Consider the following 72,089-nt stretch of genomic DNA (forward strand, 5'->3'; position numbering starts at 1 on the left):
CCAGGGCCATGCAACTAGGAGAAGCCTATGCCACCTTCCTGCAGTTCCTTGCTGCTGTGAAGAGCCCGGCAACCAGGCACTGACTACTAGAACTACCCATTGCCTCCTTATACCTCAAAATGCACTCAGTACCCTGGGTATAACATCCTGTTCACACCGAAGAAAGAGACAGCAAATATTCAAGCTCCCACCTAAAAATAAATAGTAATCCCCCCCAAAATACAAAGGGGTGCTCTTGCATAGAAGTAGCCCTCCAAGACTACAGTTTGGCTTCCCTAAACTTTACAGAAAAAGAAAAACATAAGCAAAATGAAGAAACTCAGAAACCATTCCCAGTTAATGGAAGAGAATTCACCTGAAGCAGCAAACAATGAAACAGACCTGTGCAGTCTGACATTGAGTGCAAAAGAGAGACAGTGAAAATACTGAATGAAATAAGGCTGAATATCAAGGAATTAAGAGCATATAAGAACAGTAATGTAGATTTCTCCATAAAGGAACTAGAAAATCAAAGGAGGAACATAGAAAAACTAGAAAATCAATTGCAGAGATGCATACTGAGCTAAAGTCGCTAAAGAGCAGAATGAATAATGCAGAGGAACAAATTACTGACTTGGAAGATAGAATAATGGAAATCACCCAATCGGGACAGCAGATGGAAAACCAAAGGAAAAAAACATGAAAGCAATATAAGAGATCTATGGGATAATATACAGCAGGCCAATCTACAAACAACAGGAATTCCAGAAAAAGAAGAAAAAGAAAAGGGGATTGAAAATATATTTTAATAAATTATGGCTGAAAACTTACCAAATCTAAAGGAAACTGATATCAAGATACAGGAAGCAGAGAGGGCCCCAAACAAGTTGAACACAAATGTGCCCACACCAAGATATATTATAATACAAATGGCAAAAGTGAAGGATAAAAAGAAGATTCTAAAGGCAGCAGGAGAAAAACAAAGCATTAATCATAAGAGAACCCCCATAAGGCTATCAGCTGATTTCTCTACAGAAATACTACAGGCCAGAAGGGAGTGGTAAGATGTATTTAATGTTCTGAAAGGAAAGGCTAGAATACTCTATCCATTAAGAATATCATTTAAAATAGAAGGGGAAGTAAAGAATTTCTCCAACAAACAAAAGCTAAAAGAGTATTGCAATACTAAACTAATTCTAAAAGAAATACTGAAAGGGCCTCTCTAAATAAAAAAAGAATAAATAGGATAGAGGAAACCCACAACTGGAAAGCAATCACTTAAATAAGCCAGCATACAGATCTAAAAGTAGGGGGAAAATTGCTGTAAAAACGATGATAAACACAAGGAACAGCAGAAGGACAAACATGAACATGTTTAAAAAAAAGTACTTCAAAATCATAGAATGTGGAGAAGGAAAGTAAGAAAATATAGAATATAGAATCTGTTCTTATCTTTAATAATGTATTTGAGACTATATGACTATCAGGTTAAAGCAAGCAGGTACAAGAAGGCATTAACATACTTAAAAAAAAAAAGGGCAACCACAAATCAAAACCAAATATTACATTCACAAAAACTAAAAAGAAAAGTATTCAAGCATAAAATAAATGGAAATCATGCAACCAAAAAAAGAAAGAAACAAAGGAGAAACATAGAATCAACTGGAAAATAAGGTTTAAAATGGCAATAAATACATATTTATCAATAATCACCTTAAATGTCAATGGAATGAATTCTCCAACCAAAAGACACAGTGGCAGACTGGATTAAAAAGTAAAAACTTTCAATATGCTGTCTACAAGAAAACCACTTTAGGGTGAAGGACACATATAGATTGAAAGTAAGGGGATGGAAAAAGATATTTCACGCCAATGGACATGACAGGAAATCAGGAGTTGCAATACTCATATCAGACAAAATAGACTTTAAAATGAAGGCCCTAAAAAAGACAAAGAAGGACACTATTTAATGATAAGAGGAATGATTCAAGAAGAGAATATTAAAATCGTCAATATATATGCCCCTAATACAGGAGCACCCAGATACCTAAAACAAATCCTAAAAGACATAAAAGGATAAATTGATGGGAATACAGTGATAGTAGGAGACATTAACACCCCACTCACATCAATAGACAGATCCTTTAGACAGAAAATCAATAAGGTAACAGAGATCCTAAAGGACACAATAGAAAAGTTAGACTTCATTGACATTTTAAGGACACTACATCCCAAAAAATCAGAATCTATGTTCTTCTCAAGTGCACCTGGAACATTCTCAAGAATTAATCACATACTGGGGCACAAAGCTAAGCTCGACGAATTTACTAGTATAGAAATTATTTCAAGTATCTTCTCTGACCACAATGGCATGAAACTAAAAGAAATGAGAAAAAAGAAATGAGAAAAAACTGACTACATGGAGACTAAACAACATGCCACTAAAAAACCAATGTGTCAATGAGGAAATCAAGAAGGAAATATAAAAATACATCGGGTCAAATGATAGTGAAGACACAACCACTCAAAATCTGTGGGATGCCACAAAAGCAGTGTTCAGAGGGAAATCCATAGCAATACAGGCCTTCCTCAAAAAAGAAGAAAAATCTCAAATTGACAACTTAACCCACCACCTAAATGAATTAGAAAAAGAAGAACAAACAAAACCTAAAGTCAGCAGAAGGAAGGAAATCATAAAGATCAGAGAAGAAATCAATAAAATAAAGATTGAAAAAACAATAGAAAAAAATCAATAAAATCAAGAGCTGGTTCTTCAAAAAGGTAAACAAAATTGACATACTTCTGGCTAGACTCACCAAGAAGAGGAGAGTAAAGACCCAAATAAACAAAATAAGAAATTTAAAGGGAGATACCACAACCTATACTTCAGAAATACAAAAAAATCATAAGAGAATACTATGAATAAGCATATGCCAATAAATTTGACAACCTAGAAAAAATGCACAACTTTCTAGAGACTTACAGCCTGCCAAAACTGAATCAAGAAGAAATAGATCAACTGAACAGACCAATCACTAGAAATGAAATTGAATATGTCATAAAAACACTCCCCACAGATAAAAGCTCAGGACCACAGATGAATTCTACCAAACATATAAAGGGGAATTTATACTCATCCTACCTAAACTTTTCCAAAAGGTTGAAGAAGAAGGAACACTCCCAAAGACATTCTATGATGCCACCATCACCCTAATCCCAAAACCAAAGATACCACCAAAAAAGAAAACTATCAGCCAATATCTTTGATGAATATACATGCAAAAATTCTCAACAAAATTCTAGCCACCGAATCCAACAACATATCAAAAAGATCATACACCATGACCAGGTGGGTTTCATCCCAAGTTAATAAGGATGGTACAACATATGCAATCAATCAACATCATACACCACATTAACAAAAGAAAAGTCAAAAACCAGATGATCATCTCAATACATGCAGAAAAAGCATTTGATGAAGTCCGACATCCATTCATGATCAAAACTCTCGCTAAAGTGGGTATAGAGGGAACATTCCTGAACATAATAAAAGTCATTTATGACAAACCCTCAGCAAATATAATACTCAATGGAGAAAAGCTGAAAGCCTTCCCACTAAAATCTGGAACAAGACAAGGATGCCCATTCTCACCACTGTTAGTCAACATAGTAGTGGAAGTCTTAGCCACAGCAATCGGACAAACAGAAGAAATAAATATTATACAAACTGGAAGAGAAGAGGTAAAATTATCACTCTATACAGATGACATGATACCATATATAGAAAACCCTAAGGACTCAACCCAAAAACTACTTGAACTGATTAACAAATTCAGGAAAGTAGCAGGATATAAGACTAACATTCAGAAATCAGTCACATTTCTGTATACTAACAATGAAATGTTAGAAAAGGAATACAAAAATACAATACCTTTTAAAATTGCACCCAAAAATCTAATATCTGAGAAAAAACCTGACCAAGAAGGTGAAAGACATATGCTAAGAAATATAAAACATTAATCAAGGACATTAAAGAGGATTCAACTACATGGAAAGATATTCCATGCTCCTGGGCTGGAAAAATTAATATCGTAAAAATGGCAATACTACCCAAAGCAATCTACAGATTCAATGCAATCCTTGTCAAATTACCTATGACATTTTTCACAGAACTAGAACAAACAATCCAAAAATTTATGTGGAACCATAAAAGACCCAGAATTACTAAAGCAATCCTGAAGAACAAAAACCAAGCAGGATGCATCTCTCTCCCAGATTTCAGGCAATAATACAAAGCCACAGTCATCAAGACAGTGTGGTACTGGTACCAAAACAGACAGACAGACCAAGGCAACAGAATAGAGAACCCAGAAATAAACCCAGACACCTACAGTCAATCAATCTTTGACAAAGGAGGTAAGAATATAAAATGGGAAAAAGACAGTCTTTTCAGCAAGAATTGCTGGGAAACCTGGACAGCTGCATGCAAATCAATGAAACCAGAACACACCCTCACACCATGCACAAAAATAAACTCAAAATGGCTGAAAGACTTAAATGTAAAACAAGATTCCATCAAATTCCTAGAAGAGAACATAGGCAAAACATTCTCTGATATCAACGTTACAAATGTTTTCTCAGGTCAGTCTCCCAAAGCAACAGAAATAAGAGCAAAAATAAACCCATGGGACCTAATCAAACTGACAAGCTTTTGCACAGCAAAGGAAACCATAAAAAAAGACAACTTACAGAATGGGAGAAAATAGTTTCAAATGATGCATCAGACAAGGGCTTAATCTCTAAAATATACAAGCCACTTATACAACTCAATAGCAAAAAGGCCAAGGACCCAGTGGAAAAATGGGCAAAAGACATGAATAGACATTTCTCCAAAGAACATATACAGATGGCCAACAAGCACATGAAAAAAATTCTAAAAATCACTGATTATTAGAGATATGTAAATCAAAACTACCATGAGGTACCACCTCACACCAGTCATAATGGCCATCATCAATAAGTCCACAAATAACAAATGCTGGAGAGCGTGTGGAGGAAAGGGAACCCTCCTGTACTGTTGGTGGGAATGTAAGTTGGTACAACCACTATGTAAAACAGTAGGGAGTTACCTCAGAAAACTATATATATAGATCTGCCATATGACCCAGCAATCCCACTCTTGGGCATATATCCGGATGAAACGTTCCTCGAGGAAGACACATGCACTCACATGTTCATTGCAGCACTATCCACAGTAGCCAGGACATGGAAACAACCTAAATGTCCACTGATAGATGATTGGATCAGGAAGATGTGGTATAGAGTCACAATAGAATACTACTCAGCCATAAAAAAGAACAAAATAATGCCATTCGCAGCAACATGGATGGAACTAGAGACTCTCATACTGATAAGTACTTTAGAAAGAGAAAGAAAAATGCCACATGATATCACTTATATCTGGAATATAATATATGGAACAAATGAACATTTCCATTGAAAAGAAAATCATGGACATGGAGATCAGACTTGTGGTTGACAAGGAGGAGGGGAAAGGAGTGGAATGCATTGTTAATTTGGGGTTAATAGATGCAAACCATTGCCTTGGAATGGATAAGCAATGAGATCCTGCTGTATAGCACTGGGAACTATATCTAGTCATTTATGATGGATAATGATAGCATGAGAAAAAGAATGTATATATGTATGTGTGACTGGGTCACCTTTCTGTACAGTGGAAAATTTACAGAACACTGTAAACTACCTATAATGGATAAAAATCATTATAAAATTTAAAAAAATAATTATCTTAAATGTAAATAGAATAAATCTTCCATTCAAAGGACACAGACTGGCTGAATGGATACAAAAACAAGACCCATATATATGCTGTATACAAGAGAGTCACTTCAGCTTTAATTAAGGACATATACAGACTGCAGGTGAGAGGATGGAAAAAGATGTTCCATGAAATGGAAATTAAAAGAAAGAGAGTATAGCAATACTCATATCAGACAAAATAGACTTTAAAATAAAAATGTTACAATAGACAAAGGAAACATTACATAATGATCAAAAGATCAATCCAAGTAGATATAGCAATTGTAAATATGCACCCAACATATAAGGCATATAAATACATATGCACTCAAAATATAATGAGCACCTCAATATATAAGGCAACTATTAATAGACATAAAAGGAGAAAGTGACAATAACACAATAATAGCAGGGGATTTAAACACCCCCACTTTCAGTGATGCACAGATCATTCAGACAGAATATCAGCAAGGAAAGACAGGCCTTAAATGATACATTAGACCAGATGAACTTAATTGATAATTCTAGAGCCTTTCACCCAAAAGCAGTAGAATACACATTCTTCTCAAGCACACATGGAGCATTCCCCAGGATAGAAAACATTCTGGATGACAAATCAACCCTCAGTAAATTTAAGAAAATTGAAATCATATCAAGCAACTCTTTCAACCACAATGCTTTAAAACTAGAAATCAACTACAAGAAAAAAATTGCAAAAAATATAAACATGTGGAGACTAAACAATATGCAACTAAGAAACCAATGGATCACTGAAGAAATCAAAGAGGCAAAGAGGAAATCCAATAATATCTAGAGAAAAACAAAAAAGAAAATACAATGATCCAAAACATATGGGATGTAGCAAATGCAATTCTAAGAGAGAAGTTTATAGCAATACAGTCTTATCTCAGGCAACAAGGAAAATCACAAATAAACAACCTAACCTTATATGTAAACCAACTACAGAAAGAAGAACAAACAAAACTCAAAGTTAGTAGAAGGGAAAAATCATAAAGATCAGAGCAGAAACAAAAGAAATAGAGATAATAAAAACAATAGAAAAGACAAATGAAACTAAAATCTGGTTCTTTGAAAAGATCAACAAAATGGAAAAGCCTTTACTCATCAAGAAAAAAAAGGAGAGCACTCAAATCAATAAAATAAATGAAAAATAAGTTACAACAGATATCACAGAAATACAAAGGATCATAAAATAGTACTATAAGAAACTATATGCCAATAAAATGGACAACCTAGAAGAAATGGTCAAATTCTTAGAAAGGTACAACCTTCCAAAATTGAATCAGGAAGAAACTGAAGATATGAATAGACCAATGATAAGTACAGAAATTGAAATTGAAATTGAAAAATTTCCAACAAATGAAAGTCCAGGACTGTATGGCTTCACATGCAAATTCTGTCAAACATTTAATTTTTATTACTCAATGAATTTTATTAGATTATAGTTGTCCAATGATCATCACAATCCAATTTTATAGAATTTCCATCCCATAGGTTTTGGAGTGTTGTATCTTTGTTGTCATTTGCTTCTAGGTATTTTTTAATGTCCTCTTTGATTTCTTCAGTGATCCATTGGTTGTTTAGTAGCATGTTGTTTCATCTCCACGTGTTTGTGTTTTTTGCAGTTTTTTTCTTGTTGTTGATTTGCAGCCATATAGCATTGTGGTTGGAAAAGACGCTTGATATGATTTCAATTTTCTTAAAGTTACCAAGGTTTTACTTGTGGTCCAGAATGTGATTAATCTTAGAGAATGTTCCATGTGCACTTGAGAAGAATGTGTATTCTGTTGCTTTTGGATGTAATAGCCTATAAATATCTATAAAGTTCTTCTGGTATATCCAATACCCAGTTACAATTTTTTAAAAAACCTCCAGAAAGTGGGCGTAGAGAGAACCTAACACAGCATAATAGAGGCCATATATGACAAACCTACAGCTAACATGATTCTCCATGGTGAAAACTTGAAAGCATTTCTGCTAAGGTCAGGAACAAGACAAGGATGTCAACTCTCTCCACTTTTATTCAACATAGTTTTGGAAGTCCTAGCCACAGCAATCACAGAAGAAAAAGAAATAAAAAGAATCCAAATTGGAAAAGAAGAAGATGGCACAGATTATACACAGATAAGATGCTATAAGATGCTATAGAAAACTACCCAAAGCTTATCCATGAATTCAGTAAAGTTGGAGGATACAAAATTAATACGCAGAAACCTCTCACATTTCTATACACTAAACATGAAAAATCAGAAAGAGAAATTTAAGGAAATAATTCCATTTACCATTGCAATAAAGAGAATAAAATACCTAGGAATAAACCTACCTAAGGAGGTGAAATACCTGTACTCTAAAAACTATAAGACAATGTTGAAAGAAACTGAAGACACAAATAGATGGAAAGCTGTACCATGCTGTTGGATTGGAAGAATCAATTATGGGTATACTACCCAAGGCACTCTACAGACTCAATGCAATTCCTATCAAATTACCACTGACATTTTTCACAGAACTAGGAAGAAAAAAGTTAAAATTTGTATGGAACACAAAAGAAACTGAATAGGAAAAGCAATACTGGGAAAAAAAATGGATCTGAAAGAATCAGGCCCCCTGTATACTAAGAAGCTACAGTCATCAAAACAGTATGGATAAATGTAACAGGATAGAAAGCCCAGAAATAAACTCAGGCACCTATGGTCAACTAATCTATGACAAAGGAGGCAAGAACATACTATGGGTAAAAGACATCTCTTCATGATGTGGTGCTGAGAAAACTGAACAGCTACATGTAAAAGTGAAATTAGAACATTGTAACTCCATACACAAAAATAAACTCAAAATCAATTAAAGACCTAACACTTTGACACAAATCACAGAAAAATTTTTTCAGATCCATCTCCTAATGAAAATAAATTGCCTGATGGGAGGGGGAGGGAGTGGGAGGGATCGGGAGCTTGGGCTTATCAGTCACAACCTAGAATAGATTTACAAGGAGATCCCGCTGAATAGCATTGAGAACTATGTCTAGATACTCATGTTGCAACAGAAGAAATGGTGGGGGAAAAACTGTAATTGTAATGTATACATGTAAGGATAACCTGACCCCCTTGCTGTACAGTGGGAAAATAAAATTAAAAAAAATTAAAAAAAAAAAACAAAACAAAACAAAAAAAACAAAAATAAAAACAAATGAGGCATAATTAAACTTAAAAGCATTTGCATAGCAAAGGAAACTATAAACAAAAGACCATCCATAGAATGAGAGATAATATTTGCAAATGAAGTGACCCAACAAGAGATTAATCTCTGAAATATACAAACACCTCATGCAGCTTAATATCAAAAAATAAACAACCCAATCAAAATACAGGTAGAAGATCTAAATAGACATTTTTCCAAAGAAGACAAACAGATGGGAAAAAAACACATGACAAGATGTCCAACATTGCTAATTATTAGAGAAATGCAAGTCAAAACTAGAATAAGGTATCACCTCACACCAGTCAGAATGGCCATCATCATGATGTCTACAAACAATAAATGTTGGAGAGGGTGTGGAGAAGGGGGTACTCTCCTACACTGTTGATAGGAATGTAAATTGGTACAACCACTATGGAAAACAGTATGGAGTTTACTTAAAAAACTGAAAATAGAACTACTATATGATTCAGCAATCCCACTCCTGAGCGTCTATCTAGAGAAAACCACGACTCGCAAAGACACATGTACCCCAATGTTCATTGCAGCACTATTTAAAAGAGCCAAGATATGGAAGTGACCTAAATGTCCATCGACAGAGGAATGGATAAAAAAGATATGATAATATATACAATGTACTATTATTCAGCCATAAAAAAGAATGAAAGAATGCCATTTGCAGAAATGTGGGACCTAGAAGTTTTCATACTGAGTAAAGTAAATCTGACAGAGAAATACAAACATCATATGTTATCACTTAGTTGTGCAATCTAAAAGAAAGCATACAAGTAAACTTATTTGCAGAACAGAAACAGACTCACAGAAGTTCCTGTCCTGGATCAACAGACATGTTCTGGCTCTGGCATTGCCTCAAGCTGTAGCATAGGTCACAGATGCAGCTCAGATACAGTGTTGCTGTGGCTGTGGCACAGGCTGCAGCTGCAGTTCTGATTCAACCCTTAGCCCTGGAACTTCCATATGCTTCAGGTGTGGCTGTAAAAAGAAAGAAAAAAAGAAACATACCCACAGACTTTGAAAACAAACTTACAGTTACCAAAGAGGACAGATTTTGGGGGAGGGATGGACTGGCATCTGCACACTATTATGTGAAATCTAAAAGAAAGGATACAAGTGAATTACATGCAATGGTTGGCCGACAGAGACCTGTTGCATAGCACGGGGAACTTTACCCAATATTCTGTGATAATCTGTATGGGAAAAAATTCTTTAAGAAATGAATATAGGAGTTCCCGTTGTGGCGCAGTGGTTAACGAATCCGACTAGGAACCATGAGGTTGCGGGTTCGGTCCCTGCCCTTGCTCAGTGGGTTAACGATCTGGCGTTGCCGTGAGCTGTGGTGTAGGTTGCAGACTCGGCTCGGATCCTGCGTTGCTGTGGCTCTGGCGTAGGCTGGCAGCTACAGCTCCGATTGGACCCCTAGCCTGGGAACCTCCATATGCCGCGGGAGCGGCCCAAGAAATGGCAAAAAAAAAAAAAAAAAAAAAAAGACAAAAAAAAGAGAAAGAAATGAATATATGTACATGTATAACTGAATCAATTTGTTATACATTAGAAATTATCACAATATTGTAAATCAACTATACTCAGTAAAACATTTGAAAAAAGAAATGTCACCCTGGGAAGAGATGGAGTCTAAGGAGCTTTGCTTAGAAGCAAAACATGATGAAAAATGTTCTCCCTAGAGGATATATACCCTAGTGGTCCTTTTTTGCTAGCATGATTTTAAACTCCTGAACTAAATAATGCTATTTTAAGCCCTGCAAGAAGACTTGACGTGTGTGTGTGTGTGTGTGTGTGTGTGTGTGGTTGGACTGAAAGGTGGGGACAGAGGGATCTGAGTGTAGGAACACAATCCCTTTGACTGTCAGCAATCCCTCTTGTCAAAGAACAAAAACATTTCTCACCTCACACTTCCCAGTGTTAGCGTTCTTTTTCTCCCATTTACAGTCTATTTCATTCTCCAGTGTAAAGCAGTCAAAGAAGATGAGTTAAGATAGATAAGTAATGGAAAAAAAAAAAAAAAAAAAAAAAAAAAAAAAAAAAAAAAAAAAAAAAAAAAAAAAGATAGATAAGAATGGCAGCCACAAAACACTGCTTTGGGGAAATTTCAAATAGAACTGCCTGTGAAAAATATCAGGCAGTGTTTTCCCTATTGTTCCTAGAGTGGGAAAATCTCTGGTTCACCAACATGACCCAGAACTTATATAAATGTCATTTAGTCTCCTTGATACTAAATGTCCAAGCCATAAAAATATAGCATAACTCTAAACATTTTAAGTTATACTACTTTAAAGAACATAAGAGATATGACATCATGGAAAGAAATCAAAGGAAATATGGCCCTTCCATTGCACCTCCACATTTCAGAGGAAGAAATAAGTTTTTCCCATCAAGAGTAAGGAATAAAAAGTATTTCAGGAGTTTCCGTCGTGGCGCAGTGGTTAACGAATCCGACTAGGAACCATGAGGTTGTGGGTTCGATCCCTGGCCTCGCTCAGTGCGTTGACGATCCGGCGTTGCCGTGAGCTGTGGTGTAGGTTGCAGATGCGGCTCGGATCCCGCGTTGCTGTGGCTCTGGTGTAGGCCGGTGGCTACGGCTCCGATTAGACCCCTAGCCTGGGAACCTCCATATGCCGCGGAAGCGGCCCTAGAAAAGACAAAAAAAAAAAAACTATTTCAATGATGTGTGGTTCCAGTCTTCATGCTGGAACTACAATATTGTTTTTTAAAAAGCTAGAATTATTTACCCTGCTTTAAGAATTCAGAAAATGCTGAGTAGTATTCCATTGTGTAATATATACCACATCTTCCTAACCCAATGTGAGAAAAAAGAATGTATACATGTATGTGTAACTGGGTCACCATGCAGTACAGTAGGAAAAGAAAACGTTAAAAATATTCAGAAATGATTCCCTTCTTCAAAAATCCAAATTCAGTTTTTATTTTTAATTCTTCTGCTTCAAACAAAATAGATAAGTAAAACAAGACCTCTTTACAAGTGTTACATTTTCACTACCATGATACCTTTATTGAACAGAATTATATGTACCTGGTCCCTAACTTGAAAAGTGAATGAGTCTCATGCTTCAATTTTTTTATTTTGTTTTAAAAATAAAAACTAAGTTGCTTCTCACTATTACATGTTTTTATTTATTTTATTCTATGTCTGTGTTTTTTCCATGTCAATAGCCCTTAACAGAAAAATGTCTCTCTACTTCTACTCTAAATGTACCAAAGCCCACACAGTGAGTTTGCTCACTATAAGTAATAAGCACAAATTAGGTGAAAGAAAAATGTTTGGAAAAATGAGCAAGCATCATTTTGGTATTCAATTCATAAAATATTGGAAGCAGCATTTATACTAAAAAAAACATGGCACAGAGTAAGGTGATGTGGGTGCTAGTCCCAGTTTTGTCACTAACTGGCTATATCATCTAATGCAGGGACTTCTCTCCTACAAGCTCTAATTTCCTCATCTTTAGTATGAAAGGGGTGGGTCAAGGAAATGGAAGGCAAGGGGAGGAGATTACACTAGGTGACCTCTAAAATCAAGTGTTAACATTCTTTGAGTTCATGGAAGTTAAGATCAAGCAGAAGAGAAAGAGGATGAAAACTCAGCTTAAAGAGAAAGAGGATGAAAGTGTCAGGAGCGCTCGAGGTAAAGAAGAAAGAGCTCCCAGCACATTATCAATGCATTTGCAGGTCTCAAGTAGCATACGACAATCCCACTGCTATTCATTTTCATAGAGTAACCAGACTTCAATGTGCCACCCAGTTAAACTTGGCAAGGCCAAGAAGGATCAGGTAGTACTATTTGCCAATCCCCACTACCAATGTGTTTTTTGTTCAAAATAGAAAATCCAACTGGAATGTCCTCCACCAACATGGGCCAGCCAGGATTCCTCAAAGGAAGTTAGCAAATTATCTCCTTTGCATTCAGTCTGCCAGTATTCCTCTCTAAACTCTGTAGTTCAACAGTTCCTGTGTCAGTTCCTGCCCAGAGTTAGGTAGCTCACTTGCCAATCAACATGACCTCTTTACTGCCCCAGGCCCCCTCTCCATCAGAGATCATAAATCTTTTGAATTCTTGGGTAAAGAGCTCAACTTGCAGTTCAAATGGAAGTGGTTTCAACCTCTACTACCACTGAAATAGCTGGGTAGCAAGAAAATTTTCATGTATAAATATTTAGTTGAGGGTTTGAGCTAGGCAGTATAAGGTCAAGGCAAAGGCATAGACTTTTACATTCCTGGGCTAGTTTTCCACGAGTTGGCCCTCAATATCATATCCTAGGGGCATTCCAAAAGTGTGGTTCCAGTAGTAATAATTGTAAGTTGAATATATATGTGTAAATATACTATATGCACCAGGTAAGGAAACAAAGCAATCTTTTAAGATGTGTATATAGCAAAAACTCTACCTCCAAGTCTCAAGGAAAACTGTTTCCATGATGAAGCCAAAAGGATAAACCTGGAGAGACCAGCTAGACAGAAAGAAGGATAGTTCAGTAAGAAGGGAAAATGAGAGCAAGGCCAGGGCACTAGAGGGGACATGCCTGACCAGAAAGGAAAATATTGGAGAGTATCCAGAAGGAGAAAAAATTATGCTTGTGAAACAGCATATTTCCAGTCTGACCAAGATGAAGAGATGTACATTTCCATGTTCCACCACTTAAATGCCTATGTATTGTATATAAAATAAGCATAAGACTATTCTGAAAGATATAAAGCAAACTAGCTAGAGACCTTGAGACATGAGGTATGACATGGTCATGAGTCTCCTGTGTTTTCTTTATGCATTATAGATCAAGGATTGGATGCTGGAGAACCCAGGTACATAGAAAGGCCAATGAGTGCCAAAAAAAGAAAAGAAAGAAGAAAAAAAAAGAGCATGTGCTTTCTAGCCAAAGGACCAAAAAAGGGATAGCCCAACAAAACAGAAAACCTTTAGAAAATACCTACTTCACTCCTACCAAACATCACAGAAAAATTTATGGCCCAAATTCCAACCTGGTCAGCAAAGGCCTAGTGGGGAGCCTAGACTTCTACTCTTGCCAGATTATATAACAGGTCATCCTTTCTCACCCACCATGTGATGACAGAGAAAGCCAACTGTGGACCTGGGGCTTGTATCCCTGACCAGGACCAAGGAGCCTCTCCCAAAGATTTCAATGGAGATTACATGGGTGACTACTCCATCCCATTCCCACCCTGGGTGGCATCAGCATAGGCTTAGTGGAGAGATTTCTAGAAGCAATGAAATTCCTCTTCCCACTGGGGTTTCGATAGACATTGAATGGGAAATGTGGACTCCCACTTTTACCTGTCAGTGAAATGCTGTAGCATTTTCTTTTCCTCCATCAGCAAGCCATCTAAAAAATATTTTTAAAAGATCCAGAGTTAACACTGGGAACTATATCTAGTCACTTATGATGGGGCATGATAATGTGAGAAAAAAGAATGTATACATGTATGTATAACTGGGTCACAATGCTGTACAGTATAAAATTGACAGAACACTGTAAACCAGCCATAATGAAAAAAATTATATAAAAAATATAAAATATCCAGAGTACATAAATGTTGTAGAATGCCACACTACAATACACAATCACTCATAATATCAAAAAACAGAAAAATAACTACTCGAATGGGAAAAAACAATCAACAAACACAGGGATGAAATAAATGTTAGAAATATAACTTTATAGAAGCTATAGTAAAAGTGAGAAATTATAAACATCCTTGAAATAAATGAAAAAAGTCTAATCAGAGAAATAGAAATATTCAGCTAAGAAATAGAAGATATAAAAAGAATTAGAACATTTTCTAATACCATACACAAAAATAATCTCAAAATGGATTAAAAAACCAACAACCCAATTGAAAAATGGGCAGAAAACCTGAATAGGCATTTCTCCAAAGAAGACATACAGATAGCCAGGCACATGAAAAAAATGTTCAACATCACTAATTATTAGAGAAATGTAAACTGAAACAACAATGAGGTGCCACCTCACACCCGTTAGAGTGGCCATCATTAACAAGTCAGGAAACAACAAATGCTGAAGAGGATGTGGAGAAAAAGGAACCCTCCTTTACTGTTGGTGGGAATGTAAATTTGTACAACCACGATGGAAAACAGTATGGAAATACCTCAGAAAACTAAATATAGAACTATCATATGACCCAGAAATCCCACTCCTGGGCATATATCCAGACAAAATTTTCATTCAAAAAGATACATGCACCCATATGTTCATCACAGCACTATTCACAATAGCCAAGACATGGAAACAACCTAAATGCCCACTGATGGATGAATGGATTAGGAAGATGTGGAAAATATACACAATGGAATACTACTCAGCCATAACAAAGAACAAAATAATGCCATTTGCAGCAACATGGATATAATTTGAGACTCTCATACTCAGTGAAGTTAATAAGAAAGAGAAATACATACAACATTTGATGTCACTCATATGTGGAGTCTAAAATATGGCACAAATGAACCTATCCACAAAACAGAAACAGATCATGGACAGACGGTCATATTTTGGACTCCACATATAAGTGATATCACATTTTTTCATACGATAAAATGATTACACAAATGACATATCTACAAAACAGAAAAGATCATGGACATGGAGGACAGACTTGTGTTTGCCAGGGGGAGGGGGAGGGAGTGGGATGGATTGGGAGTCTGGGGTTAGTAGATGAAAACTATTGCATTTGTTGTGGATGGGCAATGGGATCCTGTTGTATAGCACAGGGAACTAAATCTAGTCACTTGTGATGGAGCATGATGGAAGATAATGTGAGAAAAAGAATGTATATATATGTATAACTGGTCACTTTGCTTTACAGCAGAAATTGACAGAACATTGTAAATCAATTATAATAAAAACATTTTTTAAAGAATCAAATGAAAAATTTAGAACTGAAAAATATAGCCAACATAGAAAATTCAATGGGTGGGCTCAACAGCAGAATGGAAGAAACAAAGAAAAGAGTGAGTGAACCTGAAGTTATAACAATGCAAATTACCCAATCTGAACAACAAAATGAAAATAGACTGAAGAAAAAAATGAACAGAAACTCACAGACCTGGAGGAGTATGACAAAAGACCAAATATCTGTGTTGTTAGTGTCCCAGAAGGAGAGGATAGAAACAAGGGCCAAATAAGTAAATAAATAATAGTTGAAAAAATTCCAAATTAGGGAAAAGATACAAACTTACAGATTCAAGAATCTTCAACATCACCCTCTTAGCAAGTAACAAAACTACAGACAGAAAATCAGCAACGAGGTATAACACCATTCAACCAACAGGACCATTCCACCCAACCACAGTAGAATAAATATTCTTTTCAAGTGTCCATGGAATATATACCAAGATAAACAATATCCTGGGTCAAAACTTTAACAAATTTTAAGTATTTGAAATCATGCAGAATATTTTGTCTGACCACAATGGAATCAAATTAGAAATCAAAAATGGAAAGACAACAAAAATCTCCAAAGCCTTGGAAACTAAACAATAATTCTAAGTAATAATTCTAAGTAATCACAAGTCAAGGAAGAAGTCTCAAGGGATATCAAAAAGACATTGCAGTGAATGAAAATAATACAACATATCAAAATTTGTGAGACACACCTAAAACCATGTTGAGAGAGAAACCTGAAGCACTAAATACTTAACATTTGAAAAGAGGAAGTCTCAAATTAATAATATAAGCTCCAATTTCAAGAAATTAGAAAAATAATGACAAAACTAACCCAAAACAAGATAAAGAAAGGAAAGAAATAGATAACAGAAATCAGTGAAACTGATAAAAGAAAAACGATAGAGAAAATTAATGAAACAAAGAGCTGGTTCTTTGAAAAGACCAATACAATTGGCAAACTACCAGCAAGACTAACAAAATAGACTTATGGTTTTCAAGGAGGAGGGGGAGGGACTGGGAGCTTGGGGTAAATAGATGCAGAATGTTGCCTTTGGGATGGATTAGCAGTGAAATCCTGCTGTGTAGCACTGGGAACTCTGTCTAGTCAGTTATGATGTAACATGTAATGTCAGAAAAAGGAATGTATACATATAAGTGTAACTGGGTCACCATGATGTACAGTAGAAAAAAATACACACATAAATAAAAGAAAAACTTTAAAAAAAGAGAGAAATGATATGTCACCATAGCTCATGCAGATCTCAAAAAGATAATAAAAGGGAAGACTATGAACAACCCTGCACACATAAATCAGACAACATTGATGAAAAAGACCACTTTCTCAAAATACAAAAACTACCACAACTCACTCAATGTGAAATAGATGATTTGAATATCCCTATGAATAGTAAAGAAATAATATTTGTAATTTTTTAAATTTAAACATGAAAATCTTCAACAAAATATTAGCCAATATAATCTAGTAATATTTTAAAAAGAATTAGACATCATGGCCAAATAATGTTTATTCCAGGGGTGCAAGACAGCTTCAATATTTGAAATTCACCATATTAATAGGCTAAAGAAGAAAAATCAAATGATAGTATCAATTTATATAGAAGCATTTGGCAAAATTCAACATCCATTCATGAGAAAAAATGTTCCACAAACTAGGACTAAAAGGGAACTACCTCAACTAGATAAAAATATTACATAAAACCTATAGGTAACATTATACTTACTGATAAAAGATGGAGTATTTTTAAATCCCTCAGATCAGGAGTGAGGCAAGGATATATGCTCTCGCCATTGCCACTCAAGATATTATTGAATCTCTTGCTATCACAATATGGCATAAAAGGAAACAAAAGGCATACGGTTCAAAAAGGATGAAATAAAACTGTCTATATTTTCAGGTGACATGATAGTCTACTTAATAATCCTAGAAAATCTATAGAAACCTCCTACAATTAATAAATAAGCTCAGCAACTTTTCAGGATAAAAGATAAACATACCAAATCAAATGTGTTTCTATATACTAGTAGTGAATGCATAGAAACCAAAATTTAAAATACAATATAACTTTAAATTACTCAAAAAAGAGAAATATTTAAGTATAAATCTAACCAATTATGTACAAAGCACTGAGGAAAGAAATCAAAGAATATATAAATAAATAGAGAAACATACCATGCTCAGGGGTTGGAAGATTCAACATATTAAAAATTCCAATTCTTACTCGTGGACTTGGAGAACAGACTTGTGGTTGCCAAAGATGAGGGGGAGGAAGTGGGTGGGCTGAGAATCTGGGGTTAATAGATGCAACCTATTGCCTTTGGAATGGATAAGCAATGAGATCCTGCTTTATAGCACTGGGAACTATATCTAGTCACCTATGAGGGAGCGTGATGGAGGATAATGTGAGAAAATGAATGTATATATGTATGTGTGACTGGGTCACTTTGCTGTACGGTAGAAAATTGGCAGAACACTATAGACCAACTATAATGGAAAAAATTAAAATCATTTGAAAAAAATTAAAAAATTAAAATTTCAATTCTTGGAGTTCCTGTCATGGCTCAGCAGGTTAAGACCCCACATGATATCCGTGAGGATATTGGTTTGTTCCCTGGCCTTGATCAGTGGGTTAAGGATCCGGTGTTGCAGCAAGCTGCCACTCACAGATGCAGCTCAGATCCAATGTTGCTGTGGCTGTGGCTGCAGCTCTGATTCAACCCCTAGCCCAGGAAAAAGAAATATCCAATTCTTTCCAAAATGATACATACGTTTAATGCAACCCCTATCAAAATCTCAGCAAGATGTTTTATAGATATTGGTAAGCTTATTTTAAAATGTATATCCATATTTCTCCTGAGTTATTTGATCATCTTTACAATCATTACTCTGGACACTTTCTCAGATACTCTATCTCCACATCACTTAGTTCTTCTGGGGTTTTATCTTGTTCCTTCATCTGGAACATATTCCTCTGCCACCTCATTTGTCTAAATTTATATTCATATTTTTATATGTGTGGTGGGCTAGTTATGTTTTTCTAGAGATTATCAAAATGAAGTAAGCCCAACAGAGAAAGACAAATATCATATATCACTTATGTGTAGAATCTTAAAAACTATACAAACGGATTTATTCACAAAGCAGAAATTAAACTTACAGATATAGAGGTTGGAATTAACATATATGTATATGCCTGTATAGATAAAATAGATAACCAAAAAGGAGTTACTGTGTAGCACAGGGAACTATACTCAATATCTTGTAATAACCTATAATGAAGAATAATCTGAAAAAGATATATATATCTTTTTCTTTCAGATTCTTTTATATATATATATATATATCACTTTACTGTACACATGACCCTAACACAACAATGGAAATCAACTACACTTAAATTTTAAAAGTCCAAAAAAAGAATTAAATTGAAAAATGTAGGTTAAGGGGATTAACACAGTATCTGAAACATGATAAATGCTCAATCAATGGTAGTTTTAAAAATAAATAAAATATAATTGCAAAGGAACTAGAATAGCTAAATCAATTTTGAAAAATAATACAGGGAGAGGAATCACTCTATCTAATTTTAAGGCTTATTATATGCCTACAGTAGTCAATATCATGTGCTTTGGTAAAGGAATAAACCCATAGATCAATGGAACAGTATAGAGAACTCAGAAATATACCAATACAAATATAGTGATTTTTACACAGGTACAAAAGCAATTCAATGGAGGAAGAGTCTTTACAAATGGTGCTGGAATAATTGCATATCTATAGGCAAATAAAATCAACCTTTACCTGAACTTCATACAAAAGTGCACTCAAAATGAAGCACGTAAAATTTAAAACTCTAAAATTATTAGGAAAAAATCTTCAGGACATGGGGCTTACTGAAAGGTTTTTAGATTTGAGAACAATCAAGTCTAAAAAATAAACACATTTTTTAAATTTTGGTCTGAGATAGACCTCATGAAGAGGCCACACCACAGATTAGGAAAAAAAGACACACCACAGATTAGGGGGACATATTTGCAGGCCACATTTCCAACAAAAGACTCATATCTAGAATATATTAAATAATATTTTTCAAAAGTCAACAGTAAAAGAATAAACAACCCAGTTTTAAAAATGAGTAAGTGACATGAAGATACATTTCACCAAAGAAGATATATGGATGGCAAATAAATGTGTGAAAGAATACTCAATATAACCAATAATTAGGGAAATTCAAGACCATGATGAAACATCACTATACATCTGTCAGTATGGTTAAACTAAAAGATAGTGAAGACACCAAATGCTGATAAGGATGTAGAGAAGCTGGATCATGTATACAGTGCCAATGGGAATATGAAACAGTACATTGTAGAAAAGTTACTTTTCTTTTTTTTAAAAACTTTATTAGAGTATCGTGGATTAACATTATTGTGTTAGTTCCAAGTATACAGCAAAAGGAATCACTTATACATATGCATATATCCATTCTTTTACAGATATTTTGCCAATATATTTTATTGATTAGATTTCCCTGTGCTATACAGTAGATCCTCATTAATTACCAATTTTATATATGGTAATGCATATATGCTAATCCCAACCTCCATCCCCCAATGTTTCCTTTTCGATAACCATTAAGTTTGCTTTTGAAATCTGTGAGCCTGTTTCTGTCTTATAAACAAGTTCTTCTGTATCATTTTTATTAAATTCCACATATTAGTGATCTCATATGATATTTGGCATTCTCTGTTTGACTTCATTCACTTAAATTTCTAGATCTATCCATGTTGCTACAAATGTCATTCTTTCATATATTTTTACGGCTGAGTAATATTCCATTGTACACAGGTACCACATCTTCTTTATCCTATCCTCTGTTGATGGACATTTAGGTTGCTTCCAGAACTTGGCAATGCTGAACTATGCTATAATGAACATTAGGGTGCATGTATCTTTTCAAGATATGGTACCCTCTGGATAGATGCCCAGGAGTGGGACTGCTGGATTATATGGGCAATTTTATTTTTAGTTTCATGAGGAACTCCATACTGTTTTCCATACTGGTTGTATGAATTTACATTCCTACAATGTAGGAGGGTTCAGTTTTCTCTGAAACTTCTCTAGCATTTGTTATTTGTAGACTTTTTTATGATGGCCATTCAGACTTGTATGAGGTGGTACCTCATTGCAGTTTTGTAGTTTTGATTTGCATTTCTCTAAGAACTAGTGATGTTGAGCAACTTTTCATGTACTCTTCTGTCATCAGTCTGTCTTCTTTGGAGAAATGTCTGTTTAGTCTTCTGACCAATTTCTAATTGGGTTGTCTGTAGTTTTTGGCATAAAGCTATATGAAATATTTGTATATTTTGGAGATGAATCTCTTATCAGTCACTTAGCTTGCAAAGATTTTCTCCCATTCTGTAGATTGTCTAGTTTTGTTTATGGTTTCCCTTGCAATGCAAAATCTTTTAAGTTTATTCAGTTCCATTTGAGGGTCTGGTATATTCTTTTAAAAGTAAATGTGTAAATATATAATAAAAATGGCAAAAGTTAAAGATGAAGGATACTGGACCTGAATGAAGCAATATACCAGAAGAACTTTATAGATATTTATAGGCTATTACATCCAAAAGCAACAGAATACACATTCTTCTCAAGTGCACATGGAACATTCCCTAAGATTAATCACATTCTGGACCACAAGTAAAACCTTGGTAACTTTAAGAAAATTGAAATCATATCAAGCGTCTTTTCCAACCACAATGCTATATGGCTGCAAATCAACAACAAGGAAAAAACTGCAAAAAACACAAACACGTGGAGATGAAACAACGTGCTACTAAACAACCAATGGATCACTGAAGAAATCAAAGAGGACATTAAAAAATACCTAGAAGCAAATGACAACAAAGATACAACACTCCAAAACCTACGGGTTGCAGCAAAAGCAGTTCTAAGAGGGAAGTTTATAGCAATACAAGCCCACCTCAGGAAACAAGAAAAAGCGCAAATAAACAACTTAACCTTACATCTAAAGCAGCTCGAGTGAGAACAGATAAGACCTAATGTTAGCAGAAGCAAAGAAATCATAAAGATCAGAGCAGAAATCAATGAAATAGAAATGAAGAAAACCATATGAAAGATCAATATAACTAAAAGTTGGTTCTTTGAAAAGAGCAACAAAATTGATAAACCCTTATCCAGGCTCATCAAGAAAAAAAGAGGACTCAAATTAATAAAATTATAAATGAAAAAGGAGAAGTCACAACTGACATCACAGAAATAAAAAGGGTCACAAGAGACTACTACATGCAACTATATGCCAATAAAATGGAAAACCTAGAGGAAATGGACACATTCTTAGAAAAGTACAATCTTCCAAGACTAAACCAAGATGAAATAGAAAAGATGAATGGACCAACCATAAGAACTGAATTTGAAACTGTTAAGTAAAAAGCTTCCAACAAAAAAAAGCCCATGACCAGATGGCTTCATAAAAGAATGCTATCAAACATTTAGAGGAGAGCTAATACCTATTCTTCTGGAACTATTCCAAAAAATTGCAGAGGAAGGATACTCCCAAACTCATTCTATGAGGCCACCATCACCCTGATATCTAAACCAGACAAAGATACCACAAAAAAATAAAACTACAGGCCAATTTCACTGATGAACATAGATGCAAAAGTCCTCAACAATATATTAGCAAACTGCATCCAACACTACCTTAAAAGGATTGTACATCATGATCAAGTGGGATTTATCCCAGGGATGGCAAGGGTTCTTCAATATCCGCAAATCCATCAGTGTGATACACCACATTAACAAACTGAAGAATAAAAACCATATGATCCTCTCAAGAGATGCAGAAAGAGCCTTTGACAAAATCTAACACCCATTTCTGATAAAAACCCTTCAGAAATTGGGCATAGAGGGAACCTACCCCAACATCATAAAGGCCACATATGACAAACCCCCAGCAAACATCATTCTCAATGGTGAAAAGCTGAAAGAATTCCTGCTGAGATCAGGAACAAGACAAGGATGTCTGCTCTCACCACTACTGTTCAACACAGTTTTGGAAGTCCTAGCCACATCAATCAGAGAAGTAAAGAAATAAAAGGAACCTGAATTGAAAAGGAAGAAGTAAAACTATCCCTATTTGCGGATGACATCATACTATACCTAGAGAATCCTAAAGACTCTACCAGAAAACTTAGAGCTCATCCATGAATTTGGCAAAGTCTCAGGGTACAAAATTAATACACAGAAATAAACGGCATTTCTATATACTAATAACAAAAGATAAGAAAAAGAAATTAGGGAAGCAATCCCATTTACCATCGCATCCAAAAGAATAAAATACCTAGGAGTAAACCTACCTAAAGAGACAAAAGACCTCTACTCTGAAAACTATAAGACACTGATGAAAGAAATCAAAGATGATACAAATAGATGGAAAGACATACCATGCTTGTGGATTGGAAGAGTCAATATTATCAAAATGACAATACTACCCAAGGCAAGCTACAGATTCAATGCAATCCCTATCAAGTTACCAAGGACATTTTTCACAGAACTCGAACAAAATATCTTACAGTTTGTTTGGAAGCACAAAAGACCCAGAAGAGCCAAAGACATCCTGAGAAAGAAAAATGGAGCTGGAGGAATCAGGTTCCCAGACTTCAGGCTATACTACAAAGCAACAGTCATCAAAACCATATGGTACTGGCACAAAGACAGAAGTATAGATCAGTGGAACAGGATAGAAAGCCCAGAATTCAACCCACGCACCTACAGCCAACTCATCTATGACAAAGGAGGCAAGAATATACCATGGAGAAAAGACAACCTGTTCAATAAGTGGTGCTGGGAAAAACTGGACAGCCACATGGAAAAGAATGAAATTAGAACACTCCCTCACACCATACACAAAAATAAATTCAAAATGGATTAAAGACCTAGATATAAGACCAGACACTATAAAACTCTTAGAGGAAAACAGGCCAAACACTCTCTGACATAAACGACAGCAACATCTTCTCAGATCCACCTCTCAGAGTATTGACAACAAAAACAAAAATAAACAAACTGGACCTAATTAAACTTAAAAGTTTCTGCACAGCAAAGGAAACCCTAAAGAAAATGAAAAGACAGGCAACAGAATGGGAGAAAATCTTTGCAAATGAATTGACTGACAAGGGATTAATCTCCAAAATTTATAAACACCTCCTACTGCTCAATACCAAAAAAACAAACAACCCCATTAAAAAATGAGCAGATGTTCTAAACAGACCATTCTCCAAAGAAGACATACAGATGGCCAAAAAACACATGAAAAGACATTCAACATCACTCATCATTAGAGAAATGCCAATCAAAACCACGATGAGGTACCACCTTATACCAAACAGAATGGCCATCATCCAAAAGTCTACAAACAATAAGTGCTAGTGAGGGTGTGGAGAAAAAGGAACCCTAGTACACTGTTGGTGGGATTGTAAATTGATGCAACCACTGTGGAAAACAGTATGGAGATTCTCCAGATAACTAAACATAGAATTCCCATTTGATCCAGCAATCCCACTCCTGGGCATCTACCCAGAGAAAACCATGACTTGAAAAGATACGTGTACTCCAACGATCATTGCACCAGTATATACAATAGCCAAGACTGGGAACAACCTATGTGTCCATTGACAGAGGAGTGGATAAAGAAGATGTGGTATATATACACAATGGAATATTACTCAGCCATTAAAAGGAAGGAAATAATGGCATTTTTAGCAACATGGATGGACCTAGAAATTATCATGCTAAGTGAAGTCAGTTAGACAAAGAGACACCAACATCAAATGCTTTCACAGACATGTGGAATCTGAAAAAAGGACAGAATGAACTTCTTGGCAGAACAGATAATGACTCACAGACTTTGAAAAATTTATGGTTTCCAAATGAGACAGGTTGGGGCTTGGAGGGATGTGCTGGGGTCATGGGATGGAAATCCTATAAAATTGGATTGTGATGATAGTTGGACAACTATAAATCTAATAAAAGTCATTGAGTAATTTAAATTAACTAATTAATAAATAAGGATACTAATGGCAGAAGAGAAAAACAAAGGATTAATTATAAGTGAATCCCCATAGGCCTCTCAGAAGTTTTCTCTACAGAAACACTACAGACCAGCAGACAGTGGAAAGATATATGCGATCTTCTAAAAGTGAAAAATTTGCAGCCTGGAATACTCTACCCAGCAAGAATGTCACTTGAAATAGAAGGAGAAATAAAGTATTTCTCCAACAAACAAAAACTAAAAGAGTACTGCAATACTAAATCCATTCTAAAAAAATACTGAAAGTCCTACTCTAAATAAAAAAGAAGTAAGAAGAAATAGGTTGGAGGAAACCACAATTGGAAATAGGTCAGTATACAGATCTAAAAGGAAAAAACCTACTGTAAAAGTGATGATAAACACAAGGAACAACAAATGGACAAATATGAAGACTTTAAAAAAAGGATTTCAAAATCATAGAATGTGGGAAAGGAAAGTAAGAAAATCTAGGCTCTCTTTTTTTTTAATAATGTGTTTGAGCCTATATGATTATTGCTAAAACAAGCAGATATAGGAAGGGGTTAACATACTTAAAATGCAGGGCAACAATAAAGCAAAACCAAACATTACATTCACGGAAAATAAAAGAAAAATACTCAAGTATAAAATAAATGGAAATCATCCAACCAAAAGAAGAAACAAAGGAGAAACACAGCTTCAAATGGAAAACAAGATTTAATATGGCAATAAATAAATATTTATAATTAACTACTTTAAATGTCAATGGACTGAGTGCACCAATCAAAAGACATAAAGTGGCAGATTTTATAAAAAAAGCAAAAGCCTACAATATGCTTTCTATAAGAGACTCACCTTAGGGCAAAGGACACATATAGATTGAAAGTGAAAGGATGGAAAAAGATATTTCATGCGAATGGACAAGACAGGAAAGCAGGAGTTTCAATACTCATATCAGACAAATTAAACTTTAAAATGAAGTCCATAAAGAAAGACAAAGAAAGACACCATTTAATGATAAAAGGACCCATCCAAGAAGAGGATATTACAATCATCAATATAGGACCCCCTAATATAGGAGCACCCAGATACATACAACAAATACTATCAGATATAAAAGGAGAAAAATGATAGAAAAACAATAAAGTAGGAGACTTTGACACCCCACTCACATCAATGGACAGATCTTTCAACATAAAAATCAATAAGGCAACAGAGATCCTAAATGATAGTAGAAAGGTTAGACTTAATTGACATTTTCAGGACATTCAATCCAAAAAAAATCAGGATATACATTCTTTTCGAGTGCACATGGAACATTCTCAAGGATTGACCACATACTGGGGCACAAAACTAAATTCAGCAAATTTAAGAGTATAGAAATTATTTCACGTATCTTCCCTGACCACAAAGGCATGAAACTAGAAATCAACCACAGGAAAAGAAATGAGGAGAAAAAAACTGACTACATGGAGACTAATCAACATGCTACTAAAAGACCAATGGGTCAACAAGAAAATCAAAAAAGAAATTTAAAAATACCTCAAGGAGTTCCCATTATGGCTCTGTGGTTAATGAATCCGACTAGGAACCATGAGGTTGCAGGTTTGATCCCTGGCCTCACTCAGTGGGTTAAGGATCTGGCATTGCTGTGAGCTGTGGTGTAGATCACAGACATGGCTCAGAGGCCATGTTGCTGTGGCTCTGGCGTATGCCAGCAGCTACATCTCTGATTGGACCCCTAGCCTGGGAACCTCCATATGCCACAGGTGCAGGCCTAGAAAAGATATAAAAAGACTAAATAAATAAATAAAAATATCTCAAGACAAATGATAATGAATACACACAACCATTTACAAATCTATGAGATGCCACAAAAACAGTGCTTAGATTGAAATTCAGAGTGATACAGGCCTTCCTCAAATAAGAAGAAAATTCTCAAATTGACAATTTAACCCACCACCTAAATGAATTGCAAAAAGAAGGACAAACAAAACCTAAAGTCTGCAGAAGGAGGGAAATCATAAAGATCAGAGGGGAAATCATAAAGATCAGAGTGGAAATCAATAAAATAGAGATTCAAAAACAATAGAAAAAAATCAATAAACCAAGACCTGGTTTTTTGAATAGGTAAACAAAATTGACAAAGCTCTGGCCAGCCTCACCAAGAAGAGTAGAGAAAAAACCCAAATACACAAAATAAGAAATGAGAAAGGAGCAATCTCAATGGATACTGCAGAAATACAAAAACCATAAGAGAATACTATGAGCAAATTATATGCTAACAAATTTGACAACCTAGAATAAAGGGACAACATTCTAGAGATTTACAACCCACCAAAACTGAATAAAGAAGAAATAGATCAACTGAATAGATTGATCACTAGAAATGAAACTGAATATAATAAAAAAAAAGTCCCTACAAATAAAACTCCAGAACCAGATAGCTTCACAGGGAAATTCTACCAAACATACAAAGAGGAAATTATACCCATTCTTCCTAAACTTTTCCAAAAGTTTGAAGAAGAGGGAACACTCCCAAAGACAGTCTATGAAGCCACCATCACCTTAATACCAAAACCAGACAAATATACTACCAAAAAAGACAATTATAGGCCAATATCTTTGATTAGTATAGACACAAAAATTCTCAACAAAATTTTAGCAAACAAAATCCAACAACATGTAAAAAAATCATACACCAAGCCAAGTGGGATTCATCCCAGGTTCACAAGGATGGTACAACATATGCAAATGAATAAACATCATACACCACATTAACAAAAGAAAAGTCAAAAACCACATGATCATCTCAAAGGATGCAGAAAAAGCATTTGACAAAATCCAACATCCATTCATGATAAAATGACACTTAACCAAAGTGGGTATAGAGGGAAAATAACATAATAAAAGCTATTTATGACAAACCCACAGTAAATATAATACTCAATGGAGAAAAGCTGAAAGCCTTTCAACTAAAATCTGGGACAAGACAGGGATGCCCACTCTCACCACTGCTATTCAACAGAGTTTTGGAAGTCCTAGCCACAGCAATCAGACAAACAAAAATAAATAAATAAAAGGTATCAAACTGGAAGAGAATAAGTAAAATTGTCACTGTATGCAGATGACATGATACCATATATAGAAAACCCTAAGGACTCAGCCCAAAAACCACTCGAACTAGTCAAAAAATTCAGCAAAGTAGCTGGATATAAGATTAACATTCAGAAATCAGTCACATTTCTGTATACTAACAATGAAATATAAGAAAAGGAATAAAAAAATACAATACCTTTTAAAATTGCATTCCAAAAATTAAATACCAAGGAATAAACCTTATCCAGGAGATGAAAGACTTATACACTGAGAACTACAAAACATTAATCAAGAAAATTAAAGAGAAGTCAAAGAAATGCAAAGATATTCCAAGTTCCTGGTTTAAAAAAATTAATATCGTAAAAATGGCCATACTACCCAAAGCAATCTACAGATTCAATGCAACCCCTATCAAATTACCCATGACATTTTCCACAGAACTAGAACAAACAATCCAAAAATTTATATGGAACCACAAAAGATCCAGAATTGCCAAAGCAATCCTGAAGAACAAAAACCAAGCAGGAGGCATAACTCTCCCAGACTTCAGACAATATTACAAAGCTACAGTTACCAAGACAGTGTGGTACTGGTATAAAAACAGACATACAGGCCATGAAACAGCATAGAGAACCCAGAAATAAACCCAGACACCTATGGTCAATTAATCTTCGACAAAGGGGTGAGGAATATAAAATGGGAAAAAGTCTTTTCAGCAAGTGGTGCTGGGAAAACTGGACAGCTGCATGTAAACAGATGAAACTGGAAAACACCCTTACGCCATGCACAAAAATAAACCCAAAATGGCCTAGAGACTTAAACATAAGACAAGATACCATCAAACTCCTAGAAGAGAACATAGCCAAAACATTCTCTGACATCAACCTTACAAATGTTTTCTTAGGTCAATCTCCCAATGCAACAGAAATAAAAGCAAAAATAAACAAATGGCACATAATCAAACTGACAAGCTTTTTCACAGCAAAGGAAGCTATTAAAAAAAAAACCTAAAAGACAACCTATGGAATGGGAGAAAATAGTTTCAAATGATGCTTTATCTCTAAAATATACAAACAACTTATACAACTCAATAGCAAGAAAAAGCCAACGCCCCAATGGGAAAATGGGCAAAAGACCTGAATAGACATTTCTGCAAAGATATACAGATGGCCAACAAGCACATGAAAAAATGCTCAACATCCCTGATTATTAGAGAAATGCAAATCAAAACTACCATGAGATACCACCTCACACCAGTCCAAATGGCCATCATTAATAAGTCCACAAATAACAAATGCTGGTGAGGGCATGGAGAAAAGGCAACCTTCCTACACTGTTGGTGGGAATGTAAATTGGTACAACCACTATGGAAAACAGTTTGGAGGTACCTCAGAAAACTAAATATAGAACTACCATATGACCCAGCAATTCCACTCTTGGGCATATATCCAGACAACACTTTCCTTGAAAAAACACATGCACCCATGTGTTCATTGCAGCACTATTCACAATAGCCAGGACATGGAAACAACCTAAATATCCATTGACAGATGAATGGATTAAGATGTGGCATATATACACAATGGAATACTACTCAGCCATAAAAAACAAAATAATGCCATTTGCAGTAACATGGATGGAATTAGAGACTCTCATACTGAGTGATGTAAGTCAGAAAGAGAAAGACAAATACCATATGATATCACTTATATCTGCAATCTAATATATGGCACGAATGAACATTTCCACAGTAATGAAACTCATGGACTTGGAGAACGGACTTGTGGTTGCCAAGGGGGAGTAGGAGGGAGTGGGATGGATAGGGAATTTGGGGTTAATAGATGCAAACTGTTGCATTTGGAGTGAATAAGCAATGAGATCCTAATGTATAGCACTGGGAATTATATCTAGTCACTTGTGTTTGATCATGATGGAGGATAATGTGAAAAAAATAATTTATATATATATATATATATTCATTCATGTGTGTGTGTGTGTGTGTGTGTGTGTGTGTGTGTGTGAGAATGGACCACTTTGCTGTGCAGTAGAAAATTGACAGAACACTATAAATGAAATATAATGGAAAAAATAAAAATCATTAAGAAAAATAAAATAACAAAACTAAATGTATAAATACCATACAACCTAGCAATTGCACTCTTGATGATCCCAGAGAAACAAAAACTTGTGTCCAAGAAAACCTGTAGCAGTTCTATGCATAATAATGGCACTTTTATTTATAATGACTAAAATCTGAGAACAACCAAACTATACCTTAACAAGTGAGTAGTTAAGCAAATTGTATTACATTCTTACCTTGGAATACTACTCAGCAATAAAAAAGTAACAAACTATTGATACATGCAACAATTTGGATGGATTTCAATGGTACAGTTCTCTGAGAAAAGAGAATCTCAAAAGATTACATACTATATGATTCTATTTATATAACATTCTTGAGATGACAAAATTATAGAGATGGAGAACAGATTAGTGATCAGGGTTGTGAGATAGCAGAGAAGGGGAAGTATGTGACTAAAAGGGTAACATAAGGGAGATCTTTGTGGTGATGGAACAGTTATTATTTTTTTCTCTTTTTAAAATTAAATTATAGTTTATTTACAATGTTGTGCCAATTTCTGCTGTATAGCAAAGTGACCCAGTCACATGCACATGCATGCATGCACACACACACATAAACATACATTCTTTTTTAAATATTATTTTCCTGGAGTTCCCGTCGTGGCTCAGTGGTTAACGAATCTGACTAAGAACCATGAGGTTGCGGGTTCGGTCCCTGCCCTTGCTCAGTGGGTTAACGATCCGGCGTTGCCCTGAGGTGTGGTGTAGGTTGCAGACGCGGCTCGGATCCCACATTGCTGTGGCTCTGGCGTAGGCCGGTGGCTACAGCTCCGATTCGACCCCTAGCCTGGGAACCTCCATATGCCGCGGGAGCGGCCCAAGAAATAGCAACAAAAAAAAAAAAAAAAAAAGACAAAAAAAGACAAAAAAATATATATATATTATTTTCCACTATGGTCTATCCCAGGAGAATGGCTATAGTTCCTTGTGCTGTACAGTAAGACCTCATTGCTTATCCATTCTAAATGTAATAGTTTTCATCTATTAACCCCAAACTCCCAGGCCATCCCACTCTCTCCACTCTCCCCCTTGGCAACCACAAGACTGTTCTCTATGTCTGTGAATCTGTTACCGTTTTGTAGATAGGTTCAGCTGTGCAATATTTTAAATTCCACATGTAAGTGATATCATATGGCACTTATCTTTTCTTTCTGACCAGTTTCACTTAGTATGAGAATCTCTAGTCACATACATGTTGCTGCAAATGGCATTATTTTATCTTTTCTTTTTTTTTTTTTTTTTTTGCTCACCCTGTGGCATATTGAGCTCCCAGGCCAGGGATCAGATCTGAGCCAAGCCAAGAACTAAGCCACAGCTGCAGAAATACCTGATCCTTATCCCACTGTGCTGGGCCATGGATCAAGCCTACGTCCCAATGCTCCCAAGGCACTGTTGACCACATTGTGCCACAGCAGGAGCTACTATTTTGTTATTTTTTCTGGCTAAGTAATATTCCATTGTCCATATGTACCACATCTTCTTAATCCATTCATCTGTAGATGGACATTTAGTTTTTATCCATGTCTTGGCTATTGTGAATACTGGAAATAGTTTTCTATGTTGATTGCAATGGTAGTTGCAGGAATCTACATGTGATAAAATGATGTAGAACTATACAGAGACATTGTACCAATGTCAGTTTCTTGGTTTTGATGCTGTACTATAGTTATGAAAGAAGTTACCTTCAGGGGATACTAGGGGAAGGGGTACATAGTGTCTCTTTATACCATTTTTGCAACTTCCTATGAATCTATAATTCAAAACAGTACCAAGGTAACCAAGAAACCTGCTGTGGTAGGTTTATTAAACACTACACAAGTTCCCGGCCATGCCAGAAGATTTTAGATATGTCATTATCTTAAAGTTAATGAAGGACTGTCATGTAAAAGGAGCATACTTATTCTTGATGTCTAATGTATAGAACCAGAACTAGAAGATTGAGTAATATTTCAGCACAGAAAAAGAAAGAACATTCTAACCTTCAAAACCATTTGGAGGGGTGAAAGCTGAACAAAATGTCTTCTATCATGAAGTATTTTCAAACTCTCCTTAGCTTTTTCATAGTGGCTTTCCATCCCAATGTTACTGTCTGACTGGATTCTTTCACCCTCTCTCTTCCCTCTACTATAGCCTGCAAAACCATCTATCTGTCTCCAATCTTTCCGCCTATAATGGGTCGCCTGTTCTCTACACTGTCACTAGAGTGATCTTACTGAAACATAAATCAGACCCACTTTCCTCTTCTACTTACAGCCTTTCAATAATTCTCTACTGCCTAAAAACTGATGTTTGAACACCTTAAATTCACATGATCAAAATCCCCAGTAACTGGGCCATTGCCAACTTTTCCAGCCTCCATCTCTTACTGCATCCTCCATGTACATTACTCTCCAGAATCATAGAACCTGAAGCTATTCCTCAGGCATACCTTGTACTTGTCAGCAGCCATGTATTTTTTCTTTCTGTTCTCTCACCTGAGATGTTTTTCCAACTCAGTACTTACTCCCTCCTTTTCACAATCTATCTTTTTTTTTTTTTTTGGCTGCACCCACAGAATATGGAAGTTCCCAGGCCAGGGAACTTGTACCACAGCAGTAACAACTCCAGATCCTTAACCCACTGAGCAAACAAGAAATTCACTCCCTCATTCTCTTAAAATCCTATTCATAGTGATTCACACTGAATTACTGATTTCCAATATTGCTTCTTCCATGGGGTCTTATTTGATCCTCCTCATCACTGTACCTTCATCCAGATTCAATTACTCTTTAATTGCTATGTGGTCATTTACCTATTGTGTCTCAACTTCAATCTCATTCTTCTATATACAGATCTGTAATGGATTCTGGAAACCACACTTCCCAGACACCCTTGCCAGCTGACTTCTTGTTAGGCTCTGCCAATGGATGGCAACTAGAGTGAGATCTGAACATAGAAAGAGGGGAAAAGGGCTTTCTTCCTCTCTTTTCCATTTCCTATCAACACATACAGTAGCTTCTTTCTCAACTCCCAACACCAGTCTTATTGTGTTCCTTCAAAATAGCAGCTAAGTCATGTCCCCTTGACAATCAGAGTCGATTTGTTATCAATTAGGCTGCAACCTTTGGGCCAATACCCATTGAACCACATCTCCTTCAGGGATCCTAACAAACCTTAAGTTGCACTTACCTCTTCAGAAGTCCAGCATGCCATGTCTCCTCCTCAAAAGTCAAAATCCAGTTGTTTATTACTTCCCTCCAAAGATCTTTTATTCCCCAGCCCTAGTAACATCCTACAGTTGGTAATTCCTGGGTGTGTCACTTAGCTCTTTCACATTTCTAATATCATTATAACCAATTGCTTTTATCAATTCCCTTATGCTTAGGAAACATAATATCTTCTGTTTTCCTGATTGGATCCTACAATTGCCATAGTGTTTTGCCTGCCTTTCCATTTTAGCACCCTTAGTATTCTTGTATTGTGAATATGTATTTATGTCTTCCATATATAGCATGTCATTGGGATATATGTGTTGAATTAATGCATGAATCAATGAATGAACAAATGCTATTTTGTAACTGGCTTTTCTAGAGCAATCTTTTGTCAAGAAAAAACAAGACTCCAATCATAGGTATATAGGGGAAAGATAGACCAAAAATAGATGGAGTGAAAGGATGAGTGCAAATTTTAATTCTCCAGTATTTTCTGTGAAATGCAATATCACTTATCTTTAAATCCATCTGTTATAAGTTTAATTTATAAACAAAAAACTAGGCAGAGAATGAAAGGGAGGATTCATCTCTTAAATGGTAAAAAAAAATCTTTACAATGTGGCCCACTACCTACATCATAGTAGTCAATAAATACATAAGAATCCACTGTGTATCTAGCACTCTGATGGGCATTAGGGGAAATAAATAAGTTGTAGAGGTAGTCACTTTCCTTAAAGAGCTTATAATATAGCTGGAAAGATAATAGAAACTAATTGGCTTGGGTGTCAATGGACATGGTTTTGGCCAAATGAATTCTCTCCCCTAGAACTGAGTTTCTTCATAAACATAATATTGGGTACACGAGGAGCCCCAAATAGCCCTACTAGCTGAACCACACTGTGCCTTTAAGTTTCTATGAGGATAAAGGGATATGGGGCCTTTAATTAATTTTTACAGTATGTTTTTAATATTTTTATTAAAGTGGAGTTGATTTACAATGTTGTGCCAATTTCTGCTGTACAGCATGGTAGTTTTGAAATGAAGATCTTAAGCATTTTCAAACATGAGAATAATCATTTTCATTTTCTACTTCCAAACCAACCAGAATCAGATACAAGCTGGAAACTCAAGACAAATGAGTGTATTGAGCATCAAGTAGGGGAGAGAGAGCCTCTATTTCCCTAGATGGGTATATAAGTGGATGTCAAGTCTTTCCATGGAGATGACACACTGAGACCTTAATACTTTCCATTCTTCTTTCCTCTCCGTAGCATAATTTCCCAAAGACTGTTGAAGAATCAGGTGAATTTTTTTTTTTGTCTTTTTAGGGCCACACTTGTGGCATATGGAGGTTCCCAGGCTAGGGGTCTAATTGGAGATACAGCTGCCAGCCTACACCAGAGCCACAGCAATGCAGGATCCGAGCCGCATCTGTGACCTACACCACAGCTCAGGGCAACGCCAGATCCTTAACCCACTGAGTGAGGCCAGGGGTGGAAACCGCAACCTCATGGTTTCTAGTTGGATTCATTTCCACTGCACCATGATGGAAACTCTGAATCAAATGAAATTTATGCCCTCTATAAGCTACTCATTGAGCCTTTTGATGGTGCCCTAGTTATGCACTCCATCTGCAAGGCAATTGGCTTCCCAGAAGGTGTTACTTTCTTCTTCTTTCTTTTTTTTTTTTTTTTTTGTCTTTTTGCCTTTTTTCTTGAGCTGCTCCCATGGCATAAGGAGGTTCCCAGGCTAGGGGTCGAATCAGAGCTGTAGCCACCAGCCTACGCCAGAGCCACAGCAACACGGGATCCAAGCCACATCTGCGAACCACACCACAGCTCACAGCAACGTGGGATCCTTAACCCACTGAGCAAGGCCGGGGAACGAACCCACAGCCTCATGGTTCCTAGTCGGATTAGTTAACCACCACGCCACGACAGGAACTTCAGAAAGTGTTTCTTTCTTTACTATCTCACCTATTGACCTATCTGCCTAGGTCAATTTCTGCTGATTTTATTCTAATGCAGAGGATGGAGCTAAGACAAACACATTAAAATAACTAGTAAATAATTCAATGTAATATGTTGTATTAATTCATTCAACAAGTAGCTATTGAGCACATATTATGTAAACAAGAGTGAATTTTCTTAAGTCACAGACCCTGTTCTCATGGAAATTAACCCCCCCAAAAAAGGAAATCAACATATAAATAAAATATTTACACATTATAATAAGTTCTAAGTAAATAAAATACCAAGAGAATAACACAAGCTACATTAAAGTGTGTGATCAGAAGATTCTGAAAGAGGTGACTGTTGTACTGAGACTCAAAGTATAAGGCATGGGTAAATGGTAGGTTGACCAGTCCAGGCAGAGAGAAAATCATGTGAAGAGGGCCCTATAGTAGGAAGCAGCTTGAGGTATGAAAGATGGCCAATGTGGCTACAGCATAGTGGATCTCAAGGAGAGTGGTAGGACATGAAGCTAGTGAGATAGAGGCTAAATTACATATGGCCTATTTACATTATATTCCGAGTTAAGACAGAAAGCCATTAGAGGGTTTTAAGAAGAAAATGAGGGAGTTCCCGTCGTGGCACAGTGGTTAACGAATCCGACTAGGAACCATGAGGTTGCGGGTTCGGTCCCTGCCCTTGCTCAGTGGGTTAACGATCCGGCGTTGCCCTGAGGTGTGGTGTAGGTTGCAGACGCGGCTCGGATCCCGCATTGCTGTGGCTCTGGCGTAGGCCAGGGGCTGCAGCTCCAATTCGACCCCTAGCCTGGGAACCTCCATATGCCGCAGGAGCGGCCCAAAGAAATAGCAAAAAAAAATTTAAAAAAATAAGAAGAAAATGACATGAACTGGCTACATTTTTAAAAGATAACTATGGATGCTACATGGAAGATGGATAGTAGAGAGTGCATATATAGTTCTGTATGCATATTTAAATAGGTAATTAAGTGTGGAATTAGGGATACAGGTTAGGAAACTGTTTCAATAGTCCAGGAGAGAAATAATGGTATCTTGGACCAGAGTGTTGGCAGGTAGGTCGAACAAAAAGTTAACTGATTCAGGATATTTTAAAGGTAAAAATCCAGAAAAGTTAATTAAAGATTAAACATAGGGTGAAAGAGACATGGATGACTCCAAGGTTTCATGGTTGAGAAATTTTAGCACATTATCCTCCCTGAGGCAGCCAATCTGACCAAGAGAAAAAGAAATAATTTACTATAGTCCTCAATAAGAAGTCAAAATCTGTTTTTGTTGTTGTTTTCATTTTGTTTTTTTCACTATCTGAGTCCCTTTTGAGCTGATTACTAACTGCTTACTCCTAGGACAATCCATTGTCACATATTTTTTTTCACATGCCACAGGCAAAGCAAAAGCAAAAGACACAAAAGATGCTTTTGCTTTGCCTGTGGCATGTGGAACTTAAAGATCTAAACCAAATCACAGCAGTAACCCAAGCCATTGCAGTGATAACGCTGATCCTTAATCCACTGCACCACAAGAGAACTCCACATATTTTAGGCCTATAACTTGAGTTTCTCTCAGTCCCACCTGCTTACAGGTACTAGTATGAGTCACCTGATAGTAATCTTTCCACACCTGCATAATATAATACCTCAAGCCCTTGAAAATTTCTTCCAAGTATTTTTGGGATTCCTTGTGAATATCCTACATGTGTTTACCACCAGTGCTCACACAGCTTGGGTATCCAGTTCCATAACTAAGGTCATTTTATTCCTGCTGGCTCTGAAATACGAAAAAAACTTCACTGTGGAAGTGATGCTTAATGTATGCAAACTTCAATCGCTGTTACTTTTAATATTCATAAAAACTTGTGTTACATTTGAAAACAATTTGTGGGTTATATTTTCTCACTTCATAAGAATTCCAAAGTATGCATAACTATTACTTAGAGATCATAGCCAATTGTAAATTAAAGGAGTTCATTGTCATCAAATGATTTCAAAAGTAACATTTTAAAAATCTTTTATAATTTTTACAGCAATAAAATTCTATTTCATGTATACTGTGGGTACATTTTATTATGTTTGATATAATGATGGGAGGGAATTCCAAGGCCTAAGGCCTATGAAAATATGTAAATGTCCTTACCCACAAGCAATACCCACTGCTCTTAAAGCTATTTGCAAGCAGCACCTCCCCACTGCCACTGCTGCTAGAGCTCACTGTGAGTAAAGGGGTTGCTTGCAGGAGTCCCATGGGTGTAAGTTTTCTTTTTCCCAAAGCATTCCTAGGTTACCTAGCATTCTCAGAGCAGTAAAATCACACTTTGTTGTACATAGAGAGAACATCTTTCCTCATTGCCATGCAAAATTCAGCTCTGAAACACCTGTACTTTGTGCCCCAATGCCTCTCAGACTCCCTCAGACTAACTTCCCCTTCTGCCTATAACTGTTTATCTGTCTGTAAATGGTCTACGGGGCTAGCTAGTTTTCTTACCAATTATAGGTGCCAGCATAAAGCTGTTTCATTATTCTTCTTCTCAAAACAGCAGAAATAAAATAAATCCCCTGAATGTCTGGACCAGCAGTGAAAACCAGCCTTTCACAGATAATTGTTTAGACTCAAGATGGCTCCCACCACAGGTATTTCAAAAGACAAAACATTTTCAACCCACACCAGTCTTTTTCTTCTGATACCAGAGCCACCAGATTTCTGAAGGGATGTTAGACTCTAAGACATGGTGTGGGCCACTCTTAGTCTAATAAAAGTAAGGTTAGTCTGGATTTGGACTATCTTTATAGAGGTAATGGGCCTAAAGCTGAGAAAAGTAAATGTAAAGTATTTATACAGTCCACTACGTGACCTACAAAGGACTTTCACATACATTGCCTCATCAGATCATCACAGTATATGAGGTAGGAAACACCATTAGTCCCTTTTAACACATGAAGAAACAGAAACTCAAAGAGATGAATAATGATCCAAGGTTTCTCAGGTGATATAGGAAGATTCTGGAATTTGAATACAGATTCCCTGACTCCAAACCGTTGAGCTATTTTATTGATATGCCTTGAGTTGGTAAAAGGGTATCAATATTGGGTATCAATCTATAGTTATATTAAATATAACTAGACAATATTACACATATCAACAGTCATATAATAGGGGTCTCAGAAGGAGAAGAGAGAGAAAGGGCCTGAGAAAATATTCAAAGAGATAATAGCTGAAAACTTTCCTAATATGGGAAAGGAAACATTCCCCAAAGTTGAGGAAGCACAGAGAATCCCATACAGGATAAACCCAAGGTGAAACACAGCAAGACACATAATAATCAAACTGACCAAAATTAAATACAAAGAAAAAATATCAAAAGCAATAAGGGAAAATCAACAAATAATATACAAGGGAACCCCAATAAGGATATCAGTTGATTTCTCAGCAAGCCAGAAGGGAGTGGCAAGATATATTTAGGGTAATAAAGGAGAGGAAACTAGAACCAAGAATACTCTACCCAACAAGGCTTTCATTCAGATAAAACAAAAAAAATCAAAAGCTTTATGGATAAGCAAAAGCTAAGAGAATTCATCACCACCAAATCAGTTTTACAACAAATTCTAAAAGAGCTTCTCTAGGTTGAAAAGGCCACAACTAGAAACAAGAAAATTATGAATGGGAAAGATTACCAGTAAAGGCAAACAGAAGGTAAAGATAGGAAATCATTCACACACAAACAGGTATCAAAACCAGTCATAACTAAAGAAGAGTGAAAATACAGGATATTGAAAATGCAGTTGAATTGAGAGAGTAGCAACTTAAAACAATTTTGTGTATATATATATATATATATATATATATATATATATATATATAATGCTAGATCAAAACCCCATAGGAACCACAAACCAAAAAATAACAATAGACACACACATTAAGAAAATCCACCAAAACACAACATTAAAGATAGTTATCAAATCACAAGAGAACAAAAAAAAATAATGGGAAGGGAAAAGTCCAACATGGGCAAAACACAAATAATTAAGAAACTGGCAATGACCACACATATATCAATAATTACCTTGAATGTAAATGGGTTAAATGCTCCAACCAAATGATATAGACTGGATGAATGGATGTAGAAACAAGACCCATATATACACTGTCAATAAGAGACCCCTTTCAGATTTAGGGACATACACAGACTGAAAGTAAGAGGGTGGAAAAAGATATTCCACGCTCATATTTCTTTTGAGTCCATGGAAATCAAAAGAAAGAGGGAGGAGTTCCCATCATGGCTCAGTGGTTAACAAATCTGACTAGGAACCTTGAGGTTGCAGGTTCAATCCATGGCCTTGCTCAGTGGGTTAAGGATCCAGCATTGCCGTGAGCTGTGGAGTAGGTTGCAGACACTACTCAGATCCTGCATTGCTGTGGCTCTGGCGTAGGCTGTCAGCTACAGCTCTGATTAGACCCCTAGCCTGGGAACCTCCATATGCCATGGGAGTGGCCCTAGAAAAGGCAGAAAGACAAAAAGAAAAAAAAAGAAAGAGGGAGTAGCAATACTTATATCAGACAAAATTGACTTTAAGATAAGATTACAAGAGACAAAGAAGGACATTATATAATGATCAAACAATCAATCCAAGAAGGTGTAGCAATTGTAAACGTATATGTACCCAACATAGGAACACATTATATAAGACAATTGCTAACAGAAATAAAAGGAAAAGTGACAGTAACACAATAAAAGTGGGGGATTTTCACACATCACTTACATCAATGGACACATCATCCAAACAGAAAATTAATTTTTAAAAAACCACAGGCCTTAAATGATGCATTAAGAGAGAAAGATTTAATTGAAATTTATAAAATGTTTCATCCAAAAGCAGAAGACTACACATTCCTCTCAAGTACACAAGGAATATTCTCCAGAATAAATCACATCTTGAGCCACAATACAAGCCTCAGTTAATTTAAGAAAACTGAAATCATATCTAGAATTTTTTTCTGAACAAGACACTATGAGACTAGAAATCAAGCACAAGAAAAATAATGAAGAAAAGAGAAACACATGGAGGCTAAACAATATGCTGCTAAACACCCAGTGGATCAATGAAGAAGTCAAAGAGGAAGTCAAAAATAGCTAAAGAAAAATGACAACAAAGATCCAAAACCTATAGGACATGGAAAAAGCAGTTCCAAGAATGAAAGAAGTTTGTAGCAATACAATCTTACCTCAGGAAACAAGAAAAATCCAAAATAAACAACCTAAACTTACACCTAAAACAACTAGAGAAAGAAGAACAAACAAAACCCAAAGTTAGTAGAAGGAAAAAAATCATAAAGATCAGAGCAGAAATAAATAAAATACAGATGAAGAAAACAATAGAAAAGATCAATGAAACTAGAAGCTGATTCTTTGAAAAGATCAACAAAATTAGCAAACCTTCAGCCAGACTCCTCAAGAAAAAAGATGCTTCCAATCAACAAAATTATTAATGAAAAAGGAGAAAATACAACTGACACAACAGAAATAAAAAGGATCATAAGAGACAAGCAACTGTATGCCAATAAAGTGGACAATTTTAGAAGGGATGGACAAATTCTTAGAAAAGTAAAAACCTTCCAGGATTGAAACAGTAAGAAATATAAAATATGGATAGATAAATTACAAGTACTGATTAAAACTGTGATTAAAAAACTTCTAAAATAGCAAAAGCCTATGATCAGATGGCTTCACAGGCAAATTCTATTAAACATTTAGAAAAGAGTTACCAACAATCCTTCAGAAAATCTTCCAAAAAATTGCAGAGGAAAGAATATTCTCAAGCTCATTCTATGAGCCCACCATCACCCTGATACAAAAATCAAAAAAAAAAGATACCACAAAAAAGAAAACTATAGGCCAATATCATTAATGAGCATAGATGTAAAAATATTCAGCAAAATATTAGCAAACTAAATCCAACATTGTATTAAAGGATCATACTCCATGATCAAGTAGGATTTATCCCAGGGATGCAAGGATTTTTCTTTATATGAAAATTAATCAATGTTATGCACTACATTAATAAATTGAAGAATAAAAACCATATGATCATCTCAATAGATGCTGAAAAATCTTTTGACAAAATTCAACACACATTTTTAATTTAAAAAAAAAAGCTCTAGAAAGTGGGCATAGAGGAAACCTACCTCAACATCCATTTAAATTCCCTATATGACAAACTCACAGCTAACATCATTTTCAATGGTGAAACACTGAAAGCATTTCTGCTAGGATCAGGAACAAGAGGAGGTTGTCCACTCTCGCCATTCTTATTCAATATAGTTTTGGAAGTCGTAGCTATGGCAATCAGAAAATAAATGAAATAAAGGGAATCCAAATTGGAAAAGAAGTAAAACTGTCACTATTTACAGATGACATGAAACTACATATTGAAAACCCTAAAGATGCTACCAGAAAACTACTAAAGATCATCAATGAATTCAGTAAAGTTGCAGGATACAAAATTAATACACAGACATCTCCTACTTCCTATACCCTAACAATGAAAGATCAGGAAGATAAATTAAGGAAAGAATTCCATTTATCATCACATCAAAAAGGATAAAATGCCCATGAGTAAACCCACCTAAAGAGGTACTCTGAAAACTATAAGATACCAATGAAGGAAATCAAAGATGACACAAACAGTTGGAAAGATATACCATATTCTTGGATTGGAAGAATCAATACAGTTCAAATGACAATACTACTCAAGGTAATCTACAGATTTAGTGCAATCCCTAATAAATTACCAATTATATTTTTCACAGAACCAAAAGTTTTTTTTTTGTCTTTTTGCCTGTTCTAGGGCCACTCCCATGGCATATGAAGGTTCCCAGGCTAGGGGTCTAATCAGAGCTGTAGACGCTGGCCTACACCAGAGCCACAGCAATGCAGGATCCGAGCCATGTCTGCAACCTACACCACAACTCACAGCAACACCAGATCCTTAACCCACTGAGCAAGGCCAGGGATCAAACCCACAACCTCATGGATCCTAGTCAGATTTGTTAACCACTGAGCCATGATGGGAACTCCAAAAAAGTTTTTTAAATTTGTATGGAAACACAAAACACCCCTAACGGCAAAGGCAACCTTGAGAAAGAAAAGCAGAGATGGAAGAATCCAGCTACCTGACTTCAGACCACACTACAAAGCTACAGTTATCAAAACAGTATGGTACTGGAACAAAAACAGAAACATAGATAAGTGGAACAGCATAGAAAGCCCAAAAATAAATCCATGTGCCAATTAAACTATGACAAAGGAGGCAAGAATGTACAATGGAGAAAAGACAGTCACTTCAATAAGTGGTGCTGGAATATTGGACAGCTATGTAAAAGCATGAAATTAAAACATTCTGTAGCATCCTACACAAAATAAACTCAAAATGGATTAAATACTTAAACATAATTCTGGATACTATAAAACTCTTGGAGGAAAACATAGGCAGAACACTCACTCTTTGCCATAAATCGTAGTAATATCTTTTCTGATCCACATCCTAGCATAATGAAAATAAAAATAAAAATAAACAAATGGCACCTAATTAAACTTAAAAGTTTTTGCACAGGAAACCATAAACAAAACTCAAAAACAACTTAGAGAATGGGAGAAAATATTTTCAAATGAAGTGACCAACAAGGGATTAATTTCCAAAATATACAAACATCTCATACAGCTTTAAACAAAAAAAAAAAAAAACAAAAGTGATCAGAAGATCTAAACAGACATTTCTCCAAAGACAGACAGATGGCCAAAAAACATATGAAAAGATGCTCAACATCACTAATTGTTAAAGAAATGCAAATCAAAACTACAAAGACATATCACCTCACACATCATCAAAAAGTTTACAAACAAGAAACTCTGAAGAGGATTTCCCTTCAAGGCTCAATGGTTAATGAATCCAACTAGTATCCATGAGGACATGGGTTCAATCCCTGGCCTCTCTCAGTGGTTTAAGGATCTGGCATTGCCATGAGCTGTAGGTTAGGTCACAGATGTGGCTTGGATCCCATGTTACTGTGGCTTTGGTAGAGGCCAGCAGATATAGCTCCAATTCAACCCCTATCCTGAGAACCTCCATATGCCATGGGTGCAGCCCTAAAAAGACAAAGAAAAAAAAGAAATGCTGGTAAGGGTGTAGAGAAAAGATAAAACTCCTACAATGTTGGGAATGTAAGCTGGTGCAACCACTATGGAGAATGGTGTGGTGGTTCCTTTAAAAACTAAATATAGATGTGTGACTGGATGACTATGCTGTGCAATAGAAAACTGGCAGAAGACTGTAAACAAACTATAATGGAAAATACAAAAATCATTTAAAATATCAGGAACAAAACTAAACATAGAACTACCATATGATCCAGCACTCTCACTGCTGGGCATATACCTGGAGAAAACCATAGTTTTAAAAGATGCATGCACTCCAATGTTCATTGCATCACTATTTACAATAACCAAGATGTGGATGCAGCCTAAATGTCCAGTAACAGAAGACTGGACAAAGAAAATGTGGTACATGTAAACAATGGAACATTACTCAGCCATAAAAAAAGAATGAAATAATGCCATTTTCGGCAACATCAATGGACATAGAAATTATCATAATAAGTGAAGTCAGACAGAGAAAGCCAAATATCATATGAGATCACTAATATATGAAATCTAATAAAAGTGATACAAAGGAACTTATTTACAAAACAGAAATGGACTCACAGAGGTCAAAATCAAACTTATGGTTACCAAAAGGGAAACATTGGGGGGGAGGGATAAATTAAGAAGTTGGGATTAACACATACACACTACTATATATAAAATAGATAACCACTGAGCCATGACGGGAATTCCAGTTAATGAATCCGACTGTGAACCATGAGGTTGCAGGAAAAGGTGACTGGTCCAAGGTAGGAGAGATTTGAGGCACTTTAACTTAAATTCACCCCACCCTTCTTCCCAGCACAGTGGCTGTGTTGAAGATGCCAGTCTGCATTCAAGTTTAGTTTCTGGAATTACATAGTGGACCTTGTTCACAAAGAATTTTTTTTCAATTTTGACCTCTCTGAAAATGAGTTTGTTATATTCTAGAGGTCAGACAGTAATTTCTAGCCTTGCCTATCTTAGGAAGTTATGCTGTGCATTTTTTTTTTTTTTTGGCATACCATGTTTAATTTGTTCTTTGTACCTTTGGAGTTTTCTGAGAAATTGAGCAGTAATGCAACAACTTTTTAAAATACATTTTAATAATTTTTAAAAAGGAATTGAGTAAGACACTTGATTTGTTTCATGTCACTACTCTTTCACAGAATAATGTGGAGAGCTTTCCTTGAAAACATATAAAAGCAAAGCTGCTGCCACTGGAGATAAAAGATTACATTTGGACAAACTATATAATGAAAATCTGGGAGGAAAAGCTAGAGGGTTACTTTGGGGAATAAGGACATTGATTATAAGAGAAATGCAAATCAAAACTACCATGAGATACCACCTCACACCAGTCAGAATGGCCATCATTAATCAGTCCACAAATAACAAGTGCTGGAGGGGCTGTGGAGAAAAGGGAACCCTCCTGCACTGCTGGTGGGAATGTAAACTGGTACAGCCACTATGGAGAACAGTTTGGAGATACCTTAGAAATCTATACATAGAACTTCCATATGACCCTGCAATCCCACTCTTGGGCATCTATCTGGACAAAGCTCTACTTAAAAGAGACACGTGCACCCGCATGTTCATTGCAGCACTATTCACAATAGCCAAGACATGGAAACAATCCAAATGTCCATCAATAGATGATTGGATTCGGAAGAGTGGTATATATACACAATGGAATACTACTCAGCCATAAAAAAGAATGACATAATGCCATTTGCAGTAACATGGATGGAACTAGAGAATCTCATACTGAGTGAAATTAGAAAGACAAAGACAAATACCATATGATATCACTTATAACTGGAATCTAATATCCAGGACAAATGAACATCTCCTCAGAAAAGAAAATCATGGACTTGGAGAAGAGACTTGTGGCTGCCTGATGGGAGGGGGAGGGAGTGGGAGGGATCGGGAGCTTGGGCTTATCAGACACAACTTAGAATAGATTTACAAGGAGATCCTGCTGAATAGCATTGAGAACTATGTCTAGATACTCATGTTGCAACAGAAGAAAGGCTGGGGGAAAAACTGTAATTGTAATGTATACATGTAAGGATAACCTGACCCCCTTGCTGTACAGTGGGAAAAAAAAAAAAAAAAAAAAGCTCTCAGGTTCTATCAACCTGACAGGTCTGACACAGTTGAACCACTAGAGGGAGAATGTAGATTTGGGGTTTGGCTGGTAGACACCATAGATCCTCCCCTCTGCTCAGCATAGAGTTAGTAGAGAAAAAATCCCAGCTCTAAGCTTCTTTCTGGTGAGGGGAAGAATTGATCCATGAGTCCAGTGCCCCAACTTCTTCAGAGCTGCCCAAAGGATTGTCATCTGTCTTACTAGTCTTGGAGCTCTGATGAGTCTGGTATAGTCTAGCCACCTGGAGAGAATGGATATGGTGGTTTGGGGCTAATGAATGCCATAGCTTCACCCTCATACCCCCATTTGAAACAGAGTAATCAAACAAAATCAAAGGCTCATATTATTTATCGCTGTGGCAGTGTTGTAGGCTGGCAGCTACAGCTCTGATTCGACCCCTAGCCTGGGAACTTCCATATGCCATGGTTGTGGCCCTAAGAAGACCCCAAAAAATCTGATTCTTTCTAGGAAAAGAAAGAGAGAGTAGAGACACTAAGAGCCTCCAGCTGAGATTGATGAGAGAGGGTCTTCTCTGGTATAAGGCCATGAAGATTGGGAGAAGTACCTACTTTGTCTAATGAACAGACACCAACACAAAGAGTTTAAGAAAATGAATAATTAGGAAAAATATATTCCAAAACACTGGAGTAAAATAAATCTCTAGAAACCAGCCCTAATGAAATGGAATAATGTAACTTAGCTGACAGAAAATTCAAAATGACTGTTGAAAAGAAGTTTGCTGAGATGAAAATGAATAATGCATGAACAAAGAGAAAATTTCAACAAAGAATTAGAAAACATTCTTACAATATCAAAGAGAAATCATGGAGCTGAATTAAAATTTTCATTGGAGAGGTTTAAGAGCAGACCAAATCAACCAGAAGAAATGATTATCAAACTCAAAGAAAGGTTCTTGAAAATAATTCAGTCAGAGGAGTAAAAAGAAATAAAATGAAAAATAATGAATAAAACTTCATTATGATACATTGTCAAACAAACCAATAAATGCATTATGGGTATCCCAGAAAGTAAAGAGTAAAAAGACCAGAAAGCTTATTCAAAGAAATAATAGCTGAAAGCTTCCCAGATCTACATAAGGAAATGGACATCCAGATACAAGAAGTCCAAAGAAAAACAATCATATAAAAGCAAAGATATCCACACCAAGACACAACATAATAAAATTGTCAAAGTCCAAGAAAAACAAAATTTTGAAAGAAGCAAGAGAAAAGCAACTTGTCATGTACATATTTTTCAGCAGAAACTTTGCACATTAAAAGGGAGTATGATGGCATATTCAAAGTGCTAAAAGAAAAAACTTCCAATCAATTATGTATACTTAGAAAACTGTCCCTCAAAAGTAAGAACAAGAGTTAATATATAAAGAGCTCATACAACTCAATATCAAAAAACAAACAAGCTAGAGCAGCCAGCACAGCCCGAAGGAATGAGCCAGCAGCCGCTCATGAGCTCTGGGTCTGGGGGCACATGAGGCCTGCTGGGATGCAGAGGTGGGTGCCTGAGGCTGCAGCCCAGCTAGGTCTGCACTCCCACTGGACTCCACACCTGAGGCTGTAGGCTGCCAGCTGGGCTCAGAAGACCCTGCTGAGAGCAATGTGTGAGTGGGGTCTGGGCTGCACCAGACCACGAGAGCCCCAGTGTCCTGAATGATGTGGCCATCACGAAGGAGGGCTGGCTGCACAAACAAGACTTGTTCCCTCCTAAAGCTCTGTGATTCCCACATGAGCTAGCCAATAGCCCCACCACTTGTCAAGTGAATCCTTCAGTGAGCGTGTCCCTCTGCCCACCTCAGGATCCCACAGGCTGCTGGGAGGTGGAGCCTCAGATGCAGGGGAGTACATCAAAACCTGGCTGCCCCAGTACTTCCTCCCAAAGAATGACACACCTTCATCAGCTACAAGGAGTGGCTGCAGGACATGGAGCAGCGGGAGTCTCCCCTCAACTACTTCTCTGGCTCAATGCCAGCTGATGAAGACTAAGCAGTCACAGCCCAACACCATCATCTGCTGCCTACAGTGGACCATGGCCATCCAGCACATATTTCATGTGGAGATGTCCAAGGAGTGGAAGGAGTGGACGACTACCATCCAGATGGTGGCTGACGAGCTCAAGCAGCAGGGGGAAGAGATGATGGACTTCCAGTCGGGCTGTCCCAGCAAGGACTTGTGGGCAGAGGAGATGGAGTTGTCCCTGTATAAGCCCAAACACCTCGTGACCATGAACGAGTTTGAGTACCTGAAGCTGCTGGGCAAAGGTACCTTCAGGAAGGTGATCCTGGCAAAGGAGGAGGCCACCAGCAGCTACTACACCATGAAGATCCTGAAGAAAGAGGTAATTGTGGCCAGGGACGAGGTGGCCCACATGCTCACAGAGAACTGCATCCTCTAGAACTTCCAGCACCCCTTCCAGATGGCCCTGAAGTGCTCCTTCCAGACCTACGATTGCCTGTGCTTCATCATGGAGTATGCCAACAGGGATGAGCTCTTCTTCCACCTGTCCTGGGAGCAGGTGTTCCCTGAAGATGGGGGCCAGCTTCTATGGTGCTGAGATTGTGTCAGCCCTGGACTACTTGCACTCTGAGAAGGATATGGTGCACCAGGACCTCAAGCTGGAGAACCTCATGCTGGACAAGGACAGGCACATCAAGATCATTGACTTCAGGCTCTGCAAGGAGGGCATCAAGGATAGTGCCACCATGAAGACATTCTGTGGGATGCCGGAGTACCTGGTCACCGAGGTGTAGGAGGACAACAACTATGGCCAGGCAGTTGTCTGGTGGGGTGTGGGTGTGGTCATGTATGAGATAATGTGCAGCCACCTGCCTTTTCTACAACCAGGACCATGAGAAGCTCTTCAAACTCATTCTCATGAAGGAGATCCGCTTTCCGTGCATGCTCAGCCTTGAGGCCAAGTCTCTGCTCCAAGGATGCCAAGGAGATCATGCAGCACCATTTCTTCACCAGCATCTTGTGGCAGGATGTGTACAAGAAGAAGCTCAGCCCACCTTTTAAGCCTCAGGTCACATCTGAGACAGACACTAGGTACTTTGACGAGGAGTTCACAGCCCAGATGATCACCACCACGCCACCTGACCAAGACAATAGCATAGAGGGCGTGGACAGGCAGCAGAGGCCTCACTTCCCCCAGTTCTCCAGCCGGGCCATACTCATGGTCGCTGCCCTGGGCAGCTGTGCTCTCCGCACGATGGCTTTGAAGGAAGAGAGGAAGCCTCACTCTGACAATCCGTATTTAATGGTTTTTTTTTCTGGGTGCATTTGGGTGGAACTAGGGATGAGAGGCTTGGTACTATAGCAGGGCTTCCCACTTGGGGGTGGCCTCCCCACCCCCACCATCCAGGTCAGGAGGAAAATGTCCTGCAGTTTTTCCTAATTTATTCATCCAGTTTTCCAGATGAGGCCATGTGCCATATGCTCTCGGGCCAGATGGACTCCTCCCCGCTGTCCTGGCCACACTGACATGGGCCCCAGAAACAAGCTGGCCCAGGTATGCTGGCCTGGGCCCTCACTGAGGCTGGAGGAGAGTGGCCCCTGCCATGAGGCTGGGCCAGGTCTGCCCATGACAGTGGTGCCAGGTGAAATCCTGCTTTGTTAGCCTGTTCGCATGCATTCTGGAGGTTTAATCTCAGAAGAAAGCCCTCTTTCTGCCCCTGACCCTTGGAACCATCACTCCTGATGGCTGCCCTGGTTAGCATTTGTCCTTAGAAGCTTCACTCTCCCACTGTGGCCCAGGTCCTGTGCCACACCCTTTGGAGAGGCCATTGCTCGGCCCTCCACACCTCTGGCCAGATACTATGCTGCACCATGGTGTTTTTTTTTTATTCAACTTCAGTATTTTTACTATTATGAGACCTTCCTCCAAATTCTTCAATAAAAGTTGCTTTTCAAACAAAACAAAACAAAACAAAACAAAAAACCTGATTTTAAAATAGGCAGAAGATCTGAATAGACAGTTCTCCAAAGAATTTATACAGATGGCCAATGGGCACATGAAAAGATGCTCAGTATCGCTAACTGTTAGAGATGCAAATCAAAACAGCAATGAGATATCACCTTATACCAGGTTATCATCAAAAAATATACATGTAGGAGTTCCTTTGTGGCCTAGTGGTTAAAGAATCCAGCATTTTCAGTGCTGTGACTCAGGTCAATGCTGTAACATCAGTTTGATCCCTGGCCTGGGAAATTCTGCATGCCATGGGCATGTAACAAGTAACAAATGTTGGAGAGGATGTGGAGAAAAGGGAACACTTGTATAGTGTTAGTGGGAATGTAAAATTTTTCAGCCACTGTGAAAACAATATGCAGGTTTCTCAAAAAGCTAAAAATAGAACTACTATATGACCCAGAAATTCCACAACTGGATATGTGTCTGAAGAAAAGGAAAACACTAATTTGAAAAGATATATGCACCCCAATGTTTGCAGCAGCATTATTTACAATAGCTAAGATATGGAAGCAACCTAAGTGGTCATCAACAGATAAATGGATAAGGAGGATGTGGAACATATATACAATAGACTATTATTCAGCCATAAAAAAGTATGAATTTCTGCAATTTGCAAAAACATGGAAGGACCTAGAGATTATGCCTATTAAAATGAGTCAAAGACAAATACTATATGATACACATATGTGGGATCTAAAAATACAGGGAAGAAGTGGGATGGATGGGGAGTTTGGGGTTGGTAGATGCAAACTATTACATCTAGAATGGATAAGCAATGTATAGCACAGGGAACCATATCCAGTCTCTTGGGATAGACCATAATGAAAGATAACATGAGAAAAAGAATATATATATATACACACACACACACACATATATATATACACATACATATATACACACATATACATATATACACATATATATATACACATATATACACATATATATACATATATACATATACGTAAATGTATGTATACGTATATATATGCATATATATACACATATATACACATATACACATACATATATACACACATTCACTATGGTCACATAGTGTATAGTGGGTCACTGCTATACAGCATAAGTTGACACACTATTGTAAATCAACTATACTTTAAAAAATTTTTAAAGGAGAAACAAAATGAAAAATCAACCAAAGGAATGGTTAATCAAACCATATATCTGATAAAGTTTTAATATCTAAAATATATTTTAAATACTCATGCAATTCAATAGCAAAAACATATATAAAAATAATCCAATATTTTAAATGCACAAAGGGTCTGCATAGACATTTTCCAGGTATGTGAAAAATTTCTCAATGTCACTAATCATAAGGGAACTACAAAACAAAACTATAATCAGATATAATCTCAAACCTATTAGAATGACTATTATAAAAAAGATAAGAGATAACAAATGCTGGTGAGAATATGTAGAAAAGGAAACACACACTGTTGGTGGGATTGGCTTACATTGCTGTAGCCAATATGAAAAACAGTATTGAGGTTCCACAAAAAAAATTTTAAATAGTACAACCTTATGATCCAGGAAATCCACTTCTGGCAATATATTAAAAGGAAATGGAAATACTTTGTCTAAGAGTATTAACAGCATATTAATAGCAGAATTATTTATAATAGCCAAGATATGGAAACAACCCAAGTGTTCATTGAGGAATGAATGTATAAAGAAGTTTTGGTATTTTATATATATATATATATTTTGTGTGTGTGTGTATATATATATATAGAAATAATATATAGCTATAAAAAGGAAGGAAATCCTGCTATTGGTGACAACATGAATGGACCTTCAGAATATTGTGCTAAGTAAAATGAGTCAGAAAAGAAAAAGACAATACTGTATGACCTCCCTTTTGTGTGGAATCTTTAAAATAACTCATAGAAAAATAAATTATATTTATGGTTACAAGAGATGGGAGTGGAGGGGTAGAAGAATTGGATGAAAAGTGGCTCAAAGGGGAGTTCTCATTGTGGCACAGTGGAAACAAACCTGACTATATCAGTGAGGACATGGGTTCAATCCCTCGTGTCACTCAGTGGGTTAAGTATCCAGCATTGTCAAGAGCTGTGGTATAGATCACAGATGTGGCTGAGACCCTGAGCTGCTGAGGCTATAGAATAGACCTGCAGCTGCAGCTCTGACTTGACTCCTAGCCTGGGAACTTCCATATGCCACAGGTGTTGCCCTAGAAATCAAAACAAAAAAAAAAAAAGAAAAAAGAAAGAAAGTGGCTCAAAAGTACAAATTTCCAGTTGATAAATAAGTACTGGGAATGCAATCTACAACATGATGACTAGAGTTAACAATGATGTACAGTATACTTTAAAATTGTTAAGAGAGTAGAAGTTAAGTGTTCTCATCACAAGGGAAAAATATTATTTTTTCTTATTTTTGTTTCTATATGAGATGTTGTACATTAACTAAACTTGTGGTAATCATTTCACAATATATAAAAATCAAGTATTTATGCTGTACACATTGAAATTACACAGTGTTCTATTCTATCTCAATAAAAATGGAATAAACTTTTTAAAGAAGCAAAACTTGAAAATTCACAATTATGCGAAAATTAATGCAATTTTAAACAAAAATTGGGTCAGGAGTTCCCGTCGTGGCACAGTGGTTAACGAATCCGACTAGGAACCATGAGGTTGCGGGTTCGGTCCCTGCCCTTGCTCAGTGGGTTAAGGATCCAGCGTTGCTGTGAGCTGTGGTGTAGGTTGCAGATGCGGCTTGGATCCCGCGGTGCTGTGGCTCTGGCGTAGGCCGATGGCTACAGCTCCAATTCGACCCCTAGCCTGGGAACCTACATATGCCATGGAAGCAGCCCAAGAAATAGCTAAAAAGACAAAAAAAAAAATGGGTCAAAGAAAAACTCAAAAAGGAAATTTTAAAATATCTCAAAGCAAATGAAAATGAAACATATCAAAACATGATGTGGGAATTCCCATTGTGGCTCATTGAGATAGGAATCCAACTAGTATCCATGAGGATGCAGGTTTGATCCCTGGCCTCGGTGGGTTAAGGATTCAGCATTTCTGCAAGCTGTGGCATAGGTCATAGATGTGGCTTGGACATGGCATTGCTCTGGCTGTGGTTTAGGCTAGTAGCTGCAGTTTCAATTCAACCCCTAGCCTGGGAACTTCCACATGTCACAGATGCAGCCCTAAAAAAAACAAAGAAGAAAAAAAATTATGAAGTGCAGCAAAGATAGCACTGTGAGTGAAATTCATAATGATAAGAATCTATATTAAAAGAGACATCTCAAATGTGCAACCTATCTTTACATCTCAATGAGCTAGAAAAATAACAAACTCAGCCCAAAAGTAACAGAAGGAAGGAAATAATAAACATTAGAGCAGAAATAAACAAGATATAAGACAGAAAAACAATAGGAGAAAATCAATGAAATTGAGTTGATTTTTAAAAAGATTAAAAAATACTGATAAAACTTTAGTCAACTAAGAAAAAAAGAAGAATCAGATAAACCAAAATGAAAGAAGACAACTGCCACAGAAATATGAAAAAAATGAAGCCACTATAAACAGTTACACACCAACAAACTGAATAATATAGATGAATAGGCAAATTCCTAGAAATATAAATCCACCAAGACTGAATCTTTTTCTTTCTTTTTTTTTTTTTTTTTTTTTGTCCTTTCATGACCACACCTGCAGCATATGGAAGTTCCTGGGATAGGGATCAATTTGGAGCTGCAGCTGCAGGCCTATGCCTTAGCCACAGCAATGCCAGATCCAAGCCACATCTGTGACCTACACAGAAGTTTGTGGTAATGCTGGATCCTTAACCCACTGAGTGAGGTCAGGGATCAAACCCACATCCTCATGGATACTAGTCAGGTTCTCAACACTGGGCCAGAAAGGGAATTCCCACCAAGACTGATTCTTGAAGAAATAGAATATCTGAACAGATCCACAACTAGTATGGAGGTCAAATCAAGTAATCAAAAACTTCACAACAAAGAAAAGCCCAGGACTACATGGCTTCACTGTGAATTTTAATGCTCATATAAAGAGAAATTAACACCTACCCTTCTCAAACTCTTTCCCCCAAATTGAAGAGGATGGAACACTTTCAAACTCATGACAGCAGCATTTCCCTGTTACCAAAGAAGGCAAAGATATTAAACCAAAATAAAAATACAGGCCAATATCCCTGATGACTATAGAAGCAAAATTCTCAACATAGGCACATCATCACTGTGAATTCCACATTTACAGGGGAAAAAAAGGAAAATATCACATGATTGTCTCAATAGATGCTCCCAAAAAACAATTTGACAAAATTCAACATTCTTTCATGAAAAAACTCTCAACAAACTAAGAGTTAGAAGCACCCCAATACAATAAAGATCATTTATAATAAGCCCATAATTAACATCACACACAATGGTGAGAATCTGAAAGCTCTTCCTCAAACATTAGGGACAAGGAAAATATGCTGAAACAAATTGGGATGACATATCATGTTCTTAGATTGGAAGACACTATTGTTTAAATTTTTATACTACCCAAAGCAATTTACAGATTATTGCAATCCTTATCAAAATCCCCATGGCATATTTCCACAGAAATAGAAAAAAAATGATTCTACAATAAATATGATACCACAAAGTACCACAGCCAAATCAATCCTAAAAAAATAAGAACAAGGACAGAGACCTCACACCTCCTGATTAAAAATTATATGACACTACAATCATTAAAACAATATGCTACTTATATAAAGACAGGTTTATACATCAGTGCAACAGAATAGAGAGCCTAGAAATAAACCCACATATACAGTCACCTGTTCTTTGACAAGAGTTCCAAGAATACACAATGGAGAAGAGTAGTCTCTTCCACAAATGATATCCACAGGAACAGGATTAAGGTGGTGGAATAGAAGGACTAGAGCTCAACTTCTCTCCTAAAAACAACATTCACAACTAAAGACTGAACAATCTCCACCCAAACGGACCAGAAACCATAAAAATGATATCCTACAACAGAAGAAAAATAGGAGGACACATCAAGAGGTAGGAGCAGCAATTTTGTGATATAAACAACCCCATACCTCCCAGCTTGGAAGCCCCATAGACTGGAAACTCACTGGTTCACAGAGACTCACCTACAGGAGTGAGAGTTCTGAGCCCCACATCAAACCCTCACATGTGGGGATCTGGCGCTTGGAGAAAGAGCCCCTGGAGCATCTGGCATTGAAGGCCAGTGGGGCTTGTGTGCAGGGACTCCACAGGACTGGGGGAAATGGAAACCCCATTCTTAAAAGGCACACACAGATTTTCACATGCACTGGGTCCCAGGGCAGAGCGAGGTCTCCATAGGAATCTGGGTCAAACCTGACTGCAGTTCTTGGAGGACCTCCTGGGAAAACAGGGGTGAATGTGGCTTGTTGTGAGGGAAGGACATTGAAGGCAAAGCTCTAGGGAATATTCAGCAGCCATGCCATTCTCTTGAGGGGGCCATTTTGGGATAATCTGGCCCCACCCATCAGCCAGCCACTGATAAGCCCCAGGGCAAACAACAATCCAGCTGGGATCATAGCCCCACCCCTCAGTAAACAGGCTACCTAGAGACTCCTCAGGCACAGAGCTGCCTCTAATCCCATCCAGAGACTAAGCCCCACCCACCAGAGGGATTAGAATCAGCTCCACCTACGAGTGGTCAGGCATCAGCCCCTCCCAGCAGGAAGCCTACAGCAAGCCCCCATACCAACTTCAGCCACAAGGGGGGCAGACACCAGAAGCAAGAGAGGCTACAACTCTATTATCTGTAAAAAGGTCATCATGCCAAAAACCTATCAAAATGAAAAGACAGAGAGCTATAACTCAGATAAGGGAGAAAGGAAAAACCCCAGAAAATCAGCTAAGTGAGGAGGAGATTCTTAGCCTCCAGGAAAAAGACTTTAGACTGTTGATGCTGAAGATGATGCAAGACATTGGAAATAAACTGGAGGCAAAGATGGATAATTTACAGGAAACACTGAGCAAAGAGATACAAGATATAAAACTTAAACAAGAACAGATGCAAAATACAATAACTGAAATTAAAAATTCACTAGAAGCAGCCAACAGCAGAATACAGGAGGCAGAAGAACAAATAAGTGAGGTGGAAGACAGACTAGAAGAAATTACGGATACAGAACAGAAAAGAGAAAAAAGATTAAAAAAAATGAAGAGAGTCTCAGGAAACTCTGGGACAATATTAAACGCACCAACATCCATATCATAGGGGTGCCAGGAGAAGAGAGAGAAGAGACAGAAAAAATATTCCAAGAGATAATAGCCGAAAACTTCCCTAACATGGGAAAAGCACCACTCACTCAAATCCAGCAAATACAACGAGTACCATATAAAATAAACCCAAGGAGGAACACCCAGAGACACATATTAATCAACCTGACCAAAATTAAAGACAAAGAGAAAATCTTGAAAGCAGCTAGGGAAAAGAAACAAGTGACATACAAGGGAACCCCAATAAGGTTATCGGCAGATTTTTCAGCTGAAACTCTGCAGGCCCCAAGGGAGTGGCATGATATACTTAACATGATGAAAGGGAAAAACCTCCAACCAAGAATACTCTACCCAGCAAGGCTCTCATTCAGATTTGAGGGAGAAATCAAAACCTTCACAGATAAGCAAAAACTGTGAGAATTCAGCAACACTAAACCAGCCTTACAACAAATACTAAAGGAACTTCTCTAAGCAGAAAAGAAAAGACAGAGCAGGAAACAAAAATTCCACAAATGACAAGGCTCACCAGTAAAGGTACATATACAGTAAAGATACGAAATCATCCATGCACAATTATACCATCAAAATCAGAAATCATGAGAAGAGGAGGGTACAAATGCAGGACACTGGAGATGAACTTTCAATTAAGAGAGCAACAACTTAAAACAATTTTGTATATATATACACTCTTATATCAAAACTTCAGAAGAACTGCAAACCAAAAATCTACAATTGATACACAAACAAGGAATCTCTGGAGAAGAAATATATCTCATAGTAAATAAGTGCATAATCCACCAAGAAGGGGGTCATTTGACATCATTCTTGGAATGATGAAGTCTTCTTAGATCTGATTCTGATTTCCTATCCATCAAAGAACTTATGATAATTATAATTAAATAATTCCACTGTACAATTAAATAATACAGTTCTACAATTGTATTATTAATAACCATTTCTCTCCATGGTACAATGTAAGGTCTATAATGTCTTATCACATCACCTAGAATGGTGTAATGCCCATATTGAAGAATCAATAAGATGTAACAAATTGTGAGGACATATTTATATAGTTACACTGCTTTTTAACCAATTTATGCATTTTATATCTTACTTTTTTTCATAGGGTATATTATTTTTGTTATTCTTTCCAGTTAAGTTATTCTTTTTATTATGCTATATAAAATATTTAATGGTAAAAAAGACATATTTGTATCGTTGATTTCACAGAACGTTTTGCCTGTGTTCTCTTCTAGGAGTTTGATGATGTCTTGTCTTACTTTTAAGTCTTTAAGCCATTTAAGTTAATTTTTGTGCATGGTGTGAGAGTGCATTTCAGTTTCATTGATTTGCATATGGCTGTCCAGTTTCCCAGCACCACTTATTGAAAACACTGTCTTTTTCCAATTTTATATTCTTGCCTCCTCTGTCATAGATTGATTGACCCTAGGTGTCTGGGCTTATGTCTGGGTTCTCTATTCTCTTCCCTTGGTCTGTCTGTCTGTTTTGGTACCAGTACCACACTGTCTTGATCACTATGGCTTTGTAATATTGCCTGAAGTCTGGGAGAGAGAAGCCTCCTGCTTGGTTTTTTCCCTCAGTATTTCTTTGGCAATTCTGGATCTTTTATGGTTCCACATAAATTTTTGGATTGTTATAGTTCTGTGAAAAATATCATGGGTAATTTCATCAGGATTACATTAAACTTGTAGATTGCTTTGGGTAGTATGGCCATTTTTACAACATTAATTTATCCAACCCAGGAAGGAACATGGAATATCTTTCCATTTCTTTACATCTTGTTTAATTTCCCTGATTAATGTTTTATAGTTCTCAGCATATAAGACTTTCACCTCCTCAGTCAGGTTTATTCCCAGGTATTTTATTTTGTTGCTATGATTTTAAAATGTATTTTTGTATTCCTTTTCTAAAATCTCATTGTTAGTATACAGAAATGCAACCTATTTCTGAATGTTAATCTTGTGTCCTGCTATTTTTCTGAATTCATTGATCAGTTCAAGTAGTTTTTGTGTAGAGTCCTTAGGGTTTTCTATATATAGTGTCATGTCATCTGCATAGAGTGAAAATGTTACTCCTTCTCTTCTAACTTGGACATATTTTATTTTTTTTTTGTTTGTTGGATATCTATAGCTAGGACTTCCAATACTATGTTGAATAATATTGGTGAGAGTTAACATCCATTTCTTGTTGCAGATTTTAGTGGGAAGGCTTTCAGCTTTTCTCCATTGAGTATTTTATTTGCTGTGGGTTTGTCACAAATGGCTTTTATTATGTTAAGGTATGTCCCTTTATACCCATTTTGGTGAGAGTTTTTATCATGAATCAATGTTAGATTTTGTCAAATGTTTTTTTGCATCCTTTGAGAAGATCATGTGTTTTTAGACTTTTGTTAATGTCATGTATGACGTTGATGTATTTTCATATGTTGAACCATTCTTGTGAAATTGGGATGAATCTCACTTGGTCGTGGTGTATGATCTTTTTTATATGTTGCTGGATTCAGTTGGCTAAAATTTTGTTGAGATTTTTTTGTATCTATATTAATCAAAGATATTGGCTTATAATTTCCTTTTTTGTAGTATCTTTGTCTGGTTTTGGTATTAAGGTGATGGCTGCTTCATAGAACGTCTTTGGGAGTGTTTCTTCTTCTTCAACCTTTTGCAAAAGTTTATGAAATATCAATATCAATTCTTCTTCGTATCTTTGGTAGAATTCACCTGTGGAGCCATCTGGTCCTGGACTTTTGTTTGTAGGGAGTGTTTTTATTACACATTCTATTTCATTTCTAGTATTGGTATGTTCAATTGATCTATTTCTTCTTGATTCAGTTTTGATGCACTGTTTGTCTCCAGAAAGTTGTCCATTTTTTCTGGGTTGTCAGATTAGTTTACATATAATTTGGTCATAGTATTCTTTTATGGTTTTATATTTCTGTAGGAACCATTGTGATTTGTCCTTTTTCATTTCTTATTTCATTTATTTGAGTTATTTCTCTACTCTTCTTGGTGATTCTGGCCAGATGTTTGTTAGTTTTGTTTACCCTTTTAGGGAAACAGCTCTTACTTTTAATGATTTTTTCTATTATTTTTGAATCTATTTTATTGATTTCCTCTCAGTTCTTTATGATTTCCTTCCTTCTGCTGACTTTTTGTTTGTTCTTCTTTTTCTAATTCTTTTACATGGCAGGTTAAGTTGTTGATTTGATATTTTTATTCCTTTCTGAGGAAGACCTGTATTGCTATGAACTTCCCCCTAAGAAATGCTTTTTTGGCATCCCATAGATTTTGAATGGTTGTATTTTCATTATCATTTGTCTCGAGGTATTTTTTTAAATTTCCTTTTTGATTTCCTTGTTGACCCATTGGTTTTTCAGTAGCATGTTGTTTAGTCTCCATGTAGTCAGTTTTTTTCTCATTTTTCCTGTGGTTGATTTCTAGTTTCATGCCATTGTGGTCAAAGAAGATGACTGAAATAATTTGTTTACTCTCAAATTTGTTAAGGTTAGTTTTATGCCTCAGTATGTGCTCAATCCTTGAGAATGTTCCATGTGCACTTGAAATGAATGTATATTCTTATTTTTTAGTTTGTAATGTCCTGGAAATATCAATTATGTCTAACTTTCTTATTGTGTAATTTAAGATTTCCATTTCCTTATTGATTTTCTGTCTAGAGGATATGTCCATTAATGTGCTTGGGTTTTTAAAATCTGCTGCTATTGTATTCCCATCAATTTCTCCTTTTACGTCTGTTAGTATTTGTTGTATGTATTTTGGCTTTCCTATAATTGGGGCATATATATTGATGATTGTAATTTCCTATTCTTGAATGGACCCTTTTATCATTAAATAGTGTCCTTCTCTGTCTTTATGTCCTTCATTTTAAAGTCAATTTTGTCTGATATGAGTATTGCAACTTCTGCTTTCCTGTCTTTTCCATTTGCATGAAATATCTTTTTCCATCCCTTCACTTTCAATTGATTATGTGTCCTTTGCCCTACAGTGAGTCTCTTGTAGACAGCATATTGTAGGCTTTTGCTTTTTTATACAATCTGCCACTCTGTATTTTGATTGGAGCATTCAGTCCATTGATATTCAAGGTGGTTACTTAAAAGACATGTATTTATTGCCATTTTAAACCTTGTTTTCACTATGTTTCACTTGTTGACACTATGTTTCTCCTTTGCTCATTTCTTTTTTTTTGTTTCAGTGATTTCATTTGATGCTTGTGTCCTTTTCTTTTTAGTTTTTGTGAATATAATATTTGGTTTTGATTTGTGGTTGCCCTGTTTTTCAAGTATGTTAACCACTTCCTATATCTGCTTGCTTTAGCCTGATAGTCATATAGGCTCAAACACCTTATAAAGAAAAGGTTTCTATATTTTCTTACTTTCCTTCCCCACATTTTATGTTTTTGATGTGCTTTTTAAGCATCATCATGTTTCTCCCTTTGCTGTTTCTTGTTTTTATCATTGCTCTTACAATAGGTTTGTTTTTGGGTTTTTTTTAGATCTGTATATTGACTTATTTAAGTGATTACTTTCCAATTGTGATTTCCTCCATCACAAGAAAAGAAAAACAGTAAGAAGAAAAGACTTTCTTACTTCTTTCCTATTAGAGACCCTTCAGTATTTCTTTTATAATGGGTATAGTGTTGCCATATTCTTTTAGTTTGGGGCCATCTGTGTTTCCTATATCTTGAAATAAGTTTCCATTAGATTTGGAAAGTTTTCAGACATAATTTCTTCAAATATATTTTCAAAATCTTTTTCTCTTTCTTCACCTTCTGGAATCCCTATTATGTGTAGATTAGCCCATTTTATATTATCCCAATATTATATTATATTGGGAAAATTTTCCAACATAAGATCTCTTATAGTGCTTTCATGTCTTTTCATTTTGTTTTGTGTCTTCTGTCCTGATTGAGTGAGTTCCATTATTCTATCTTCCTAGTCACTAATTTGTTCCTTTGCATTATTCATTCTACTCTTCAATGACTTTAACTCAGCTTGTGACTCTGTAAAGGAATTTTTACATTTTTTTTGGCTTCTCCTTATATTTTCTAGTTCCTTTCTAAAGCAATCTTCATTAATGTTCATATCCACTCTTAATTCCTTCAGTATTTTCACTGTATCCTCTTTGAACTTGGTGTCAGACTGCAGAGGTCTGTTTCATTGCTTGCTCCTTCAGATGAATTCTCCTGGTCTTTTAACTGGGAATCATTCCTAAGCTTCTTCATTTTGCTTATATTTTTCATAATCTGTGATTTTCAGGAAAACAACTACTGTCCTCTTGGAGGGCTATTTATATGTGATAGTGCCCCTTGGTAGTTAGTATTTTATTTTTTGGCATGGGGCTGCTTTTGTTTTGGATGTTTGCTGTCTCTTTCCTCTTTGTGTGCATGATGTTATCCCCTTGATAGTAGGTGTGTTTCTCTAAGGCCAACTCTTGCTTCCAGGAAGATGGAGGCAGTGGGCAGGGCCAGTAGCCAGTGCCTGGTTGCCATGCCCTTTACTGTGGTGAGGGCTCATGGGGATGTGGTGCAGCGTCCTCCTGGTTGCAGGCCCCTGGGAAGTGGCATTTACCCTCAGGGATGTTTAGGTGGCACACAGAGCCTTTGGCAGCTGCAACAGCAGGTCATGTGTTGGGCAGTGATGGCACTGGGTGGTGTTCGGTTGCTGTGCCCTCCTCTGCAGCTACCCTAGAGGTGACTGGGGCTCTAGGTGGTACCTTTTCAAAGGCCCTTAGTGGTGTTGGCAATGCCTATCTCTGCAGTCTTAGATGCCTGAAACAGTTTTCCCCCACCACCTGTAGTCTATACGAGAAACACCCTGCTGCCCTAGAGTCCGTGCTTGCACAGAGAAAGATATTCATATGGCAGCCCTGCCCTTTCTTCTCTCATCCTCCCCAACAATATACCTTGCTTCTTCTGCAGGCCCAAGCCTCCTTCCATGCTCTTTCTGCTTTGTGGCACTCCACTCTCCAACCTGTGGCACACAGCTCCCTAGCCCCTCAGGCTGTCTCCATATAGCAAACCCTATTCCTCTCCCCAGAACTGACATCCAAAGCCTGAGTCTCAGTGCCCAGCCCCCACCAGAGTGTCTCAGGGTATGGTGTTCCAGGGTGGTGGTACCAATGGTCTTTGTGGCTCTCTTTCTGCTTTGCCCTCCTCTGTCTAGATGCTATACTTTTCCATGAGTCTTTGAGTTTCCCTCTCTGGAACCATATCCTCCCAGGGTATGGGTTCCTTTCCTCTTTCACAGCTCTCTCTCAAGAGTGCTTGTCCTGTCCTGATTCCTTTTCCCTCCTCTTATCTTTCTTTCCTTTTGTTTTACCCAGTTTCATAGAGGGTTTCCTGCCCTTTTGGGGGTTTTAAGGTCTTCCAGCAGCATTCAGTAGATATTCTGTGCAAATCATTCTACATGTAAATGGCTTTTTTTTTATATGTTTATGGGTGAAGATGAGTGCCAAGTCTCACTCCTCTGCCCTCTTGATCCTGCCTTGTTATTTTATTTTTTGACTCTATTGTCAATATAACTGTTTTCTGATTTTCATTTCTGGATTGTTCATCACAAGTGTATAGAAATAAAGTTATTTTCTGAATCTTAATTTTATATCCTACAACACTCAGAACTTGTTTATTAGCACTAATAATTTCTTCTGTGGATTCTGTAGGATTTTTTATATATAATATTTGATCATATTATTTGAGAAGAGATAGTTTTACTTCTTCATTTCCAATTTGGTTGCCTTTTATTTCTTTTTCTTAATTGATCTGTCCAGAAATTCCAGTACAATGCTGAATAGAAGTGGTGAAAGCAGACATCCATCCCACTTTCTGTCTTTCACCATTGGTGTGAGTTTTTCATATATAGCCTTTATCAAATTGAGGATATTTCCCTCTATTCCTAGTCTCTTGAGTGTTTTTTTTTCAGAAAAGGGTGTTGGATTTTGTCAAGTGATTTTCCTACATCAATTGAAATTATCATATATATTTTTTCTTCATTCTGTTAAAATGCTGTATTATGTTCATTGATTTTTAAAATGTTGAGCCACCCTTGCATTCCTGGGATAAATTCCAATTGGTCATGATGTATGATGCTCTTAATATGCTTCTGGATTCCATTTATGATTGTTTTATTCAGTATTTTTTTGCATCTATATTCAAAGGGATATTAGTTTGTAGTTTAAGTTTCTTGTAATGTCTTTGACTTTGGTATTGGATAAGAATAAGTTAAGAATAGTTTTTTCCTTACCTATTTTTGGGAAGAATTTTGGAAAGATTGGTGTTAATTCTTTTTAAATTATTTGTGGAATTCACTATGAAACCACCTAGTCATGAGATTTTCTTCATTAGAATGCTTTTTTAAAATTACAGAATAGATCTCCTATCTTTTTTTCTATTTCATTTTGATTCAGTTTAAGTAATTTGTGTGTTTCTAGGAATTTTAAAAATTTCATCTAGGTTATCTAAATTGCTGGTGTATTACTGCTCATAGTATTCTTTTATAATACTTTTTATTGCTTTAAGTTTGGTAGTAATGTCCCCACATTCATTTCTGATTTTTGTAAGTAAAAAGTCAATCTTTTCTTCCTATCCTAGCTAAAAGTTTGTCAATTTGGCTGATCTACTCAAAGAACCAACTTTGGTTTTATCAATTTTCTCTATTGTTTTTCTATTCTCTATTTTTTTTGTCTTTTTGCCATTTCTTGGGCCACTCCCATGGCATATGGAGATTCCCAGGCTAGGGGTCAAATTGGAGCTGTAGCTGCTGGCCTACACCAGAGCCACAGCAATATGGGATCCAAGCCACGTCTGCAACCTACACCACAGTTCACGGCAATGCTGGATCCTTAACCCAATGAGCAATGCCACAGATTGAACCCGCAACCTCATGCTTCCTAGTCAGATTCGTTAACCACTGTGCCACAACGGGAACTCCTATTCTCTATTTTTAAAACCTCTATAATTTTTTATTATTTCTTGCTTCTGTCAATTTTGGCTTAGTTTGCTATTCTTTCCAAGTGCCCCAAGGTGTAAACTTTGATGATCACTTAAGATCTTTCTTCTTTTTTAATGTAGGCATTTATAGCTGTAAATTTCCCTTTGAATACTGATTCTGCTGAGCTCCAGTGTTGTTACTTTGTGTTTTTGTTTCTTTAGTCTCAAAGTATTTGCTAATTTATTTTGTGATTTCTTTTTCTTTTTTGGATGCCCCACAGTGTATGGAGTTCCTGGGCCAGGGATCAGATCTGAGCCACAGTTGCAACCTACACCACAGCTATGACAATGCCTGATCCTTTAACCCACTTTGTTGGGCTGGGGATAGAACCTGTGTCCCAGTGCTGCAGAGATGCTGCAAATCCTGTTGCCCCACAGTGGGAACACCAACTTGTGACTTCTTATTTGACCCATTGGTTGTTTAAGAATATGCTGTCTAACATCCACGTATTTGTGAATTTTCTAGTTTCCCATCTGTTATTAATTTCTGTTTCATTCCATTGTAGTGAGAGAAGATAGTTTGGATTATTTAAATCTTTTAAAATTTATTGTGCCTTTTTTTGGTGACCTAACATATGGTTTATCCTGGATAATGTTTCATGTGAGAAGAATGTGTATTCTGCTGTTTATGGGTGGAGTTTTCTGTATATGTCTGCTATATCTATTTGCTTCATGCTGTTTTTCAAGTCCTTTATTCTCTCATTAATTGTCTATTTTATTTCTTAATGAAAGTGGAGTATTGAAAGCTCTATTATTGCAGAACTATTTATTTCTTGAAATGTTTGTGTAACATATATTGGGACTCTGTTGTTAGGTCCATATATGTGCATAATTTTTATAGATTTTTGATGGTATTTCTTTTTTATTGATATATAATTTCCTTCTTTCTCTTTTTGATTTAAAGTTGATTTTTTCTGATATTAGTATATCCACCACAATTCTTTTTTGGTTATTATTTAGATGGACTCCCCTTTTCCATTCTTAACTATCAATATGTTTTTGCCATTAGATCTAAAGTGAGTTTCTTATAGATAGCATACAGTCAATGATTTTAAAAATTCTGGTGAAAGGAAGGCAAGACGGCAGAAGAGTAGGGGGATGTGCTTGTGCTCTCTCACAAACACACAAAAAAACACATCTACAGGTTAAATGACTCACACAGAACAGCAATTAAACACTGGCATAAGAACTTAAACTTCCAACAATGGCATGAATCTCGTGACATAACTGGGTAAAACAAGAGGAAAGAGGAGAGTGAAAGGGAAATTGAGACCGGATGGGAGCTCCCAAAAGGGAACTGTGGAGAAAAAAGGGAACCCACACCTGGAAAGACACCTAATCAATGGAAAGATCAACCAGATCAGAGGGATTTCCAGATGCCAAGAAGAGCACAGCAGTAGGTCTGAGATCTGAAAAGCAGAGTGAGAGCCAAGCAGATCATCTGAACTACTGGCACAGTCTCCAAAAACCAAGACACTCAGGTGGAGGCTGGGCACTGAGACCTCGGCTCCAGAGGTTAGTCCCCAGGAGCGGGCTGGGGTTGGCAGTGCAGAGACTTCCTGGGGGACTAGAAAGTGGTGCATTGTGGGTGGGGGGAACAATATGCTAAGTGCTGGGGAGTGGAAAGACACAACAGAGAGAATCTGGGAGAAGAGCTGGACCCACAGGAGAGACAAGGCACCTGTGTTGGGGAGGGGAAGGAGGAGGGGCAGGCTGCCACAGAATACTCCTTGTGCCACAGCAAGAGCACTTGCCCACCAGCTAGCAGAGAGCAGTGCTTCCCAGTGAATCCTCCCTCCCTCTACTCCATGCTCACCTGACCTGAGGCCACCTGCCATCCCAGAGGGCTGGCCTCACCACTTGTGGGAAGCTGACCACCTCAGGAGCTTTCCCTGCCCTGGCCTTCCCACCCTCTGGAGGGGCTACACCCCCACAGAGAAGCACCCAACACTGCCAGTCCCTTGGAAGAGCCCCACAGCCCAGAAACACCAGAGCAAGATCTGCCCAGCTGTGTGAAATTTGCTTCCATTGCGGGGTGGTCCTGCCAATTCCGGTTGCTCTGGGGAAGTGCCCCTTTTCCTCCCAGTGACCTGGCTAGCCTCTCCCGCCCTTGGGAGGAGCTGCACTGCCATGGAACAGCTGCCTAGCACCTCCAGCCCCCTGGAAGAGTCCCACAGACCAGAATCTCCAGAGCACACTCCACCAGGCCATGGGAAATCTGCTTCCATTGTGGGGCAGTTCTGCCAGTTCTGGCTGCACTGGGGAAGTGCTCCTTTGTCTCCCAGCAGCCTGGTTAGCTGCTCCTGCCCTTGGGAGGTGCTGCAATCCTGCGGAGCAGCTGCCCAGAAGAGCCCACCCCCTGGAAAAGCTCCATGGCCCAGAAATGCCAGAGCAAGCTCCTCCCAGTCACAGGAAGTCTACATCCATTGTGGTGCAGACGTGCCAGTTCCAGTTGCCCTGGGGAAGTGTCCCTTTGTCTCCCAGGGGTCTGGCTAGCTGCTGCCACCCATGGGAGGTGCTGCACTCATGTAGAACAGTTACCCAGCACTGCCTGCCCCAATGAAGAGTTCCATGGCCCAGAAACACCAGAGCAAGCTTTTCCAGGCCATGGGAAAACTGCTTCCATTGTGGGGCAGTCCTGCCAGTTCTGGCTGCCCTGGGGAAGTGCCTCTGTCTCCCAGTGGCCTGGCTAGCTGCTCCCACCCTTGGGAGGAGCTGCACTCCCGTGGAGCAGCTGCCCAGCACTGCCTTCCCCCTGGAAGAGCGTCACAGCTCAGAAACACCAGAGCAAGCTTTGCCTGGCTGCAGGAAGTCAGCCTCCATAGCAGGGTGGTCCTGCCAATTCTGGCTGCCCTCGGGAAGTGCACCCTTTTCTCCCAGTGGCCAGAATATCTGCTCTCACCATCAGAAGTTGCTGCATTCATGGAAAGCAGCTGCCCAGAATAGCCCACCCCCTGGAAGAGCTCCACAGAACAGAATTACCAGAGCAAGCTCTGCCCAGTCACATGAAGTCTACATACATTCTGGTGCAGACCTGCCAGTCCTGTATGCCCTCAGGAAGTCCTCCTTTGCTTCAGAGTGACCCTGTCAGCCCTGCCTAGCCTCAGGAAATGCCACTCTGCCTCAAAGAAGACTGGCCAACACTGCCAGCCCACAGGAAACACTCCACAGTAGTGCCAGGGCAAACAATGCCCAACCAAGGAGACTACAACTCCACCAAGAAAAGGAAAATAACAAGCAAGATGAAGAAGCTGAGAAACCACCCCCAGTTAAATCAACAGGAGAATTCACCTAAAGCAGTCAACAATGAAACAGACCTCTACAGGCTGACGGACTTGGAATTCAAAAGGGAAATAGTGAAAATGCTGAAGGAATTAAGAGCAGATATGAACAGTAATGCAGACGCCCTCAGAAAGGAATTAGAAAATATAAGGAGGAGCCAAGAAAAACTAGAAAATTCATTTGCAGAGATATAAACTGAACTAAGGGCAGTAAAAACCAGAATGAATAATGCAGAAGAACGAATTAGTGACGTGGAAGATAGAATAATGGAAATCACCCAAACAGGACACAGACAGAAAGCCAAATCAAAAAACATGAAATCAATATAAGAGACCTATGGGATAATATATGTGGGCCAATCTATGCATAATAGGAATTCCAGAAGGACGAGAAAAAAGATAAGGGGATGGAAAATATATTTGAAGAAATTATCACTGGAAACTTCCCAAATCTAAAGGATACTTATTTTAAGACATAGGAAGCATAGAGGGCCCCAAACAAGATGAAACCAAATAAACCCACACCAAGACACATTATAATAAAAATGGCAAAAGTTAATGATAAAGAAAGGATCCTAAAGGCAGCAAGAGAAAAGCAGAATGTTACCTACAAGGGAACCCCATAAGGTTATCAGCTGATTTCTCTACAGAAACTCTACAGGCCAGGAGGGAATGGCAAGAGATATTTAAAGTGCCAAAGGGAAAAAAATATGCAACTGAGAACACTCTATCCAGCAAGAATATCATTTAAAATAAAAGGGGAAATAATTTTTTTTCCAACACACAAAAGCTAAAGGAATACAGCAATACAAAACCCATTCTAAAAGAAATATTGAAAGGGCTTCTCTAAATCAAAAGGAAAAGAGGAAAAGAAAAAAAGAAGAGGAAGAACTAGGATTGAGGAAACCACAATGAGAGAGCAGTCACTCAAATAAGCCAGCATACACACCTAATCATGAGCATGTTTAAAACAAAATAAAATTAAAGAAAAAAAAGAGACTTCAAAATGATAAAATGTGGGCAAGGGAAGTAAGGAAATAAATAGATTCTTTTTTAAATTTTCCATTTTCTTTCTTTTTTCTTTTTTTCTATTTTTTTCTTCTTAACTTTAGTATGGTAATGAAGTGTTTGAACATACAGGACTATCAGGGTAAAACACACAATTACAAGAAGGGGTTAGCATACTTAAAAAACAGGGAAACCTCAAATCAAAACCAAACATTACATTCACAAAAAGTGAAAAGAAAAACACTCAAGCAGAAAATAATTGGAGACCATCCAACCAAAAAAAGAAAGGAAGAATGGAGAACCATAGAATCAACTGGAAGAAGAGGTTTAAAATGGCAATAAATAATCATCTATCAATTATCACCTTAAATGTCAATGGAGCGAATGCTCCAATCAAAAGACACAGAGTGGCTGAGTGGATAAAAAAAAAACAAAAACCTTCAATCTGCTGCCTACAAGAAACTCACCTTAGGACAAAGGACACATATAGATTGAAAGTGAAGGGGTGGGAAAAAATATTTCATGCCAATAGACATGACAGGAAAGCAAGAGTTGAAATACTTATATCAGACAAAATAGACTTTAAAACAAAAGACATAAAGAAAGACAAAGAAGGACACTATTTAATGATTAAGGGATCCATCCAAGGAGAGGATATTACTATCATCAACATAAATGCCCCAAATACAGGAGCACCCAGATACATACAACAAATATTAACAGATATAAAGGGAGAAACTGATGGTAATACAATCATAGTAGGAGACTTTGATATCCCACTCACATCGATGGACAGATCCTCTAGACAGAAAACCAATAAAGCAACAGAGATCCTAAAGGAAACAATAGAAAAGTTAGACTTAATTGATATCTTTAGGATACCACATCCAAAAAAATCAGAATACACATTCTTCTCAAATGCACATGGAACACTCTTAAGAATCAACCACATATTGGGACACAAAGCTAAACTCAACAAATTTAGGAGCCTAGAAATTATTTCAAGTATCTTCTCTGACCACAATGCCATGAAACTAGAAATCAACCACAGGAAAAGAAATGAGAAAAAACCTACTACACAGAGACTAAACAACATGCTACTAAAAAACCAATGGGTCAATGAAGAAATCAAGAAGGAAATTTAAAAATACATGAGACAAATGATAATGAAGACACAACCTCTCAAAAATCTATGGGATGCCGCAAAAGCAGTGCTCAGAGGGAAATTCATAGCAATACAGGCCTTCCTCAAAAAAGAAGAAAGATCTCAAATGGACAACTTAACCCTCCACCTAAACAAATTAGAAAAAGAAGAACAAAAAAGACCTAAAATCAGCAGATGGAAGGAAATTATAAAGATCAAAAAGGAAATCAATAAAATAGAGATTCAAAAAACAATAGAGAAAATTAAAAAAAACCAAGAGCAGGTTCTTTGAAAACTTAAACAAAATTGGCAAACCCCTGGATAGACTCACTAAAAAGAGGAGAGAAAGAACCGAAATAAACAAAATTAGAACTGAAAAAGGAGAAATCACAACGGATACTGCAGAAATACAAAAAACCATAAGAGAATACTATGAACAACTATATGCCAACACACTTGACAATCTGGAAGAAATGGACAATTTTCTATAATCTTACAGCCTGCCAAAACTGAATCAAGAAGAAACAGACCAACTGAGCAGACCGATCACTAAAAATGAAATTGAAGAGGTCATAAAAACATTCCCTACAAATAAAAGTCCAGGACTAGATAGTTTCACAGAATTCTACCAAACATACAAAGAGGAAATTGTACCCATCCTCCTTAAACTTTTTCAAAAGGTTGAAGAAGAAGGAATACTCCCAAAGACATTCTATGATGCCACCATCACCCTAATACCAAAACCAAACAAAGATACCACCAAAAGAGAAAACTATCGGCCAATATTTTTGATGAATATAGATGCAAAAATTCTCAACAAAATCTTAGCTAACCGAATCCAACAACATACCAAAAAGATCATACACCATGACCAGGTTGGGGTCATCCCAGGTTCACAAGGATGGTTCAACATATGAAAATCAAGCAACGTCATACACCACATTAACAAAAGAAAAGTCAAAAATCACATGATCATCTCAGTAGATGCAGATAAAGCATTTGACAAAGTCCAACATCCTTTCATGGTCAAAACTCTCACCAAATTGGGTATAGAGGGAACATTACTTAACATGATCAAAGCCATTTATGACAAACCCACAGCAAAGGTAATACTCAATGGAGAAAAACTGAAAGCCTCCTTACTCAAATCTGGAACAAGGAGGGATGCCCAATCTCACCACTGCTCTTCAACATAGTTTTGGAAGCCCTAGACAAACAAAAGAAATAAAAGGCATCCAAATAGGAAGAGAAGAGATAAAACTGTCACTGTATGCAGATAACATGATACTATACATAGAAAACCATAAGGACTCAGCCCAAAAACTACTTGAACTGATTAACAAATTCAGCAAAGTAGCAGGATATAAGATTAACATTCAGAAATCAGTCATATTTCTGTATACTAACAATGAAATGTTAGAAAAGGAATACAAAAATACAATACCTTTTAAAATTGCACCAAAAATCAAATACCTGGGAAAACACCTGACCAAGGAAGTAAAGAACTTATATGCCAAGAACTATAAAACATTAATGAAAGAAATTAAAGAAGATGTAAAGAAATGGAAAGATACTCCATGTTCATGGATTGGATAAATTAATATTGTAAAAATGGCCATACTCCCCAAAGCAATCTACAGATTCAATGCAATCCCTATCAAATGATCCATGACATTTTTCACAGAACTAGAACAAACAATCCAAACATTTATATGGAACCATAAAAGACCCAGAATTGCCAAAGCAATCCTGAGGAACAAAAACCAAAGCAATGCAGGAGGCATCACTCTCCCAGACTTCAAGCAATATTACAAAGCCACAGTCATCAAAACAGTGTGGTACTGGTATCAAAACAAACAGACCAATGGAACAAAATAGAGAAGCCAGAAATAAACCCAGACACCTAGGGTCAATTAATCTTTGACAAAGGGGGCAAGAGCATAAAATGGGAAAAAGACAGTCTATTCAGCAAGTATTTCTGGGAAACCTGGACAGCTGCATGCAAATCAATGAAGCTATGTATAGTATCATGTCATCTGCATACAGTGACAGTTTTATCTCTTCTCTTCCTCACGCCCTCACACCATGCACAAAAATAAACTCAAAATGGCTGAAAGACTTAAATATAAGACAAGATACCATCAAACACCTGGAAGAGAAAATAGGCAAAACACTCTCTGACATCAGCCTCATGAATATCTTCCCAGGTCAGTCTCCCAAGGCAAAAGAAATAAGAGCAAAAAAAAAACCAATGGGGGAGTTCCTGTTGTGGTGCAGTGGTTAACAAATCCGACTAGGAACCATGAGGTTGCGGGTTCGATCCCTGGCCTTGCTCATTGGGTTAGGGATCCGGCATTGCCGTGAGCTGTGGTGTAGGTTGCAGACGTGGCTCGGATCCCGTGTTGCTGTGGCTCTGGTATAGGCCAGCAGCTACAGCTCCAATTCAACCCCTAGCCTGGGAACCTCCATATGCTGCAGGAGCAGCTCAAGAAAAGGCAAAATGACAAAAAATAAAATAAAAATAAACCAATGGGACCTC

The 72,089-nt window shown here is 37.1% G+C and overlaps 1 pseudogene; it reads left to right on the plus strand.

The window, feature by feature from the left end:
• LOC100625414 lies at positions 12,610-49,155 on the plus strand (annotated as a pseudogene).

This window comes from Sus scrofa, chromosome X (assembly GCF_000003025.6).
Source record: "Sus scrofa isolate TJ Tabasco breed Duroc chromosome X, Sscrofa11.1, whole genome shotgun sequence".
Taxonomy (NCBI): Eukaryota; Metazoa; Chordata; class Mammalia; order Artiodactyla; family Suidae; genus Sus; species Sus scrofa.